The 72,089-nt window shown below is 41.2% G+C and overlaps 2 protein-coding genes and 1 pseudogene across 2 annotated transcripts; 1 reads left to right on the top strand and 2 right to left on the bottom strand.

Annotated features, from left to right (window-relative positions):
- Positions 1-10,842: 10,842 nt before the first annotated feature.
- On the top strand, positions 10,843-11,289 carry LOC137286730 (uncharacterized; annotated as a pseudogene).
- A 15,079-nt stretch (positions 11,290-26,368) lies between these two features.
- On the bottom strand, positions 26,369-40,978 carry LOC137286206 (uncharacterized). Its single transcript, XM_067817925.1, has 12 exons — positions 40,620-40,978; positions 39,976-40,135; positions 39,184-39,354; positions 35,677-35,768; positions 35,093-35,319; positions 34,191-34,444; positions 30,531-30,753; positions 29,882-29,971; positions 29,222-29,436; positions 28,317-28,520; positions 27,174-27,351; positions 26,369-26,698 (listed from the first exon to the last, which is right to left on the bottom strand). The coding sequence occupies exons 1-12, from the start codon at positions 40,916-40,918 to the stop codon at positions 26,583-26,585; spliced, it is 2,229 nt and encodes a 742-aa protein (XP_067674026.1). The 5' UTR covers positions 40,919-40,978; the 3' UTR covers positions 26,369-26,582.
- Positions 40,979-42,021: 1,043 nt separating this feature from the next.
- Positions 42,022-51,048, bottom strand: LOC137286314 (uncharacterized). Its single transcript, XM_067818092.1, has 12 exons — positions 50,662-51,048; positions 50,086-50,245; positions 49,294-49,464; positions 48,832-48,923; positions 47,223-47,449; positions 46,616-46,869; positions 45,994-46,216; positions 45,358-45,447; positions 44,436-44,650; positions 43,426-43,629; positions 42,702-42,879; positions 42,022-42,230 (listed from the first exon to the last, which is right to left on the bottom strand). The coding sequence occupies exons 1-12, from the start codon at positions 50,958-50,960 to the stop codon at positions 42,115-42,117; spliced, it is 2,229 nt and encodes a 742-aa protein (XP_067674193.1). The 5' UTR covers positions 50,961-51,048; the 3' UTR covers positions 42,022-42,114.
- Between the last annotated feature and the right edge of the window lie 21,041 nt (positions 51,049-72,089).

The following is a 72,089-nucleotide window of genomic DNA, read 5'->3' as shown; positions in this document are numbered from 1 at the left end:
GTAGTTCCACATGTTGATGTGTGTATGACATATATGGTAGTTCCACATGTTGATGTGTGTATGATATGTATGGTAGTTCGACATGTTGATGTGTGTATGACATGTATGGCAGTTCCATATGTTGATGTGTGTATGATATATATTTTAGTTCAATTTGTCGATGTGTGTTTGATACACATGGTAGTTCAATATGTCGATGTGTGTTTGATATATGTGGTAGTTCCACATGTTGATGTGTGTATGATATATATGGTAGTTCCAGATGTTGATGTGTGTATGATTTAAAAGGTTGTTCCACATGTTGATGTGTATATGATGCACATGTTAGTTCCAGATGTTGATGTGTGTATGATATGTGTGGTAGTTCCACATGTTGATGTGTGTATGATGTATGTGGTAGTTCCACATGTTGATGTGTGTATGATTGTATATGGTAGTTCCACATGTTGATGTGTGTATGATGTATGTGGTAGTTCCACATGTTGATGTGTGTATGATATGTATGGTAGTTCCACATGTTGATGTGTGAATGATGTACATGGTAGTTCCACATGTTGATGTGTGTATGATGTATGTGGTTGTTGCACATGTTGATGTGTGTATGATGTATATGGTAGTTCCACATGTTGATGTGTGCATGATATATGTGGTAGTTCCACATGTTGATGTGTGTATGATATATGTGGTAGTTCCACATGTTGATGTGTGTATGATACGTATGGTAGTTCCACATGTTGATGTGTGTATGATATATATGGTAGTTCCACATGTTTATGTGTGTATGATACGTATGGTAGTTCCACATGTTGATGTGTGTATGATGTGTATGGTAGCTCCACATGTTGATGTGTGTATGATGTATATGGTAGTTCCACATGTTGATGTGTGTATGATACGTATGGTAGTTCCACATGTTGATGTGTGTATGATATATGTGGTAGTTCCACATGTTGATGTGTGTATGATACATATGGTAGTTCCACATGTTGATGTGTGTATGATACACATGGCAGTTCAATATGTCGATGTGTGTATGACATATATGGTAGTTCCACATGTTGATGTGTGTATGATGCGTATGGTAGTTCCACATGTTGATGTGTGTATGATATATGTGGTAATTCCACTTGTTGATGTGTGTGATATACATGGTAGCTCCACATGTTGATGTGTGTATGATACGTATGGTAGTTCCACATGTTGATGTGTGTATGATGTATATGGTAGTTCCACATGTTGATGTGTGTATGATACGTATGGTATTTCCACATGTTGATGTGTGTATGATGTGTATGGTAGCTCCACATGTTGATGTGTGTATGATATATATGGTAGTTCCACATGTTGATGTGTGTATGACACGTATGGTAGTTCCACATGTTGATGTGTGTATGATATATGTGGTAGTTCCACATGCTGATGTGTGTATGATACATATGGTAGTTCCACATGTTGATGTGTGTATGATACACATGGCAGTTCAATATGTCGATGTGTGTATGATACGTATGGTAGTTCCACATGTTGATGTGTGTATGATACGTATGGTAGTTCCACATGTTGATGTGTGTATGATATATGTGGTAGTTCCACATGTTGATGTGTGTATGATATATGTGGTAGTTCCACATGTTGATGTGTGTGATATATATGGTAGCTCCACATGTTGATGTGTGTATGATACGTATGGTAGTTCCACATGTTGATGTGTGTATGATGTATATGGTAGTTCCACATGTTGATGTGTGTATGATATATGTGGTAGTTAAACATGTTGATGTGTGTATGATATATATGGTAGTTCCACATGTTGATGTGTGTTTGATAGGTGCGGTAGTTCCACATGTTGATGTGTGTATGATATGTATGGTACCTCCACATGTTGATGTGTGTATGACATATATGGTCGTTCCACATGTTGATGTGTGTATGATACATATGGTAGTTCCACATGTTGATGTGTGTATGATCCATATGGCAGTTCCACATGTTGATGTGTGTATGATATATATGGTAGTTCCACATGTTGATGTGTGTATGACATGTATGGTAGTTCCACCTGTTGATGTGTGTATGATATGTATGGTAGTTCGACATGTTGATGTGTGTGTGACATATATGGCAGTTCCATATGTTGATGTGTGTATGATATATATTTTAGTTCAATTTGTCGATGTGTGTTTGATACACATGGTAGTTCAATATGTCGATGTGTGTTTGATATATGTGGTAGTTCCACATGTTGATGTGTGTATGATATATATGGTAGTTCCAGATGTTGATGTGTGTATGATTTAGATGGTAGTTCCACATGTTGATGTGTATATGATGCACATGTTAGTTCCAGATGTTGATGTGTGTATGATATGTGTGGTAGTTCCACATGTTGATGTGTGTATGATGTATGTGGTAGTTCCACATGTTGATGTGTGTATGATTGTATATGGTAGTTCCACATGTTGATGTGTGTATGATGTATGTGGTAGTTCCACATGTTGATGTGTGTATGATATGTATGGTAGTTCCACATGTTGATGTGTGAATGATGTACATGGTAGTTCCACATGTTGATGTGTGTATGATATATGTGGTAGTTCCACATGTTGATGTGTGTATGATGTATATGGTAGTTCCACATGTTGATGTGTGTATGATATATGTGGTAGTTCCACATGTTGATGTGTGTATGATATATGTGGTAGTTCCACATGTTGATGTGTGTATGATACGTATGGTAGTTCCACATGTTGATGTGTGTATGATGTATATGGTAGTTCCACATGTTGATGTGTGTATGATATGTATGGTATTTCCACATGTTGATGTGTGTATGATGTGTATGGTAGCTCCACATGTTGATGTGTGTATGATATATATGGTAGTTCCACATGTTGATGTGTGTATGACACGTATGGTAGTTCCACATGTTGATGTGTGTATGATATATGTGGTAGTTCCACATGTTGATGTGTGTATGATACATATGGTAGTTCCACATGTTGATGTGTGTATGATACACATGGCAGTTCAATATGTCGATGTGTGTATGATACGTATGGTAGTTCCACATGTTGATGTGTGTATGATACGCATGGTAGTTCCACATGTTGATGTGTGTATGATATATGTGGTAGTTCCACATGTTGATGTGTGTGATATATATGGTAGCTCCACATGTTGATGTGTGTATGATACGTATGGTAGTTCCACATGTTGATGTGTGTATGATGTATATGGTAGTTCCACATGTTGATGTGTGTATGATATATGTGGTAGTTAAACATGTTGATGTGTGTATGATATATATGGTAGTTCCACATGTTGATGTGTGTTTGATAGGTGCGGTAGTTCCACATGTTGATGTGTGTATGATATGTATGGTACCTCCACATGTTGATGTGTGTATGACATATATGGTCGTTCCACATGTTGATGTGTGTATGATACATATGGTAGTTCCACATGTTGATGTGTGTATGATACGTATGGTAGTTCCACATGTTGATGTGTGTATGATATATGTGGTAGTTCCACATGTTGATGTGTGTGATATATATGGTAGCTCCACATGTCGATGTGTGTATGATACGTATGGTAGTTCCACATGTTGATGTGTGTATGATATATATGGTAGTTCCACATGTTGATGTGTGTATGATACGTATGGTAGTTCCACATGTTGATGTGTGTATGATATGTATGGTAGTTCCACATGTTGATGTGTGTATGATGTATATGGTAGTTTCACATGTTGATATGCGTATGATATATATCGTAGTTCTACATGTTGATGTGTGTATGATACATATGGTAGTTCCACATGTTGATGTGTGTATGATATGTATGGTAGCTCCACATGTTGATGTGTGTATGATATATATGGTAGTTCCACATGTTGATGTGTGTATGATATGTATGGTCGTTCCACATGTCGATGTGTGTTTGATGTATATGGTAGTTCCACATGTTGATGTGTGTATGATACATATGGTAGTTCCACATGTTGATGTGTGTATGATACATATGGCAATTCCACATGTTGATGTGTGTATGATATATGTGGTAGTTCCACATGTTGATGTGTGTATGATATATATGGTAGTTCCATATGTTGATGTGTGTATGATATATATTTTAGTTCAATTTGTCGATGTGTGTTTGATACACATGGTAGTTCAATGTGTCGATGTTTGTTTGATATATATGGTAGTTCAATATGTCGATGTGTGTTTGATACACATGGTCGTTCAATATGTCGATGTGTGTTTGATATATATTTTAGTTCAACATGTTGATATGTGTATGATATATATGGTAGTTCCACATGTTGATGTGTGTATGATACATATGGTAGTTCCACATGTTGATGTGTGTATGATATATATGGTAGTTCCACATGTTGATATGTGTATGATACATATGGTAGTTCTACATGTTGATGTGTGTATGATACATATGGTAGTTCCACATGTTGATGTGTGTATGATATGTATGGTAGCTCCACATGTTGATGTGTGTATGATACATATCGTAGTTCCACATGTTGATGTGTGTATGATACGTATGGTAGTTCCACATGTTGATGTGTGTATGATATATGTGGTAGTTCCACATGTTGATGTGTGTGATATATATGGTAGCTCCACATGTTGATGTGTGTATGATACGTATGGTAGTTCCACATGTTGATGTGTGTTTGATAGATATGGTAGTTCCACATGTTGATGTGTGTATGATACGTATGGTAGTTCCACATGTTGATGTGTGTATGATATGTATGGTAGCTCCACATGTTGATGTGTGTATGATACATGTGGTAGTTTCACATGTTGATATGCGTATGATATATATGGTAGTTCCACATGTTGATGTGTGTATGATACATATGGTAGTTCCACATGTTGATGTGTGTATGATATGTATGGTAGCTCCACATGTTGATGTGTGTATGATATATATGGTAGTTCCACATGTTGATGTGTGTATGATATGTGTGGTGGTTCCACATGTCGATGTGTGTTTGATGTATATGGTAGTTCCACATGTTGATGTGTGTATGATACATATGGTAGTTCCACATGTTGATGTGTGTATGATACATATGGCAGTTCAATATGTCGATGTGTGTATGATACATATGGTAGTTCCACATGTTGATGTGTGTATGATACGTATGGTAGTTCCACATGTTGATGTGTGTATGATATATATGGTAGTTCCACATGTTGATGTGTGTATGATACGTATGGTAGTTCCACATGTTGATGTGTGTATGATATATATGGTAGTTCCTCATGTTGATGTGTGTATGATTCGTATGGTAGTTCCACATGTTGATGTGTGTATGATACATATGGTAGTTCCACATGTTGATGTGTGTATGATACATATGGCAGTTCAATATGTCGATGTGTGTATGATGTATATGGTAGTTTCACATGTTGATATGCGTATGATATATATGGTAGTTCCACATGTTGATGTGTGTATGATACATATGGTAGTTCCACATGTTGATGTGTGTATGATATATATGGTAGCTCCACATGTTGATGTGTGTATGATATATATGGTAGTTCCACATGTTGATGTGTGTATGATATGTATGGTCGTTCCACATGTCGATGTGTGTTTGATGTATATGGTAGTTCCACATGTTGATGTGTGTATGATTCATATGGTAGTTCCACATGTTGATGTGTGTATGATACATATGGCAGTTCCACATGTTGATGTGTGTATGATATATATGGTAGTTCCACATGTTGATGTGTGTATGATATATATGGTAGTTCCACATGTTGATGTGTGTATGATATGTATGGTAGTTCGACATGTTGATGTGTGTTTGATATATATGGCAGTTCCACATGTTGATGTGTGTATGATATATATTTTAGTTCAATTTGTCGATGTGTGTTTGATACACATGGTAGTTCAATGTGTCGATGTTTGTTTGATATATATGGTAGTTCAATATGTCGATGTGTGTTTGATGCACATGGTAGTTCAATATGTCGGTGTGTGTTTTATATAAATGGTAGTTCAATATGTCGATGTGTGTTTGATATATATTTTAGTTCAACATGTTGATATGTGTATGATATATATGGTAGTTCCACATGTTGATGTGTGTATGATACATATGGTAGTTCCACATGTTGATGTGTGTATGACATATATGGTAGTTCCATATGTTGATATGTGTATGATATATATGGTAGTTCTACATGTTGATGTGTGTATGATACATATGGTAGTTCCACATGTTGATGTGTGTATGATGCATATGGTAGTTCCACATGTTGATGTGTGTATGATACATATGGTAGTTCCACATGTTGATGTGTGTATGATGTGTATGGTATCTCCACATGTTGATGTGTGTATGATGCACATGGCAGTTCAATATGTCGATGTGTGTATGATACATATGGTAGTTCCACATGTTGATGTGTGTATGATACGTATGGTAGTTCCACATGTTGATGTGTGTATGATATATGTGGTAGTTCCACATGTTGATGTGTGTGATATATATGGTAGCTCCACATGTCGATGTGTGTATGATACGTATGGTAGTTCCACATGTTGATGTGTGTATGATATATATGGTAGTTCCACATGTTGATGTGTGTATGATACGTATGGTAGTTCCACATGTTGATGTGTGTATGATATGTATGGTAGTTCCACATGTTGATGTGTGTATGATGTATATGGTAGTTTCACATGTTGATATGCGTATGATATATATCGTAGTTCTACATGTTGATGTGTGTATGATACATATGGTAGTTCCACATGTTGATGTGTGTATGATATGTATGGTAGCTCCACATGTTGATGTGTGTATGATATATATGGTAGTTCCACATGTTGATGTGTGTATGATATGTATGGTCGTTCCACATGTCGATGTGTGTTTGATATATATGGTAGTTCCACATGTTGATGTGTGTATGATACATATGGTAGTTCCACATGTTGATGTGTGTATGATACATATGGCAATTCCACATGTTGATGTGTGTATGATATATGTGGTAGTTCCACATGTTGATGTGTGTATGATATATATGGTAGTTCCACATGTTGATGTGTGTATGATTTGTATGGTAGTTCGACATGTTGATGTGTGTTTGACATATGTGGCACTTCCATATGTTGATGTGTGTATGATATATATTTTAGTTCAATTTGTCGATGTGTGTTTGATACACATGGTAGTTCAATGTGTCGATGTTTGTTTGATATATATGGTAGTTCAATATGTCGATGTGTGTTTGATACACATGGTCGTTCAATATGTCGATGTGTGTTTGATATATATTTTAGTTCAACATGTTGATATGTGTATGATATATATGGTAGTTCCACATGTTGATGTGTGTATGATACATATGGTAGTTCCACATGTTGATGTGTGTATGATATATATGGTAGTTCCACATGTTGATATGTGTATGATACATATGGTAGTTCTACATGTTGATGTGTGTATGATACATATGGTAGTTCCACATGTTGATGTGTGTATGATATGTATGGTAGCTCCACATGTTGATGTGTGTATGATACATATCGTAGTTCCACATGTTGATGTGTGTATGATACGTATGGTAGTTCCACATGTTGATGTGTGTATGATATATGTGGTAGTTCCACATGTTGATGTGTGTGATATATATGGTAGCTCCACATGTTGATGTGTGTATGATACGTATGGTAGTTCCACATGTTGATGTGTGTTTGATAGATATGGTAGTTCCACATGTTGATGTGTGTATGATACGTATGGTAGTTCCACATGTTGATGTGTGTATGATATGTATGGTAGCTCCACATGTTGATGTGTGTATGATACATGTGGTAGTTTCACATGTTGATATGCGTATGATATATATGGTAGTTCCACATGTTGATGTGTGTATGATACATATGGTAGTTCCACATGTTGATGTGTGTATGATATGTATGGTAGCTCCACATGTTGATGTGTGTATGATATATATGGTAGTTCCACATGTTGATGTGTGTATGATATGTGTGGTGGTTCCACATGTCGATGTGTGTTTGATGTATATGGTAGTTCCACATGTTGATGTGTGTATGATACATATGGTAGTTCCACATGTTGATGTGTGTATGATACATATGGCAGTTCAATATGTCGATGTGTGTATGATACATATGGTAGTTCCACATGTTGATGTGTGTATGATACGTATGGTAGTTCCACATGTTGATGTGTGTATGATATATATGGTAGTTCCACATGTTGATGTGTGTATGATACGTATGGTAGTTCCACATGTTGATGTGTGTATGATATATATGGTAGTTCCTCATGTTGATGTGTGTATGATTCGTATGGTAGTTCCACATGTTGATGTGTGTATGATACATATGGTAGTTCCACATGTTGATGTGTGTATGATACATATGGCAGTTCAATATGTCGATGTGTGTATGATGTATATGGTAGTTTCACATGTTGATATGCGTATGATATATATGGTAGTTCCACATGTTGATGTGTGTATGATACATATGGTAGTTCCACATGTTGATGTGTGTATGATATATATGGTAGCTCCACATGTTGATGTGTGTATGATATATATGGTAGTTCCACATGTTGATGTGTGTATGATATGTATGGTCGTTCCACATGTCGATGTGTGTTTGATGTATATGGTAGTTCCACATGTTGATGTGTGTATGATTCATATGGTAGTTCCACATGTTGATGTGTGTATGATACATATGGCAGTTCCACATGTTGATGTGTGTATGATATATATGGTAGTTCCACATGTTGATGTGTGTATGATATATATGGTAGTTCCACATGTTGATGTGTGTATGATATGTATGGTAGTTCGACATGTTGATGTGTGTTTGATATATATGGCAGTTCCACATGTTGATGTGTGTATGATATATATTTTAGTTCAATTTGTCGATGTGTGTTTGATACACATGGTAGTTCAATGTGTCGATGTTTGTTTGATATATATGGTAGTTCAATATGTCGATGTGTGTTTGATACACATGGTAGTTCAATATGTCGGTGTGTGTTTTATATAAATGGTAGTTCAATATGTCGATGTGTGTTTGATATATATTTTAGTTCAACATGTTGATATGTGTATGATATATATGGTAGTTCCACATGTTGATGTGTGTATGATACATATGGTAGTTCCACATGTTGATGTGTGTATGACATATATGGTAGTTCCATATGTTGATATGTGTATGATATATATGGTAGTTCTACATGTTGATGTGTGTATGATACATATGGTAGTTCCACATGTTGATGTGTGTATGATGCATATGGTAGTTCCACATGTTGATGTGTGTATGATACATATGGTAGTTCCACATGTTGATGTGTGTATGATGTGTATGGTATCTCCACATGTTGATGTGTGTATGATATATATGGTAGTTCCACATGTTGATGTGTGTATGATATATATGGTAGTTCCACATGTTGATGTGTGTATGATATATATGGTAGTTCCACATGTTGATGTGTGTATGATACATATGGTAGTTCCACATGTTGATATGTGTATGATGCATATGACAGTTCCACATGTTGATATGTGTATGATATATATGGTAGTTCCACATGTTGATGTGTGTATGATATATATGGTAGTTCCACATGTTGATGTGTGTATGATATATATGGTAGTTCCACATGTTGATGTGTGTATGATACACATGGTAGTTCAACATGTCGATGTGTGTATGATACACATGGTAGTTCAATATGTTGATGTGTGTATGATATGTACGGTAGTTCCAGATATTGATGTGTGTATGATATATACGGTAGTTCCAGATATTGATGTGTGTAAGGATTCGTGTGATATGAGCACTTGCAGTGCGTGGCCAACGTAGATCGTGTCTGTTACTTTCATATCTCAAACAGAGACCTATAATCAAAGACTACAGTATCATGAGGCCTGGTCGATAGAGTTTGTAGAAAAAGAACCTTGAGCATGTATTAGCATTTAAACAACACACGTCGCTGTACGTGTGATCCTGCCAGCTGATTTGTTACACACAAAGCTGTGGCGGTAATCACCAACACGCCCCGAGCCCGCCGTTCATTATCAACTAGCCAACATCCAGGAAACCTTCATGTAGGTTAAAGTGGGAATATTTTCGTATTTTGTATCATTTTATACTTTGTTATGTTATAACCATGAGTATGTATTGTTTTCCCTGCAGTGGGTGCGTTGTAAACCAAATATCAATGCATGTCAGTTATTGAGTCATAGAGGTTAAAGCTTTCGACCCGGGTTCGATTCCCTACATGGGTACACTGTGTGAAGCCAGTTTCTGTTCTCAGTAGTGATATTGGATGAATATTGCTAAAAGCACAGTAAAGTCAAACTCACTCACTAACTCACTCTTCGGCGTGGCGAGCGAACGCTTTAACCATTAGGCCATTCAACCCCATCATAAAACATGGGTATGTCTTCACACACCTGTGCCTCTTACATGTGGTGCCTAAGATCCATTCTGAGCTGAAATACCAAGACAAAAACAGAGAATTCGAAAATATATCACCATCGATGTCCAAGTACAACATGTGTGGATCCCTGGTAGTCGCCATAGTCGTACGTATGGCTGGTCCGTCATTGTAGAACAAACGATGCTTCCTAGAAGTTGGTGGATCAAATATATAGCATTCAACTTGGATGAACTCTTCTGGTATATTACATAGAGCGATGTTTTGGTGGAGATTCTCACAGCGGCATAGCTTGAAGACAGTTTAGTTACTGTCTTGTTATTGACCAAAGATGGTGGTTAGTGATGTATCCGCTGTATGTCAGTATTGACTAAACATGGTGGTTAGTGATGTATCCGCTGTATGTCAGTATTGACTAAACATGGTGGTCATTGGTGTATTCAGTGTATGTCAGAATTGACTAAACGTGGAGGGTAGTGCTGTATGCATTATTACTGTATGTCAGTATTGACTAAACATGGAGGTTAGTGGTGTAAACCATAGTACTGTATGTCAGTATTGACTAAACATGGTGGTCATTGTTGTATTCAGTGTATGTCAGTATTGACTAAACATGGTGGTTAGTACTGTAACCACTGTATGTCAGTATTGACTAAACATGGTGGTTAGTGGTGTATCCACTGTATGTCAGTATTGACTAAACATGGTGGTTAGTGATGTATCCACTGTATGTCAGTATTGACTAAACATGGTGGTCATTGGTGTATTCAGTGTATGTCAGTATTGACTAAACTTGGTGGTTAGTACTGTAACCACTGTATGTCAGTATTGACTAAACATGGTTGTTAGTGGTGCATACACTGTATGTCAGTATTGACTTAACTTGGTGGTTAGTGATGTATCCACTTTAAGTCAGTATTGACTAAACATGGTGGTTAGTGGTGTATATACTGTATGTCAGAACTGACTAAATATGATGGCCATTGGTGTATTCAGTGTATGTCAGTATGACTAAATATGATGGCCATTGGTGTATTCAGTGTATGTCAGTATGACTAAACATGGTGGTTAGTGGTGTATATACTGTATGTCAGAACTGACTAAACATGGTGGTTAGTGGTGTATATACTGTATGTCAGAACTGACTAAATATGATGGCCATTGGTGTATTCAGTGTATGTCAGTATTGACTAAACATGGTGGTTAGTGGTGTATATACTGTATGTCAGTATGACTAAATATGATGGCCATTGGTGTATTCAGTGTATGTCAGTATGACTAAATATGATGGCCATTGGTGTATTCAGTGTATGTCAGTATGACTAAATGTGATGGCCATTGGTGTATTCAGTGTATGTCAGTATGACTAAATATGATGGCCATTGGTGTATTCAGTGTATGTCAGTATGACTAAATATGATGGCCATTGGTGTATTCAGTGTATGTCAGTATGACTAATCATGCTGGTCAGCGAAATAAACATGGTAGTAAACGTAGCCTTGACACATTTCCGTAGGTGAGGAGAAACCTGGTGACTTCCACGTCTTTTGTTACAGGAGCTGTCGTACTTTGAATAATGTACCATTTCTTTCTGTTATGTTAACATTAATTGGACAGGGGCGCGCGACATTACGAGACGTTGATAAACTCGCAAACTTGTTTTTGTCTGCAGTGCGTACAGTGAGGGCACTAATGAGACCCAATGTAGTTTCCTCTCTGACATTGTCTGCAGTCGTTTGCTATGTGGAACATTAATCAGTTATGTAACTATGTATTACATTTGAATAACCCCTTCACATTTGTAAACAACCTGCACTTGGATACTGATGAACCCGAGAAGCTGCTGACACCAGCCTCTGATATCACACGTCAGCTGTTATGTTTCATTATCATTGGCCACAGCAGAGTATTTGAGCAACAGACTGGGAAATCCAGATATAGAATATACGATTTTCATACCACCCTACTGTGCGTTGCATGACGTCAATGCAGATTGTCAGCGAAATGTTGACGTAAGAAAGAGCGGATAATAACTGAATTATCCCTTGTGCACGTCAGTACCAGCACAATGCAACAACAATATCGGCGCTTGAGAATGATGTCATCGGTTACTTATATAAATATTAGACAGAAGATGCGGAAAGGTCACCTCAAAATAAATGTCTTGATATCTCAAAGGCAGCAGCACCGTTATATTTGGTGAGATAGATGAAAGAACGGAAGAATGTGATTGTGAGTGGAGAAAAGAGAAGACGAGAATGTGTATGGCTAGGGCATCAATGCTTCCTACTTCGCTGTTCACCACAAAGATTAGTGGTGCTTTAGATCCCACGAAAGGACAGTGATGCAAGCAGTAGTTAGGCGGTATAGATATCCCCTCATCCTATTCAATCTGGTACAGAGGGACTTTCAACAATTTATTTTTGGGAATTTCACGCCTCTTTTGGCAATATTGATTATTCCAGTAATAGGAGGACCCCTGGACAAGGCGTTACACGCTGTACCCGTATAGAGATCCGTATAGGGAACAAACTTAAATACCTCACGAATTTATATCGGTCACTCTGACTATTCTGCAGGCTTCAATGTCCCAAACATGATCTATGGAATTGGACCTAGTATTGTCATTCATGAAGACTGACTTGTGTTCGGAGGATGGCCATCGAAATGTGGTACACCAACCCAGTCTAGGGTGTCATGTCCTGTTGTCCGTGTAGGAAATGTCTGAACGTCATTATATCAAATTCATAGTCACGAGAGAGGCAACCCACTCCATCCAAGTACTCCAGTCATAAGGTAATTGCTCCTCAGTAGTCTGTTGTACGTATGCCGTGTTCTGTGGCGTCAAACACGACCTTGTCCATCAGTTACGAACAAAAGAAATCGTGATATGCAGGTAATGCTCACCTTCTTAACCTGCACGAGCATATGCAGTTTTTTCATCACGCCTAAATACAAAATAATCAATTGACTCGCAGGAACAGAACACATAATGTTGCAGTCGAGGACCTTAACCATTGTGCACAACAGACCAGATCGGAGGGCAATCTTCTCTTTCTATCTATAGGATAATACCCTAGGACAGCTGTAGCCGTAGAAAGAAGATGGCAGAAATGATCTAAAAATGTTATTGAAAAGAAAAACAGTAAGGATAATTTGTCAAAAAACCCTGTTCAGTCATTATGAATAATAAGTGAAATTAGAAAATTCGCAACTGCTACAATTAAATTTCTTTTCCTTTCTAATCTGGCTTCACAGTGTTTATCTACTGCTGTAAATTTTACAAATGCAATCTATTTGTCTTCAGCGTCCCTGGGGAATCTCCTAAACAGACTGTGAGAGATGGGCCACAATGCATCAGGGTTATGCTGCCCTGCTGAAGTTTAATAACTACAATTCAGAACATGCTGAAATCCCATAAGCGGCTTGGAGGGGCTTGGATCAATTGAAACATAGGACGCATCAGGAGTGAACTTCCCCAAGTACCTCCACGTCCCTGAAGACCGTTTCGAACGCAATATACTTAATAGTGACCATGTCCCTGTGGATACGGGGGAAACACATGAAAGTTTAGTTTGGCGTAGGTGTATGGAGATATTCAAGAATAGTTTTTACTTTGCAAAACGAAATATTAATCAGTCTGAGTAACTCCACAAATGACAGACATAATTCATTGTACTCGTGCAATGAGATCCAACTGCTACAACAGACAAACAAGTGGACACAAGCGTCGTGAAGAACATTAAGGTGTTTTATATTGTAGACTCCGTCCTCTTTCCTGGTCGAGTCTACTGTAACACAAATGACATTTCTATAGTGGTGGTAGGGAATCGTCTCACCATGGGTGGACTCAGATGACTGAACGAGGAACAACAAACACGGTATTAGTGGGCCATCAGCGATCATTCCAGTAGTGAGACAGATTCCCATCTGATGTGGATGACGGATGACGACCCGGGACCACACGATGATGCTAACCCTATCAACAGGCTCATACAGACAAGGAAACCGACCCTCCAGGTTCTGGACATCTGCGGGCATTGTCTCAGTGGCTATGACAGTTAGTTGAATTGTAAAGGTGACCTTGAAATGGACGCACCATTTGGGGAATCGTGTCTGTATAGCTCCTGTCAAGCCCAGCACAGTTTCACTCATTTCTGCCCGCTGTTCGTACAGAGACAGTAAAGCCTCGGGCTAGGTAGAGGATACCGTCTTAATTTACTGTTTTTCTATGGAACATTCACTAATGAGATCCACTCATACAATTAGTTTTGTTTTACGCTCATCATCTTGAGAACATAGGCAAGCGTTCGTTTTTGCTCAGGACAACCTTATCTCCTGTGTAACAGCTTCAACAAAGGTTATGCGTCTATAAAGTGCAAACAGTTAGAAAACACCTTTGACATTCAACTCCTTTGTCTCAAACTAACAACTGCCACTGTGTTTGATCTTTTGGACCTGTGGTAATTTATATTAGCTTCATATTTTGGACAGACTACCTCTGACATACAACACATGTCTTGTTACGTGTCGGCTATAGCTGAGGTGACGCCAAGACCCGATGAACAACCTTTCTGCACCTTTGTAAATAAGCAAATCAACACGGACTAAAGACCGTTTGGACTTCACGTTACCAGATTTATCACGATGCATTAGATTAGAAGCATTCCGTTATATCTTGTCCTATATAGACCCAAAATGGGTTGTATGCGTTCTGTTGTGCTGTGAGAATTTACGATAGAAACTAACAGACTGGAGACAACATACATACTGAACAGATAGAAACACTAATGAGCTGAAAGTAAAGTTCGTGAAGTTCAGTCAACCAAACACCCTCAATATTTCCCTAATACCCACTCGGCGCTCTCTTCGGTGAGCGTTGTCAGGTTGTGCCGATACGTTAACAGCAGACTAGCTAGTCAGTCTTTCAGTTAAAACAGGTCCTGACGTAAAACGCAAATAGCAATAAAAAATATACTCGAAGGCAAAGGTGATTGTGACTGACTTTAAGTGAGATATGTGTAGTAACAATTGATATTTTTATAATGAGATCTTTTTAACATTGCAAGAACATCACTCCACAATAGGATTGCTATTGTTTCATTTTAAACTTTTCTGGCATGCTAATTAGGTCACAGGGAGAGGACGGTCAAAACGAAACTCACCCAGCAAATAAATTGTCTTGTCTTCTGGAATGGCATTCCTTATCTGTCGAAGCTCCGTCTGGAGTTCCTGAAGCGTGGCTAGAGGATTTGGCCAACGTCTCAATCTCCTGTCCATACCGTCCGAAAAGTACTGTTCTGTAAGGGACAGATCTGGGGATATAGCAAGCCCTGCCGTAGAAACTGCATGGCGACTGGATAAACAATTTCGTCTTTGTACCAGAGACCCGTTACATTTTGATTGATGTTTAGCAAAGGTGTAATCTAGCACTCGTTATCCCACCCCAAACCATCACTCGGCCTGGACATAACGGTCGGCCTCAAGGACACAGTTCCTGACACAACCCTATTTGCTGTCTGGGGTGAAGGTGCCTCACCATGTCGCCGGTAAACTCGGGTTGAGCCATCAGCTCAGTGCAAGATAAATCTAGACTCGTCAGTGAAGAGAAGAATACTCCACTCTCGTGCTCTCTAACATAGATGTCGTCTGCGCCACTGCAATCGGATACGTTGGTGACGCAATGTCAAAATTGGTAGGAATGTCTAGCACGTATCCTGTGTGCAGCTAGAAGCGGGCGAATGGTCCTTGGCGATATCCTGTTGACACCAGGAACTGTTCTGGGAGCGAGTGTGGCTGGTTAGTATCTTTGGAGCAGATGGGTGGTTCGAATCCAACGATCGCTGCGTAGTCTGTTTATAGATTGACGGCTACTTCGATGACGTTCTGCAAAGACGGCGTTTTGTTGATAACGTCTCCACGTGTGGCGAATGGCGTTCCTGTACACGTTTTTTAAAGGGCACATTTCATGCCTTTTTAACACAGACTTCATGAAACCTCGAAAAACATATGCAAAACAAAAACTACTGACTGGGTCCTGTCTGGTTTATGGATTAGGGGCATCATAGCAATGCTAAAATACGTTCTGAAGAGTTTCTCATCTGTCTACAAAATGTGTTGACCATACTAATGTCTGCCTTTGAGTAGCTGTCAGTGGAAAAGAACAAGGCAATGTGGAGACAACTTCGATGGCAGCACTAAGATTACGTTCTAACTGAGCCACAGACGCTGTCTGGTCAGGTAAACAATATCCATATGCACTGTTTCATTTTACGAGATGTGATAAACACTTGCCACCTGCTTCTGTTTATTTAAGGTCCAACGCATTTGCCAACTGAAAGAAAGCCTTGGGCTTCACAACAACTTCACAACGATAGATAGTCGACATTCAACACCTTTACAAATCTTAACATAGACAGTAACAGGCAGTCGATATTCCACAAGAACACATTAATTAGGACTGTTATGAAGAAGGGCAGAGATATATGTAATATGTAATATATATTTGTTCTGCAACAGAGTTTGGGGTCGGCACTGATGACTTAGATCAAACATTTGTTTTGTAGTTGACTCGACACAGACAAATAGCTTTTAAGGAATCTCTGCAGTTTCATTCAGTAGGCAGCAAATAAAACTAGTTGAATTAAATACATAACGTCAGTGCAGAAGCTAATCCGGTCTTGACTATCCTCAGAAACAATTACCTGTTGCTGTACAGGAATGAATAATTATGATTTGAAATGACCTGTGAAGAGAGAAGTCGGAAGCCTACCACAGAATCTAGAGTTTTTATAGAATATGTTTGTCGCCTTTGTCTGTTTGTCACTTTACTTGTTAATAGATACCTATCATGTGAAACAGATATGGGTGATCTCTAGGTCCAGTGGTTACATCAAAGGCGGCGAAATGCGGCGAACTGGTTATTTGACCGGTGTTGATCAGATAAATATACCAGATGTTTCTTGTTTCATTTTTTGTCCAATCCGAGCAAAAGGTCTCGTACCTGTGCATAACGAAGGTTCAGCATTTTGCTTCAAACATTTGACGGCATTTGTTTTCAGTTCTGAGAAATGTCCTCAACCTTAAAATGTGGAGATGCCACTTTATCTGAGAATGCCTCATCCTTTGGTGTCTATATTGCACAAAATAGAGGTACAAAAAGCCTCCCTCTTTCTACGAAAGTTTTAGAAAGTGAGCTTCCCTGAGCTTTAGAATAACATCTGACATGCCTTGTGTATCTGCTAAACAAAACCGTTTTACGAACACCTGATATTATATTAATATCATCATGCATAAACACATGTACAACCGAAATCACACAATCGATTCTGCTTGTGGTAGATATTTCTTGACGATCTGGAAAAGGATATTTGTTATTTATGGAGTTCCTTTGTACAATTCAACGATATGCAGTCTTTATCTGATTTCGTTGACACCCTTTAAATATTTTATTCACATTGACAAAAACAGCAAGTACAAAGACTCAAGAAACCCGGAAACATACATATACAGTGATAGATCGCAAACAAAATGTGCTTCTTTTGCATTTTACCAAACCTATTAAGGCAAAGGGATAATTGCCAGTCACCAGAAATAGGTTCGTTCCCTACATAACCATCAAAACAACTACAGTGACAGATAGTCGACATTCATAATATAATCAACAGCTGCAAACCCCCTCCTGTATTCACAGTCAAGCTCTACAAACTGTTCTATTTTGTGTATACAATAATATACAGTATTATACAATATCCTATGTATAATATATGAAAATAATTAATAGTCTATATCAAGTACTACATACGCAACCCAGCATCGCGCATGCTGAGAGAGTCGACCATCATCCTGTCTAAACTTGCTTTCCCATCTTCCCAAGCACACCAGCACAATGATGGATGGGTGGTAACCATAACGCCTCCACTGCAAGTCGTGCCTGCCATACAAAACCTGACTTACAAGGTTTAAACCTAGATTAAACCAATCAATAGCAGGCTTATGTGTTCTCAAAAACTGCAAATGGATGTGATCCGCTTCCTGTGGAGTAAAGCGATATCTAGTTAATTTTGATTCTAAGTTTGTTTTTCTAGTTTCTTCAACGGTTCTATAGGATAATGTCTGTTTCTTTTCCCAGTTGAGCCGTCTTTACCACTTCCGACCAAACTCTGGAGTGCAGATGTCAAAAGATTCATTCTTCTTCCACTGTGCAGCACAAAATGTCAATTATTAAGTCACGTAAATTACCGTGCGTGCTCGATCAGGGCCGGGATGGCGAAAAAACAGTCGCTTAGCTCTCCTGCTGACGTGAGACAAAAATTCTAAAAATACATAAAGACAGGATACTAATTAGGGCCTGACCCAGACTGGTAACCACTGGCCAAAACTAGCCGAAGGTTCACTTGCTCAGAAAAAATAAGAAAAAAAGGCGTAAACAATATAATCAATGCCCCTACATTCATGTACACAATGTATTTAACATCTCAAGAGATTAGTGATCTTTAAACGTCAGTCAGGAACGGTTTTCAGCCTTCCAGCTCAGAAGGTCTTTGTTCATCGACTCAAGGACAAATACAAATCGCTTCCTATTACAAGGACAGAGCTGACAAAAACGTCCTGTTCGGGAGTAGACATGGCCGATCAGTGATTGACATTACGGCAAAAGATCTAAGGGTTTGGAAAAAAGGATAAACATCAACTCAGCCAGCGGAAGTGGCCACCATGGACAACCCTCTAACGCTCAAAGACACTTAATTATTTGCTTCTATAAACACTGCATAGTTCCGACAAACAATTTTACCCCGAACCCGAAATGTTTTGGGTAATATTCAGTGTTGAAAGTGTGATAATTTAGAATGGTATTTCACAAGTGTGCATGGAATGCAGCGAAACGTTGACAAGTAGAACTGGATGCTAAAAAAATGCCAGATGACACTTACTTAAAAATGGACCAGCAGAAATGACAGACGGGCGAAATAATAGAAGAAACACATGGATGTGGACGTAGAACCTAGGGTGAAATACGACATGCAGATGGATGTGCCAGTAGGACCATAGTTGAAACACATGTAGATGGATGTGCCAGTAGAACCATTGGTGAAACACGACATATAGATGGATGTGCCAGTAGAACCAATGGTGAAACACATGTAGATGGATGTGCCAGTAGAACCATGGGTGAAACTCATGTAGATGGATGTGCCAGTAGAACCTAGGGTGAAATACGACATGTAGATGGATGTGCCAGTAGAACCATGGGTAAAACACATGCAGATGGATGTGCCAGTAGGACCATGGGTGAAATACGACATGTAGATGGATGTGCCAGTAGAAACCATGGGTGAAACACATGCAAATGGATGTGCCAGTAGAACCATGGGTGAAATACGACATGTAGATGGATGTGCCAGTAGGACCATGGGTGACATACGACATATAGATGGATGTGCCAGTAGAACCTAGGGTGAAATACGACATGTAGATGGATGTGCCAGTAGAACCATGGGTAAAACACATGCAGATGGATGTACCAGTAGGACCATGGGTGAAATACGACATGTAGATGGATGTGCCAGTAGAAACATGGGTGAAACACGACATGTAGATGGATGTGCCAGTAGAACCATGGGTGAAATACGACATGTAGATGGATGTGCCGGTAGAACCATGAGTGAAATACGACATGTAGATGGATGTGTCAGTAGAACCTAGGGTGAAACACATGTAGATGGATGTGCCAGTAGAACCATGAGTGAAATACGACATGTAGATGGATGTGCCAGTAGAACCATTGGTGAAACACATGTAGATGGATGTGCCAGTAGAACCATGGGTGAAACACATGTAGATGGATGTGCCAGTAGAACCATGAGTGAAACACGACATGTAGATGGATGTGTCAGTAGAACCATGGGTGAGTCACTTCGCAGATAGAAGTGATGCATTTGATCATGGCGTAACAGTTGATGATAAGACACACAAGGATGGAGATAAGGATGAGTGAGGTGATGGGATAGGATTCATGGATTACTAGCTTATTATTGATAAACGCTTTCTGCAGGATGCTAAACCGGGATCAGTGAAAATATTGATCATGTTAGCATTGGTAGGATTGGATTGTGTGTATAGTGTTTAAACAGCAGTAATTGTCCAGTTAAATAATCGAGTCTGGATCAGACAATCCAGTGATCAACATCACGAACATCGATCTACACACAATTGCCATACGATGACATATGTCAAGTTTGTTAGCGATCCCGACCAACCGATCCCGTTAGTCGCCTCTTACAAGCATGGGTTGCTGAAACCCAGTTGTACCCCGATATTCCCCCGGGGATACTGATTCACGGTGATTCACGGCACGAAGATGGATGGACAGAGGAACAAATGAATGGCTGTCACGCAGATAGCGAATCCCATGTCGGTCTGAGATAGGAACCAGAGAGCGGGTTGTTTCTACAGCAGGCGAAACATGTTTCCATTCACGCATGATTGCTAGATTTGATTAATGTCAGTTTACGGAGGAAGGCACCAACCGATACCAGACCAGGGAACGAACAGAGATAAAACATGACAGTTGAATTAAAGTTGGGTTGTCTTTCCAATGAAGTTAACTGATATTTGAGTGTTTGTGTGCGGATATTACTGAGGTTTTAAATGCCCTTCTGCAACTGGACCTTGGGAGATCTTATACAGAGACCTTGGGACTTCTGATACAGGGAATCGTTTAGTCATTTGCGGCACGTCAATATTGATAGATTCTACTGGGGCTTCAAGCCACGACATCAGCGACGGGTGAGACGAACACAGCTGCCATGCGTGTTAAAGGGCTGGACGAAATACAAATGTGGCACCGTTCCTTCTGTAGTTGGTCTGTACTGCTGATACACTGTCACAGTTAAACAAATGTCTTGAAGGTGTTAGAGCACGTAATAAACTATAAACAACATGATACTAATTTATCTGACCAACCACACAAACAACGCTACAGCACACCACAGGTTATGCTTTGTTCTGTCATTGTCATATGTGTTTTACTTAAGGGTGATATGTCTATTACACTTTTTAGCGGATGGTGATTGATGTGCATAAATATTGATTACACTCTGTTCTGTTTAACAATGCTCGATGGTGAAATAGCCTTGCGAGGAATTTGGAAATGTCGTCTACATTTCTGTCCTAATACTTATGGAAAACAAAAATGTCCTCAGGCCTCGATTAGTCGAACCTTGATCTCGATTCTCGAGTTTGTCTCATTCGTTGAAGTCATTCCTGTTGTCATACACTCATGCAAAGTGAGCCTGTAAATCTCGCGAGGATCGAGCTACATCCGGTACTGAGCTGGTTCCAGACTTACGGTATTAGAGTTTCGGTGACAAGCGTATATTCAACAGCTAGTTCTGGTTCCTTACATTGTCAGACTGGACCAAGTGCACAGCCATACTTGGCTGTCACAGCGCTTGGCAGTCGTAATAGATCGCTAATTCGTATATGTTTAGATCGGAAATTTGTTACTCCGGCAAGGATTAAGGAGTCCTTACTGTCAACAATGAGACGAACAGTCGAAACGGTATGAAACACTACCTGTGACCTGAAGTATAAAGATCTCACGAAGGGCCGTGACTTACTTAGGGCTCCTATAGTATCCGGTCAGTCATCTCTTTCGTATAGATCTTCATGTCACTGATGTGTTTTATTGCTAGTTCAGGTTGGTACATCGCTCGTTGAACTACACGGGTTTTATTTGATTATATCAGCTCATGGATTATTAATGACTGATTGACATGTTTCCATCTTGCCAGTGCCAGACAAAAATCTGCATAAATAAAAAAAAGATGGTAGCACAGACAGTACCCGAAGGAATGCACTCCTCGTGTCTGAAAACCATACTGCCATTTCCAATATGGTTTTCTGTCTGAAAACTTCAGATAATAATTTTACTTTCAGAAGTTACACATTGTTCTGATGCTAGAGATAAAAGCTTTATCTATAGTTGCCACGTAATCGGAAAACGTTTTTCTTCATATTGGCTATGTTTGATCATGGTATATGCTGACTCAAAAAAGAGCCTTCACAAAATGTAATTTGCACAAAAATGAATATTTTTTTCTGACGATACATCTAGGTATCCGAAATGGGATCCCTATCTTTCTGCTCTAGAAAAAAACATTAGCATGGGCCACTCAAACCCATCCATTCGTCGTGAAAATGACGTTAGTGGCAAAACAGGTCTTGCACGTGTAGTCAATCACGTTATCTTCGCATCAGAGATTTCTTCATTTGCACGTGTTTGTATTATCCTCAAGAACTGAAAAAAACCGACTTTTAAACCACACTTCTAACGGTACTTTAAATGCTACGATTGTCAAATGTGCAACGTGAACGTGCCGGTGGCATGTTGCAAGCGGGAAGATCAGTTATTGAAGTCGCAAGAGCAATGGGATGCAGCCGTCGTACTGTGTATGACTTGCGAGGTCGTCTACAACAAACTGGCACCACTTCTCATCGCCCAAGGTCGGGTCGTCCACGTGTGACGTTACGAGCAGAAGACCGTCAAATCGTCCTACGTCACCTACGTGAGAGATTTCTGCTGGCTACACGAACCAGGGTCCTTATTCTAGAATAGTTCGTAGCCCTAAGATTTCTTAACTTTGATAGTAACCATTGTGTTCAGAATGATCTTAAGAAGTTCGCAGGGCTGCGAACGTTTCGAGAATAGCTAACCTGGGCTCAGATGTTTAGAGATACTGTCCTCACAGACCATTCGAAATCGGTTGCTGGCTGCCGATCTCCATTCTCGACGTCCATATAGTGACTTGACATTCTGTATACTCATGTTTTGGAATGCGGGGTAGCCTAATGGAACTGATTGTGGCACTGTCCGCGTATCGAGTACATCACACAAATCTCAGCAATGAAATAATAACAATTTAATCATCTTACCATCTCTTGTTCTTTTATGGTGCCCTGAAGAAAGAATGTTTCTTTTTTACTCAGTATATATTCTCTGACAGCGGTAAAGTTTGCTTCCAATACACAAGAGGAATAGACACTAGAGGTTAAAGAGTTATGCCGAAAGGTGATATGTCAGTCATCTTGTAACTAGAACTAATGCAATTTAATAATTTAATAAAGTCATTCATACAGCGCTTAACTTCACACCATAGGGACATCCTTTCAGTGCTTTAAGTGCACACAGTATGATGGACATTATTACCCCGGGTAGTCTTGTCTGTCTACCCCGGATAACCCAATCTGCCTGTGAGTTGTTAGAAGATTAATAGTCATTTGACTTTTCCCACCATGTACCATGATGGGTGAACAGATACAGTGTTGAACAAACTCATTTGACTAAAGTCAGACCACATGTGTGCATCGTTGTGAGGCAAGTCCTAGACACTCGAGGGGTCAAGCTATCACACGGTCACCCACCAAAGGGCACACAATGACCAATGTAGCTTAACTTCAGCTGATTCGTGACCTGAGCTCTGTGGACAAATACCAGATGCCCCACATGTAATTGGCTTACAATTAGTGGCTATGGTCTTTTATTTGTTGCCTTTTTCAGTATATTAGTTAGTGCGGCCTGACTGTGCGTGGACAGAACATGTAAGTACTTGTCCTTCTTGTAAAACATCTATGATGGTAATAGACTATAGGAAAGGGATGGTTTTATCTACATAAATGAACATGGCTAACAGTACAAAACAGCGATAAACAAACCATTCAGTACAATACACAACACAACACTACTGTACTGCGCAAACCATTCAATACGATACTCAACACAGCACTACTGTACTAAACAAACCAGTCAATACAATACTCAACACAGCACTACTGTACTAAACAAACCAGTCAATACAATACTCAACACAGCACTACTGTACTAAACAAACCATTCAATACAATACTCAACACAGCACTACTGTACTAAACAAACTATTCAACACAATACTTAACACAGCACTACTGTACTGAGCAAACCATTCAATACAATACTCAACACAGCACTACTGTACTGAACAAACTATTCAATACAATACTTAACAGAGCACTACTGTACTGAGCAAACCATTCAGTACAATACATAACACAGCACTACTATACTGAGCAAACCATTCAATACAATACTCAACACAGCCCTACTGTACTAAACAAACCTTTCAATACCATACTCAACACAGCACTACTGTACTAAACAAACCAGTCAATACAATACTCAACACAGCACTACTGTACTAAACAAACCAGTCAATACAATACTCAACACAGCACTACTGTACTAAACAAACCATTCAATACAATACTCAACACAGCACTACTGTACTAAACAAACTATTCAACACAATACTTAACACAGCACTACTGTACTGAGCAAACCATTCAATAAAATACTCAACACAGCACTACTGTACTAAACAAACTATTCAGTACAATACATAACACAGCACTACTATACTGAGCAAACCATTCAATACAATACTCAACACAGCCCTACTGTACTAAACAAACCTTTCAATACCATAATCAACACAGCACTACTGTACTAAACAAACCTTTCAATACAATACTCAACACAGCACTACTGAACTAAACAAACCATTGAATACCATACTCAGCACAGCCCTACTGTACTAAACAAACCATTCAATACAATACTCAACACAACACTACTGTACTAAACAAACCATTCAATACAATACTCAAAACAGCACTACTGTACTAAACAAACCATTGAATACCATACTCAGCACAGCACTGTACTAAACAAACCATTCAATACTATACTCAACACAACACTACTGTACTAAACAAACCATTCAATACTATACTCAACACATCACTACTGAACTAAACAAACCATTCAATACAATACTCAACACAGCACTACTGAACTAAACAAACCATTCAGTACAATGCTCAATAAAGTAGAAAACAAAGCATTCAGTACAATATTCAATACAATAATAATCAAACTGAACACAAAACTCAAGAAGGTACTAAAACATATAGAATACAATACACACGGTAGTACTAAAAACTATTGAATACAACACCCAAGACAGTGCTAAAAACTATTGAATACAACACCCAAGACAGTGCTAAAAACTATTGAATACAACACCCAAGACAGTGCTAAAAACCATTTAGTACAACAATCAGCACTGAGCCAATCGCACGCGCAGTGTAAAATTCAACACTTATGTTTTACACAGCAACACACTCTGTGTCCAGGATACTACTGAAAACTACAACTATCCATTGCCACACTCCACACTATAATAATGACTGTGTGACCGACAGCCTTGTCCAGCACTGTCAGGTCACTGCTTCTTGTGGTTTCTATTTTTCTAATTGGAAACAAACACTTCCACAAATCAGATTATGAATCAACATATTTTTGCATCACGAATAATTACCCTAGATCTGTACTGGATCCAATATATCTGTTTTGGTTTTCAGTTTCCATCTGACCTGGTTGTTGTTGCATGTCAACATTCTCGCCGTGCATGACGCCCTCTCATCGCCTGAGTGAGAACAAACCCTCCTGTTCCAACACCAATACCTTCAACATTACATAGAACACTCACTCACCCACATACACGTGCACTCACACGCACACACTCGGACAGTCAACTGCTCACACTGCTCAATGTACAGCATCATCAGCGGCGACACTTGAGATCCAGTCCTCAGTGTGATCATCTTCATCTGGGCGATATTGTACGCCCGCTTCTCGCAGTATTAACACCATATTGTCGCTCACTGAGGCCTGTGTCGAAAGCTCAATTCCACCTTCTTTCACTTGGAACAGTAACAATGGGAATATTAAAAACATTGATATGTTCATATACAAAATATCAAACAATTATATTCCTGTAAGTGTTTATCATTTCGCTTGGTTAGCCGTTACAACTCATCATGGAAGCCGATATATACTGTACAAAAATAGTTAGAGATATTTGTTAATTTTGATATTATGAGTAATGATGTATTTATTCAATGGCACACTGATAAAATATCAATCATAAAAATACCAGTATCTGTAACTTATTTTGTCCAGTATGTTTAACACGGTCTATAGTGTTCAGTACACTCCTAGTGTCTTTGTTCCAGTGATAGTCAGCTCTCCGCTGAGGGTGTTGGACCCGACGGACTTCTTCTGGTTGGGCTGCTGACCACCCAGGTACACCCGCACTTTCCCTGGAAGATTCACACTATCTCAACAACAAGGGCGACCTAACAGAGCAGGCAGGGGCAGCAATATCTCTTGTGGCAACAAACAACTCATTGATAGGATGTAATGCTGTTTTAGGCCTTAGTTCGCTCTATCTCAACATAATGAGAGGCAGATGGGGGTTCAAGATCACGTTCAAGACAGAGAGGTTGATAATGAGATACTATACCGCATATTAACACAAAGACACTCTTCAGACACAGTATTCTGACCCTGACCAACTTTTTGGTTTCATGTTAACAACGTGTGTCTGGCAACGAGGGCCATCGTGTAATCTCTGATGGAATATACCACTACATTACCGTTACCTCGTGGTAGTATAAGGAACTTATAACTCCCTCATAAATTTATATTGATTGAATCTTTGGTCGAAAGGTTACAGTGGAGGTCACTGCATTTGGAAATCCTAGGTGCCAAATGCATTCTATGTACTCCACTTACCCGGTTGTACAGCCCAGCCGGTTGTGTCGTCTGCCCAAACTGCCAAGTTCTCGTGAGATATCGTCATGTTCACGTTCACCTGACCTTGAGCTGGGACAGACGTTCTGGTGAATCCGACCAGTTGTAGCCTTGGGACGGTGACTGTGGGATTCTCCCAGCTGATGTACAGCTGCACGACCTGCAATGAAATCAACAGCTGCGTCATGAAGGTTTCACCAACGTTTGATACCTTCAATGGGTCAACAGGTAAGTGCTGTTGTACATTACACTGGAGAAAACAAATCAGGATCTCACATGTGCAGGCTCCATAAATAGAACCATGGAATAAAATTTGAGGGATATTAAAATGACTATCTCAGCAGACTGTACATATGGGCCAATGATAAGATAACAGCATGGAGAAAACCAGTAGTATGTGAATACTACCTACAATCAAATGTAAAATTTATAAATGAGTTCCTAGAAGATGACAGAATACATTTCTTTCTTTTAAAGAATTCGTAGATCTGTATGGGGTTAAAACGAATTTCCTGCTATATGCAGGGCTATTACCTAGAGTGAAATCATATTCAAAACAGAGCTTATCCAAAGTTAATATTCCAAACGAGTTAACTTGTATTCCTCGTAATTTGGAAATACTACTCAAAACTAAGAAAAGATGTAGCATTATTTACAACAAGCTTCCCCAAAAGGAAGCTGCATATAAGCCAAAACTGCTTTATCAACGTCAGTGGGAAACAGAACTGAACATATATAGATATCACACTTAATCCATGGAAAATATCTCATAGAGCTAGACACAGATGTCGTATATCGTATTATCCATAGGATCCTCACTCACAACCAATACAGATTTATATAAATACAGACTAACAGAATCACCATATTGTACATTTTGTGATGTTGAAATCGAAACCATTATCATCTGATTAAAAGAGAGAAAAAATGATCTACTGAAGTTCAGTCTCATATTAACTAACCTCCATCACCTCCAAAAATTAAACCTTCACCAAAGTCACACTCCCTCATGCAGCTGTAATACCGATCACAGCGACGCCAAATCCATCTCAGTCACTCACTCAGGTGATATAGAGTAACACAATACCGGTCAACATCCGGGTATGATCCTTGAAGTTGGCTCACCTCGTCCGCATCAAGTCCGCCTGTGTTGGTCACTCGGGCTTGTACCGACACGTCGTCACCGGCTCGGATGGTGTTACTACCGAGCTGGAAGTTGCTGTATTGGAAGTTGGTGTAGGAGAGGCCGTAGCCGAAGGGGTAGAGAGGGTCGACGTCAGAGTAGCGGTAAGTGCGGTTTGTCATGGAGTAGTCGGTCATCGACGGGAACTGGGACAGACAGATACAACACACTGTATTTCAGCATGGTTGATCACAAACTTTAATTCACAGCGGTAGAGGGCCAGAAATAATGTTTAATGTGGGCTTCATGTGCTTGTCATACGGTTTTGACAGTTTAATTATAATTACTGGTTCGAACTTCAAACAAACACGTTAGTTAGTTTTTTCATTAAGTATTCAGAAGTTCAAATGTACATCCGTTGATGTTCTTTGCAAAAAAGCGTATTTCCAGTGACAGTTAGAGCGGCGGTGGGGTGGCCTAGTGGTTAAAACTTTCGCTCGTTACGCCGAAGATCCGGGCTCAATTTCCCTCATGGGTACAATTTGTAAAGCCCATTTCTTGTGTTCCCACCGTGACATAGCTGGAATATTGATAAAGCGGCGTAAAACCATACAGACTAACTCATTTAGTGACATTTACGGTTCAGGGGTTAACAGATATATCATGGATGGAATTGTGTAAGTAAAAAGTATGTGTGCGCTTTTTCATTAAATATAGTGCAAGATAAATAGAGGCACCGATCATTTAAAACCTCATTTCTATTAATTTCTAAAAGTAGTCCTAGACAACAGTGACCTCTGTCTGTCCAGCAGGAAGTACTGCATTCCAGTGGGTGCCGGTGAATGTTTACAGTAATAACCAAAACCTCAAATATAACGCAGAGTGTGGTGACGGTGTCGTGACTCACTCCGTTGGTGTTCCGGTACCAGGTGTAAGGCAGTCTGCCGCCTGGGACAGAGAACGGCCCGTCGTTGGTGAGGGTCTTGAGGAGGGCCGTGCCCGTGGCTTGTGCCGGATAGAACAACGCCATTATAGCTGAGATCCGAGGGTCAGCTTCTTGCTGGACGATGTTGACCGGGCCGGCATTAAACAGCAGCAGCACCACGGGGATGTCGTTCTTGGCTGAACACATGATGAAATAACCACATGCTTGCTAAACATATCCATGCACATTGATAACAGAACAGATCATCCATGTCCTGTTGAGGAAGGCCATCTTGAGTTTGTCCTGCCTGAACAAATGATTTTGAAGAAATACCCATGTACAGACAGAGTTGGTGTTCCGCATTTGGAGTTAGACTGATATTATGTTAAATCGTACATGGCAGGTATTTGTTGATCTTTGGAAAGATCATTAACTCGTCTGGTCAGTGGTGATATACTTGCATGATTACACATTTGGTGGCCCTGTACTTCAGCATTAAATACAGAACATTTTAGCAAATGACAGACCTCGTTCACAGAATCCCAAGAGGTAGTAGGTAACACGCGACGTGTGCGTGAAGTTTGTCATTTGCACTAGGTCACGTGTCACATGCTGTCTGCCTGAAGTTCCGCCTGCACTTACTGTTACTTAAGACGTCTTGAAGAAGGGTCATCTGTCCACTCGGCAGGTCCAGATTAGAACGATCAATGAATTCATCCTCCATCTTTTGACCTGTAGACAAGCATGAAATAGACGAGAACTCATATACACTGACATTCGCAAAGTCTGTGGCCGTCCTTCCGAACGTCAGATCCATCAACAACACCACCAGCACATCAATGGTTTTAGATATGTGTAAAATTATATCAAATTATAAAGCGATGAATGTGCAGATGAACATTGAACTTTAATTCTTCTTTATGTGTTTTGTGGTAATTTTAGCGGGGAAGTTTTCAATCCGACTCTGTTGAAACATTTTGATATGTTGTACTCAGCGTGGTGTATTTAGAATAACGTAACGTGATCATCACGTGATCAATTAACCTCGACATTATTGTCTGTGTAATCGAGTCATACCACTGGGTATAAAGTGGTGCACTTCGGCCCGCCATTACCCCCCATTACCCGCCATTACCCGCCGTTACCCGCCATTACCCGCCGTTACCCGTCATTACCCGCCATTACCCGTCATTCCACTAGTAACGTTATATTTTTTCCGTGGTAAAAAACCCACACTCACAAGTGAGGGGTGTGTACGTATTTCTCCACAACGTATACACGCATGTCTCACCTAGACCAAGACACACAAAGACAATCTCTGCGCCCTGCACAGCTGACTTGACCATGTTGGTTTGGTATGTCCGACACACAGAGTCCGTGCAGCCCTCAGCCGACTTCACCGTGGGGGCCACGCCCTTCAATCCATCCAGGACCGTGGAGATGTACCTGTCCTCGGTACTGGGGGAGTAACTCCCGAACACGCCACGTCCCTGGTAGGTGAACGGCCCAACAACCTGGGTGTCAAAACAGCACATGAAGTCGTTTGTGTTTAAAAGCACCCGAGTTAGAGTTTTGTTTCTGAAATGTATTAGACACTCCTGTCAGCACGAATATGACAAAATAAATGAAAGGTGATGCGATATCTCCTTTACTGATATATACAGGGATATTGACCATTTCAAATGCACGTTTTCAGAATCTAACTTCCATATTGTTTGACTAAAATCTCAACTGAATACCTTTCGAAAAATCAATGCCATACTTTGAATGAGTTATATACCAACCTGTGGGCCAAGAGCAATTTTGTGGATGATCGTTTAGTGATTATGTTGTAGATAATGGCAGATATTTAGCCAGTAACTATTCTTTATATGTACTTACAACTGGGTGGCTGAGTCTCTTGCAGGTGAGTGGGTCAGTCACTGATAGCTTAGTGGGTGAGTCACTTACAGCTGAGTGGGTCAGTCACTCACAGCTGAGAAAAACAGTCACAGCTGAGTGGGCCAATCACAGCTGAGAGGGTCAGTCACTTACAGCTGAGTTGGCCAGTCACAGCTGAGTGGGCCAATCACAGCTGAGTGGGTCAGTCACTTACAGCTGAGTTGGCCAGTCGCAGCTGAGTGGGTCAGTCACTTACAGCTGAGTTGGCCAGTCAAAGCTGAGTGGCTCAGTCACGCACAACTGAGAGTGTCTGCTACTTACAGCTGAGTGGGTAAATCACAGCTGAGTGGGTCAAAGTCAAAAGTCAAGTCAAAAGATGTTTATTGTATGAGAGGCCGCCGGCCCAAATAGATGAGAGTTACAATAATGAAGAGATATTTACATATATATATTTAAGGGTATACAATTCGTTTAATAAGAATATCTCTTTTTGCTAATGCATACTTTATATACAAAGACAGTTGAACAATAATAGTTTCGTTATTGCTTTGTAACAAAGACACATATGCGTATAGGGGTTGTTTTGCAAGGATATGGTCTGGTGTGAATTTCTGTCTTAATTCACCGTGGCAGTGACAGTTCAGTGTAAAATGGATTCCATTTTCTAATCCCATGTTACATAAAGGAAAATATCGACTTTCTTTATCGATAGCGGTTTTTCTACCCTCATTAATCATTAACGATAACAAACCTAAACGATATTTCACAAACATTGTTCGTAAGCTATATGTCGTAATTATTGATAAATATTTTTTCCGTTTGAAGTAACGTTTTAAACATCCTGTAATATTCATATCGTGAGCTTGAATCTAAGGTGGATTTCCATTCTTGATTAAACACGTCTATTGATCTAACGCGAAATCCATTTATAAACCCCATCCACATCGCCAACTGACTAGCATAACCACATGGGACCGAAACCGCGAGAAAATAATAAATTTCTGATATCAGCTACCCTAGGATGTTTTTCCCAACTATACAGGTTTAAGAGCATCTTGTAAGCTAATTTTGGCAGACGTTGTTCGTGCATATTCAGAATCTTGAACCAATATTTTAAACATCTTATTTGAGAATTAATGTATAAGGGGAATCTGCCGCATTCACCATATACCATGCAGTTAGGTGATTTTGACTTATATTGAAGTACTTTTTACAGGCTAAAATCTGAACTGTCTCTATGCACTCGAACCTCTGAAAACCCCATATTTCAGCTCCATATAATAGAATAGGTTGAATCTGAGTATTAAATATCTTAAAAAAACACACTGGGTTATATATTTCCAATTTTGTGTAAAACCGTTAAAACTTGTATTAAAGCCTTTTTTTCTACGTAAAGCTAAGTTCTATGTACACTTAGTCAAATTCATTCTATTTGAAAACAAAAATCATAAGTAGGAATACTGATCGGATACAACTGACTGTAATAAAACCAGCGTTCGTTTGTGGCTACAGGACCGCCCTCCTAAATATTACAATTTCTGTTTTGCTTAAATTAACTGTTAACTTCCATTCTTTAGTGTAGCTATCTAAGATTCGTATTTGATTTTGTAAACCTCTCACAGTATCCGAAACTAAAGTAACGTCATCAGCAAAGAGGAGCATTAGGACTTCTAAAAGATCTGGGTACATTTTAATTCCATGATTTCGACCTAAATTGTTATCATGATATAATTCACTAATGAAGAAGGAAAATAAGAGTGGACTTAAGCAACAACCTTGTCTTAAACCAAGTGGACAATCGAACAAATCTGTAACCCCGTCTTTGCAACGCACACAAGAACGAACGTTAGAATACATTGATTTCATAATGCTTTATATGTCATTTTCCCTTGTAAACCTGCGAAAACACTGCCATAATTCAGAACGACTGACCGAATCGAATACTTTTCTTAAAATCTACAAATGCTATGTACAACTTATGCTTTCTTGTTTATAATGTTTTCTGGATCAGTGCATACAGAGAACATATGTGGTCTGTTGTAGAATATCCCTTTCTAAATCCTAGAACTTTTTCACGCATATTCGCCCAGCTGCAGGTTGATAGACTATTATTCATTATCAAAGTAAACATTTTCCCTAATATACTCATTGATGATATACTCCGATAATTATCTGAATCGTTTTTGTCCCCTTTTTATGAATTATTACAGAGCTTGACAAACTGCTGGGAAACATTCCATTTTCAAACAGCTTATTGAAACATTTTGTAGGGAAAGGCATAATTTCAAATTTAGAACACTTTATCATTTCTGTTATGACATCGTCAGGTCCAGTAGATTTCCTATTTTTAAGATGATTGATCGCTTCTAACATTTCCTGTTCAGCAATAGGACTGTCTAGTACAAGTTGGTCTACTTCTGTATAACAATCATTATAGGAATCTGAAATATTAATTACCTTGTCTAATGTCGAGTCAAATATCTCACCACTTGATTATACATCTTTGTAATGATTTAACCATTGAATTTTAGTTATGCTGTTTCTTGACTAATTTGTTTCTTGTAAATGGCAGTTTTCCAAAATGCAGCTGGGCTGTAGATAGATTTTTCTAACCTTTCTTGTCTACGCATTATCCTATCAGACTTATGCTTACGACAACAAGCTTTGTACTTATTTCTACGTTCGAAGTATTTCCTTCTATCAGAATTGCTAAGAGTCACTCTGAATCTACGATGCCTACGAGCATTGCTTCGCGCGTTTCTACAATTTGCATTTAGAGTATTTGTTCGTTGTTCGTGATTGATATTTTTAAGCATAGAATTAGCTGAAGTCGGGGAAAAGCTCTAGAAGGTCTATTTATGGACCCATTTACATCTGTATCAATTTTTTACGTTCGATAAGAAAGTGCTTGCAAAATTATCATTCCAGTTACTTACAGCTGAGAGGGTCAGCCACTTACGGCTGCGTGGGTCTGTCACTAACAGCTGATTGGGTAAATCAAAGATGAGTGGGTCAGACACTTACATCTGAGTGGATCAGTCACTTTTAGCTGAGTGGGTCTGTCACTTACAGCTGCCTGTTTGTACTGGTTGGCCTTGATGGGGAGGAAGTTGTTGTGGTTCTTGAGAAGGACGAATGTCTTCATGGCTGCCTCCACGGCAAGATCCTGGTGGGCCTGAGTTTCCACCACGGAGGAGTCCAGCTTGCTGTACTGGTTCATACTTGGGGGGTCGAACTCTCCCAGCCTCATCCGAGCATAAAACAGCTCCTTGGCCCGTGCTCTGACAACTTCCTCCTTTAGTTTGCCCTGCTTAACGGCGTCCGCTAGGGAGGAAAACAGAATAGTCCAGGAATTCTCATCAGCACTATCCCCTACTACCCACCCTGCTTACACCCCACTACACAGCTTACACCACACATCCAATAGATACAACCCTTCCTACACTACACATCCTATACTCTACGTTCACTACCCATCTATCCTACAGTACTACCAATGCTATCTATCCTTCAGTACTCTTCCTCTGTGTCACTACTCCTTGATTAAAGCTGAGCTCTGGCAGTTTGCTCATAGCGTACTGGCTTACGCCACTTTCACCACAACCAAGGCGGACACCGGAAGTTGGTTTCACACATGCTTTCAATGTGGCGTGTTAACAGAGTGTATTTTCTGTAGTTGGTATTGTTATCGAATAAGTGGTAGTTATCATTGGGTCACAATGTTTAGAGTTTTGGGTGATAGTTATCATTGGGTCACATTTCTCATCGCGGTAATAAGCGGCACGCCTTTTAAGGTAGTCCTTTAGAGTTGCCTCACCTTAGGTGCTCTTCTGCATATGAGTATGTGTTTTTGAATGTTGATTAACACCTGGTTGATCGCGAAGGTCCGGTACTTCGCTGGTGTGCCCAAGAATAAGTGGCTGTGTAGATATAAGGCGTAGGTTACAATACACAAGTAAAGAATGCACGGACCTATGGAGAAGTACGCTGGTTTGGCGAGATTGTCGGATATCTCAAGGTTGCACCCGGCATCAACGGACCCCGCTGCAATGTCGACGTAGTTGTGGAAGTAGTTGTGCTTTGTCATCATATATTCTATAGCTCCCCGGTCGCTGATGACGTACCCGTCAAAGCCCCATTGTTTCCTAAGGACATCGGTAAGCAGGTGCTTGTTGGCGCAGGCAGGGACTCCGTTCAGTCTGAATACACATGTAAACGTTAGACATACTTTGGCCTCTGCATAGTTGAAAAACATCTGAGTTGTCGCAATATAGTAATTCCTTCTTGCTTTTGTACATGATGTTTCCTTGCTAAAGTCGTCTAGAACGTTGTTATTGCTTTTTGTTGACCTTATCTCATATGATAAGAGACGGAATACATATTATTCATTCCGTTGGGAAGTTAGAAACATTCTTTATGTTGAAGTCATGGAATTTGTCCTGAGCAAGACACGAAACAGTCAGGTAAAGAAGAAGTGAATTGTGAAAATTAAGCCTGAATAATAATTGATTGCTAGAGCCGGTGTTACAATGCAGGCTTTTGTATGTTTTCCTCACCTGTTGTAGCTGCACATTAGGTTCATGGTCCCAGCCTTGACACACGTTCTGAAAGCAGGCAGGAAGGTTGTTCGCCAGTCTCGCTCTGATACCTATGGGAAGGCCAGTTCCATTCGTGAGGGGATAGTTGCAAACAGAAGAAATTACGTACACTGGATGTGACTACTCTCGACCAGACATCACTGTTGGTATACGTGTCCAAGAGGTATTACCTGCAGTCCTTCACTAATTTATGGACACGTAAATGTAGCGATTTCTTGTTACACTGCCTTGACTTCTGAATTATGGGGATAAAATAAAGACTGGTCACCTTGGGGCGAGTGAATGAGAGAGGGAGCCCAATACTGCACTGTGGCACTTAAGAGGGACAACACGCCCGTCGTGTTCTGTGGCATTGTAGACACAAAACTGACGATACAGATGGGAAGCCTCTCTGAGGAAACCGCTGCTCAAATTGATATGAACACGTATTTACAGCCTAAACGTACTGGAACTTCAGCCACATTTAAATATGTGTTGTGTTGTGGCTGCACATGCATATAGAAGCTGTGTCGTCCTCAACTTTCATAGCATTAATGGCTCGTCAAGTGAAGCTGGCACAACCATTGCCATGATGCACGTGCCGGTGGGTGCAGGACGAGAGCAGCCATCGTCTGTTGATGATTCTGTGAACTGTGTATCAGATGAAGTGATCGATTGACTGTTGATATGGAAGGTACGTTAGATCAAGGTATCAGTATAACTCAGTTGTTGTCTGCAATAGGTAGTTGAAGCCAAGTAAAGCACAAAGCCACTCCGGGATTTCAGCTGTTTTCTTTCAGAATGCACCGTCGGTTTGTCTTAAAATGTTGTTTGATTTATCTAATCTGGTATTATCTACTGGTATCTCCCCTGACCAGTGGTGTCTTGGTATCATTCTTCCAGTCTTTATGAGAGGTAGCTCACGTGACCCTAAAAACTATAGATCTATTACACTTTTTGATGCAGCTGGTAAAATCTTCGCGAAACTATCTGCAACAGGTTAAATAAGGGGGCGACTCAAGAAAGGAGTATACGAGGGCTGGTCAGACAGTTCTAAGCCTAAATAACGTCTAGACTGGTGACACCAACTAATCATAGAAGTGTTGTTGGACAGTGTTCTTCGTCAGCATTTCCAGTCATTTTACTCAAATAGATCAACTAGTTGGAAAGCAACAGACCCTTGAAGCCTACTGGGATATACATATCTGCTTCAATTTCAGAGATGGAACAATAATGTTGGTTTAAAGTTTTTGACACTGGAAGGCATTCAGTCATCAGAAAGGCATGCACACATGTTGAAGGTGTATGGGATGACTTTCCTTCATACTCCACAGTTAAGAGATGGGCTGCTTTATTCAAGTCTGCCAGGACAAGTCTGGATGATGACTCGCGGTGTGGACGGCCCTCTACAGCCATGAATGAAGAAACAAGTAGAAGCTGGGGGGAAATGTATGTGTGCTGACAGACGTCTGACTATTGCTGAAGTTGATCGAGAAGCGGGTCTAAGCCATGGAGCCATTCAAACTATTGTCCATGATCATTTGTGCATGAATAAAGTATCTGTGCGATGGGTCCCACAGTTTCTCAATGCTGATTTGAAGTATAAGAGAAGTGATATTTCAAAGGACAATTTTGAATTGATGGAGTATGATTTTGAAAATTTTAAGAGTAGATTAGTAACAGTGGATGAAACATGGATTTATCATTCCGATCCGGAGTTAAGACGTCAATCCATGGAGTGGCACCACGACACTTCTCCTCCATTCAATAAGTTCAAGTCTCCAAGGTCGGTTAAGAAAGTTATGGCCACAGTAGTCTGGGATGCGAAGGGCATCATCCATGTTGACTACCTGCAGAGTCAAAAGCCTGTTGCTGGTGCCTACTACGCCAATCTACTCCAGAGATTCAGAGCATCTATCAAAGAAAAACGCCGTGGTTTGTTGAGGGTTGGAGTTCTGGTTTTATATAACAATACTTCGTCTCACATCTCTCGATTGGCAAAATCTGCAGTACATCAACGTAGCTTTGAAGAACTTCCTCGTCCTCCATATTCACTTGATCTGGCACCAAAATTGAAGGAACATCTCCATGGAAAACGCTATGTCGCTAATGACGAGCTCAAATCTGCTGTGAACGTGTATTTGACAGGACTTCCAGAAGAGTTCTATGCACATGAAAGTGAGCAAATGAAAAACCGATATGAGAAGTACAGTGCAATCAAGGGTGGTTATGTGGAAAAATAACATAATAATCTGACGAAATCGTTTGTTGTCTGTGTTTGAACGTTTTGACCAGCCCTCGTAGCCGGTGAACAATCTGGTTGTAGGAAGAGCTTTTAGACTATTGATAATATTTTTGTTGTGGACACAATGATCATTAAGTACCTTTCTTACAAGAGAGGTCGGCTATATCGTGTTTTTATCGATTTAAAGGGAGCCTGTGTATAGAATAGAAAATGGTATATATTTTATAAACTATGGAAAGGTGGTGTTAAGGGACGAATATTTCGACTTCTTAAGAACATGTATAGTTCTTTGAAATCTTGTGTCTCGTTTGGTTTCTTCGAATGTCTCTCACTCGACATGGATGTCAGTTGTTACTATTTCTATTTGAAGTCTTCATAAATGACAAGCAGAATATGAAGCACATTGTGTTGCACTGCATGCTTTAAAATTGTTTATCTTGCTGTTTGTCGATGATTTCATCTTTATTGTTGTTGTTGGTCTACAAGACGGACTTGACACATTGTCTGTATATTGTGATAAATGGAAACTTACTATAAATATGGAGAAACGTATAATGTAGTGTTTAGAAACGGCGGGGAAGCTTAGGCATCGGGAATAGTGATGACGATGTTGCAACACAATCCAATTGGTTGTTTAACCCAAAAGACAGTCCCACAAGCTTGGAGGGCATTTAAGTACTCCAGTCTAGGTTGGGTAGATTAAATCTCTGCCTCAAGATGCTTGATTTAAATCTTTTTATGTTAAAGTATTACCAATTTTGACTTCCTGATCAGGAGATTGTTGATTCCATTCATCGCCCGATGTCGAAAGTATACACTCTAAATTGGATTCAAGAGTGTTGGATGCGCTGATTTATTCTTACACCAGTTTAGGCAAAGATGTGTAGATCTGTCATGACGATATTCAATCTTGCTCTAAACCTGAACTGTTCTTTACCGTCATTCTCATTCTCAATATCATAACCGGCGTCGATTTATCGATTTAAAATTATTTTTAATATTTTGAAGTTTCATGGATCTATTCACCGTCTTCTAATAGAAACAGGCAGATGTTATCAAATCCACAAAGTAAATTTGATTGCACTTTTTGCATGATACTAGTTGTCCAGGATGAATTTCACAATTGCCCCGTGTGCCTATTTTATCTTGAGCTAATGTCAAATCCATTCTACGATCCAGTATTTTCCCATGTTCCCTACTCGTGAGAAAATGGTCTAGTACTGTCAAAAACATGATGTTACCTTGGCGTCGAAGGACAATCTGTTGACGGGGATGTTCTCGGGGCCGCCATGAACGTCAAAGTGTTTACAGCCAGCGTTAGCCCTGAGGTAGCGGGAGTCGTTGCCTTGGAGTCCCTTCACGTAACTGGCCGCGTACTGACCACTGAGGTAGGGATCTTCTCCATACGTCTCCTGGAGAGATAAGATGTCATCGTAACTTCAGTACACGTCACATCCAGCAACACCGACGTCACAGTCTTCTGTATTGTGTTAATGCGTGGCGGCACAGAGATTCTCGAATAAGATAAAAACAGATGCATTACTGAGTACCGCGTCACATCCAGCAACACTGACGCCACAGTCTTCTGTATTGTGTTAATGCGTGGCGGCACAGAGATTCTCGAATAAGATAAAAACAGATACATTACTGAGTACCGCGTCACGAAGCGATCGTATGGTTACGACAAACTGGAGTCTTTGTTAAGAAGTACGATCCCAGTGAGTAACCCATCTGTTAACCGTAAGTCGTAGCTGCCTTCACAAGTCCACTACCATGCAATCAAGTCCTTAACAACACTGTTAATAACATAGATGCTCTCTCTCTATATAAGTATTGGTACAACAGTCGGATACATATGCACATAAATTCACATAACATCAGCTACTGTCCACACCATGGATGTCGACTTCTGCAAACCGTTTCCGGTTGACGCCATTTAAAGGAGAGATTTCAAATGTGTGGCCCATTATTTGCAGACCAATACGCTAATTGAACAGACGGTTTGTCGGCACGTTCCCTGGAGACCAACCCACCTGGTTCCTGCCCCACCTGGGGTCCCGCATGATGTTGATGACGGGGCTGAAGCAGCTGAGGCCCTTGTGGTCGCCGTACACGTTATTCTTGACGTAGTCGTTGTATTTACCACGGACCTCCACTCCCGTAGCCTCGGCCATTCGGAACAGAAGGTCAGTGCTGGGTCAAGGTCATGAGTCAGTTAAGACAGCTATGACACATTTACCTATATCCCGGCTGCCAACAATGGGTAGCATAGCGGGTAAGGTTTTCAATCGCCACGTTGAATCAATGTTCGAACCCTCGTAGGAAATCAATGTGCGGTGCTAAAGTACGTAAATAGCAACTCTATCTACAAGTAAGAAGTATGTGCCAGTGCGGCCATAGTCACAGACGTGCCAAGAATTCTTTGGCAGTGAGAGACCTGACTGAACAGTATTCCAGTTAGATCACGGTGTCTTTGACTAATATGGCAAGATAGTATGGATTGACGCAAGTCCATCTCTAAGAAAAAAACTACAATGCTCGAGTTAGATTCGCAAAACCTGAAATTAAAACTGAAGCGAGGACACGATAAAGTCATAGTCTAGAATGGCTACAGATGTCCGGTATCGCAAAGTGAACTCACACTCATCCACACGCACGCACATGTAGAGCACCTTACCTCCAAGAAGCCGCGAGACCTATAGACTGGGGGAAGGATGTTGCCGATCCACTTCTCGCATCCCCCCTTAGACACTCTGTGTTCCAGGAATAAGGATTTATCCCCAAATTGGGAATACCTGGGGCAGGGCTGCCTCGAGGTCCCCCACCTCCTCGTCCCATCTGGGTCTGTATTTCATCGATAGTGAGACGCCCGACGAGGTCCTCCACCCGCTCCTGCCAGGTGAGCGATGTGTTCCTGAAGGGGAAGTCAGCCCAGACCAACGTCAACAGGGGCAGCAGCAGAACAAGAGACACCATGATGGGAACACGTCCCTGCAGGCCAAACGACAGTGTCGGGAGTGACTCTCTGACTTCGCTGATAAGCAAGTCGCATCTTATCTCTCGACTTGTGAATGTTTCTAAATGAGAGCTAAGTTCGGAAAATATCGAGTCTGAAGCATGTCAAACATTGCTTGATATCATCACCAACAACCCTCGTGTTCGGGGCCCGATGCAACAGTGAACAATATCACCATTGCATAATGAAACCATCCAGTATACAGTCATACAGACTGTAACATCGCCTTGCGTCAACAGTAGGAACGGCTAGCCTTCATTAACGTGTGCTTGTATAGTTTGACAGTCACGATTTCTCATAAAGCGTTAAAAATGCAAATTCATTCTGTGAGTAAAATTCCAAGATTACACATCGAGATGGGTATGTAGAAAGATGTAACCTGTGACACACCTTGGCTATCAACCGAACCAAGTGAACTGAACTTTTCCAACACTCTCGCACATGTCACTGTCATAGATTGTTACAAGGAATTTGGTGTCGCGACTTTAAGGTGATCGGGCAGTCGTCAGATTCACCTGTCATCCTGGCGATCTAACAGTTACCTACATCCTAGCTTTCATTCATTTTTATTGGCTAAGTCGAACCCCATGGACCCTTGGTCTATACTTTTCACTGTATAGTATATGATGATGAATATTGACTACATTCTGTTCCACACGGGATGATGGTAAACATGTGACACCCAAGATGGACAACACTGTGCGGAGAGCTGCGAGATGTAATCTACATGTTTTTTCTGGTACTTACACACGTTTTTACTGTTGTAACCCTGATTAAAGATATTTACGAGATCTTTCATTCTTCGTGGTTATTGTTGGTCTCAGTATTCAGACAACAATATTTTCAGGATGCAGGATGTTAGAGATTTATCTAACAAGTCGATTTGGGCAGATTCTTATTTCCCAAGTCAGCGTCCTCACAACAGACTGCTTGGTGTTCAGCAACACTGATCCACACCATCTACGCAGTCTTGCCTCCGATCTCTCGCCGTTGCCACAGTAACAATGTGACCATTCAGCTAACCGATTGACTATGTTCATGTACAAAATATCAAAGACGTATATTCCAGTAAATGTTTATTATTTCGCTTGGTTTGACATTACAACATGCATCAACTCAGTATCATAGCCGGTATATTTATCACGGTCTGTAGTGTTCAGTACACCCCTAGTGTCTTTGTTCCAGTGATAGTCAGCTCTCCATTGAGGGTGTTGGACCCGACGGACTTCTTCTGGTTGGGCTGCTGACCACCCAGGTACACCCGCACTTTCCCTGGAAGATTCACACAATCTTAACGATAATAGTTCAAACAGGGACAGCAAATATATCTTGTGGCGATCAACAACCCAATGTCAGAGGGTCATCTTGTTTTAGGCCAAATAATTGGTTGTGCATGATTTCAAGTCAGAAGCCCGGGTAGGGGAGGATGGGTTTAACCTGACATTCAAGACTGTTTCATTCACACAGAGGCAGGTATGCACTGAGATACTATATGGAACCGAAGACACTCTTCAGACACAGCATTCTGGTATTGAGTCGGCCATCTTGGTTTCAGGCGCAGTGTCCTCCACATCCTACGTTGTGGTATCTACGAAACAAACCACGACTACGCCGTGCGATCACAGCTGTCAGCCATGTTAGATGGGGGTGCACATTGCTAGTGATTCCTTCGAAAAGTGACAGAAGATATCACTACACGTAGAAATACCGAGAATCAAGCGGTGTTTAAGGCGTTTCACTCACCCGGTTGTACAGCCCAGCCGGTTGTGTCGTCTGCCCAAACTGCCAAGTTCTCGTGAGATATCGTCATGTTCACGTTCACCTGACCTTTAGCTGGCACAGACGTTCTGGTGAATCCGACCAGTTGTAGCCTTGGGACGGTGACTGTGGGATTCTCCCAGCTGATGTACAGCTGCACGACCTGCAATAAAGAAAACAGTTGCTGTGTTGGCTGGTTGATTGTTGTTTAACGCCGCATACAGCAATATTCCAGCTATATGGCGGCAGTCTGAAAATAATCCAGTCTGGACCAGACAATCCATTGATCAACCACATGAACAACGATCTAGGTAGATTGGGAAAGAATGACATGTTAACCTATGTCACTATAATACCCAGAAAGGGTGATCATGGAACACCTGTTTTAGTGAGTCAGTTCCGTTTTACGCCGCTTTTAGCAATATTACAGCAATATCACGCGGGGTACACAAGAAATGGCCTTCACACATTTGTAACCATGTGGGCAATCGCATCCGGGGCCTTTGTGTGACCAGCGATGGCTTTAAGCACAAGGCTGTCCACCGCCACGCACCTGTTTTAGGTTATTCTGGAGTGAAGGAATCTGTATTTCCTTGCGAATTTTAATGCCACATATGCAGAATCCATAGATAAAAAACAACGGATAAAAGTTGAGGGGTATGACAAGGATATTCTGAATGAAATTGATACAGTGCCGAAATTAGCTCACCTCGTCCGCATCAAGTCCGCCTGTGTTGGTCACACGGGCTTGTACCGACACGTCGTCACCGGCTCGGATGGTGTTGCTACCGAGCTGGAAGTTGCTGTACTGGAAGGTGGTGTAGGAGAGGCCGTAGCCGAAGGGGTAGAGAGGGTCGACGTCAGAGTAGCGGTAAGTGCGGTTTGTCATGGAGTAGTCGGTCATCGACGGGAACTGGGACAGACAGATACAACACACTGTATTTCAGCTAGGTTGATCACAACTGTAAACTTTATTTCACAAAGGATGAGCGCCCGAAAGAATATTTTACATGAACCACATCACTGCCCTTCATGACGTAAACAAATCTTAATCCGAGAGTGTGGTTGGCACACTGCTCCCTCACAGTTTCACAGTTTCACTACAGTTAATGATTTCTTCTATAAACAGATAATTTATTTTTCTACATTAACTATTCACAGGTCAAAGATCTTCTTTCCTTGATTTCTTTGCAGGTATTTTTCGGGTTTAAGTAGTGAAACTGTGAAGGTAAAACTATGTGTCTGCATTTTTACGATACATTATCCATCCAGTATAAAACACTCTCTGAACAACATCATTCTGGTGTGAAGGAAATATCATGTGCACTTCATTTCATGTAATTGTCAGTTCATGACGCTCCAGCCATGCTGTAACGGCAAACAGTCGTGGATCTACATTGTCTAGATCTCTGTCATCACGTGACAGTAATTCATCGAAGATCTAACTTTAAGCGTTTGCATTTAAAGTGAGTGAAAAAGAATACACATGTATAAAGAAAAAAACTATTAACCGACAACGAAAAAGTAACACTGAAAAAAAAATCGAAAGTAGACCGAGACAATGGTGACCTGTGCCTGCCAACAGGATGTACTCATTCCTGATGCATCTGGTGAATGTTTCCAACCGGATGTACTCATTACTGTTGTTTCTGGTGAATGTTTTCATGAGTGGTGGAAAGGTGGACATTGCGCAGAGTGTGGTGACGGTGTCGTACTCACTCCGTTGGTGTTCCTGTACCAGGTGTAAGGCAGTCTGCCGCCTGGGACAGAGAACGGCCCGTCGTTGGTGAGGGTCTTGAAGAGGGCCGTGCCCGTGGCTTGTGCCGGATAGAACAACGCCATTATGGCTGAGATTCGAGGGTCAGCTTCTTGCTGGACGATGTTGACCGGGCCGGCATTAAACAGCAGCAGCACCACGGGGACGTCGTTCTTGGCTGAACACATGATGAAATAGCCACATGCTTGATAAATATATACATACACATTGATAACAGAACAGATAACAATGAATGACTACCTGTATGTATTTAAGTATTCCTTTCGTGAGTCACCTGAAAAATGTGTCTACTCAAGTATCAGCTCTACCCAGGCGGTGCACAAAATTTAATACCCGCTACCTGGTGTAGCTCATCCCAAGGTACATGTGAGCATTATCTCATATTTCCTATTTCAACAATACCTCCATGTGATGATGTAACATTTAGAAAACGATCACAATATAAACATGAGCATTTGCAGATATGCTAGTTACACTAGTAATACTATTGATTACACAGCATGACACATTGTGTGTGTACTCAGGGCAACACGGGACATCAGGTTACACACACTAGCTGCCTAGATGACTGAGACACAGCTGAGATATGGACTCCATCCAGCGTGGTCGGCTCTGCTTCCTGACAGATCCTACACAACTCCACCCTTGTTGTGAAGGGGTCGTGGTGTACTTTAGTATTAAATATAGAACTTATATGAGAAATCTCTTCTACAGAATCCCAAGAAGTGGTCAGTAATTGACTTATTCTGTGACACGTAACGTGTGCGTGACGTTTGTCATCTGCACAAGGTCACGTGTCACACACTGTCTCTATCTGAAGTCTATCTATCGCTCTACATCTATACCCTGTCGATCTGCACTTACTGTTACTTAAGACGTCTTGAAGAAGGGTCTTCTGTCCACTCGGCAGGTCCAGATTAGAACGATCACGGAATTCATCCTCCATCTTTTGACCTGCAGACAAGCATGAAATAGATGTCAACCCACACAGCCTGTGGCCACTATGTCGCTGGCCAACCCTCCGAACGATGTTGTCAACTTGATCGAGCAGCGTCTTAGCTAGAGTGGTATGACGCGCTTTGAAATATTGTGAAAGCTAGATAAAACATCGATTGTGCCTCCAAAGTTGTCAAATGCTAACACTTAAGGCTGGAGTTGTTTGCTCTGCATGAAAGAAAAGTCCTCTAATGGAAAGCTGAAATTATCCCTTTTGTCATGCAGTCATGTGGGCATTTTTAGGGATCATCTATATACGTCTAGATCTAAATATGAAACAGCTGAGGCTTCCTGTCTACTCAGTTTGAATTTCAGGTGGATAACTCGCTGGAAGGGAATTTGCTAGTTTGTGGCTATTGAACGTTATCTTTACTTAATGTGGTATAGTTTTGGTGGCAAAATGTGGTATTGTCAATGACAATGACTATGAAACATGGTTCTGTGCGAAACCTCCAAACACCAACTCCCTCACTCACCCATCAACCCATCCCCCACACGTCTCACCTAGACCAAGGCACACAAAGACTATCTCTGCGCCCTGCACTGCTGACTTGACCATGTTGGCTTGGTATGTCCGACACACAGAGTCCGTGCAGCCCTCAGCCGACTTCACCGTGGGGGCCACGCCCTTCAATCCATCCAGGACCGTGGAGATGTACCTGTCCTCGGTACCGGGGGAGTAGCTCCCGAACACGCCACGTCCCTGGTAGGTGAACGGTCCTACAACCTGCGTGTTAACAACGGCATGTGTGGTCTTTTCTGCAGTTATGTAATTTATACAAGTTATATTTTTCTGTGTTTTTTTTGCGAAATGAATTGCATACTCGCCCCGACTCCACTCTCTTATAAACTGAGAGAGGGCAATATTTCTCATTGACGAGAACTGTTCGAAGCCACTGGGTAGACTTTGGTCCAAATGTCATAGCACTATTCTATGTATGTCAGACAAGGAATGGGTTAGTCACTTACAGATGAGTGGGTCAGTTACTTACAGCTGAGAGGGTCAGTCACTTACAGCTGCGTGGGTCTGCCACTAACAGCTGAGTGGGTAAATCACAGGTGAGTGGGTCAGTCACTTTTAGCTGAGTGGATCAGTCACTTATAGCTGAGTGGGTCTGTCACTTACAGCTGCCTGTTTGTACTGGTTGGCCTTGATGGGGAGGAAGTTGTTGTGGTTCTTGAGAAGGACGAATGTCTTCATGGCTGCCTCCACGGCAAGATCCTGGTGGGCCTGAGTTTCCACCACGGAGGAGTCCAGCTTGCTGTACTGGTTCATACTTGGGGGATCGAACTCTCCCAGCCTCATCCGGGCATAAAACAGCTCCTTGGCCCGTGCTCTGACAACTTCCTCCTTCAGCTTGCCCTGCTTCACGGCGTCCACTGCGGAGGAAAACAGAACAGCATTACAATAATACGCGACTTTTGCCTACAGAACTCCGGAAATGGGCTGCATACATATGTCCAATATGGGGAACGAGAGAGGCGTGTCAGTATGGATCTAGCACTCTGCGGAGTTTGCACAGTTTGGAGGTTTCACAGCTGAACATTATTTCAGACAAATGCAATATGACCCATACCGACTTCTTTCATTGTCAGGATAGCTTCTGTTTTAAAGATTTAATCGTAAGTTGATTTTGCAAACAGACAAATACAAAATCTATCTCTGTAAACCTGGATCGTAAATCAGAACACGGAAAAAGAAATGTCATTAAACAGGTAAACAAAACACGAACCTATGGAGAAGAACGCTGGTTTGGCGAGATTCTGAGAGAGTTCAAGGTTGCATCCGGCATCAACGGACCCGGCTGCAAGGTCTACATAGTTATTGAAGTATCTGTGCCGTGTCATCATAAGTTCTATAGCTCCCTGATCACTGATTACGTAGCCTTCAAAGCCCCATTGTTTCCTGAGGACATCGGTAAGCAGGTGCTTGTTGGCGCAGGCCGGGACCCCGTTCAGTCTGAATACACAAACGTTAGACATACATTTGCCTCCGTTCAGTTGGGATATACCTGTAAAATATCAGAAATACAATGGACGCTGTTCGGTCCGACTACACGTAGTGAACATCAGGAATACATTAGATGCCGTTCGGTCCGACTACACGTAGGGAACATCAGAAACACATTCGTCTCGGTTCAGTCTGATGCCACGTGTAACCTATCAGTGTAAACAATTGGATTTTAATGTGGAAATGACATGATGTCAGCAGCTTCTCTGATCCGTGTATATCAGTGAAGAAGGCCGGATGGAAGAAATAGAGAGCGGATCTGTGTTCATACCCAGGGCAGTTTCACATATGTGAGTTCTATGTCGCCACGTTGCAAGTCCCACACATCATGATTGACCATGCTCGTCATTACATACCAATATTTATTGCCCTTAAAAACAATTTTTAGAAATCTGATTGGTCAACAGCCAAAGCATACGAAACCTTATTATTTTGGGATAAAATTGTCCAATCTTTATAGATCAACAGCAAAAGCATAGTTTACGGAACCATGTCGGTAGATTTGCCAGGGTGTACGAACCGTTAGTCCTGACATATGTGTGACGTGCCACTCTGCACTTGTTGTACAAATGACCTTGATCTTAGACGGAATGTGGCTGCCAAACGGCTGATCGAAATATTTGGGTTGTTGTATACAATTATGAGTGTAAACTGGATAATAAATTGTTACCATAATTTCTCATTTGTTTTTTTTTCAATAAATGCATAAACAAGGTCTGCTTTCACTTGTGTTTAACAAAATCTCAAATTCGGGCGTGTTTATCATAAACAAAGCCATTCCGAGTTATCTCCCTTTATGATCGTCCGGAAACATCATGGCGAAACGTTTTGCGTGTCACTCTGCCGAAGGTTGAATGTTGTTGTTTACAGATAAGCTAAATAAAGACATCGTAAAGGAAATGAATTCTTCACATGGTGCTTTGAAAGGGTGCACGGGACTGTAAGACCCTTATAAATTTCGTCCACCCTTTCAAAACAAAGTGTAACTAATGATATTGATGTTTTGAGAGATTAGAACGTGAACGAGTTCCCGTCAACCAGGGGTACTGAATCTATAGTATTTAGATCTGATGAAAGAACAGACTTAGACTGTTTTGAGCTTTTTCTCTTTACCAGCGTTCATGTGTTCCGTGCACAAACAATATAATGAATGTCTTGTAACGGTACCGTATGATTAAACATTTATGAACACGTATTTCTGAAACACAAAGGACAGGTCCTTTGGCGCAAGTAACCGGCTTAGATTTCGATGCGTTTGAAAACATTTTACGTGCGTTGTTCATTGCCGAGATAATGTAATTGTAATGGAGGTTGCTGTGTACGATCCTCACCTGTTGTAGCTGCACATGAGGTTCATGGTGCCAGCCTTGACACACGTTCTAAAAGCAGGCAGGAAGGTTGATCGCCAGTCTCGCTCAGATACCTATGGCAAAATCATTCATTAAACTTTGGTTACGGACACACATACTTCCGACATCAGCGTTGGGATAAATTTCAAACTGGTATGTCGTATTTGAACATTACGCATAGATCACCTCTGTGGTCTCGTATAGAGAAGAAAATGAACGGTTGTTTCATTCCCGGTTGCGTCATGTCAAAAAGGTACTTGTTATTCTGCTTGCCCAGTGCACTGAGGGAACCAATAACAAGGACGGAGACAGTTTACTTCATGTCGAGTATCCATGATGGCACCTCAGTGGGTGACACACATTCACCTCACCTCAGTATATATTTTGCTGGACAACAAATGACACTGACGCAGTGGTATGGTACTGTCAACAATATGAAGCTACCTTGGCATCAAAGGAAAATCTGCTGACGGGGATGTTCTCGGGGCCGCCGTGGGCGTCAAAGTGTTTGCAGCCAGCGTTAGCTCTGAGGTAGCGGGAGTCGTTGCCTTGGAGTCCCTTCACGTAACTGGCCGCGAACTGACCACTGAGGTAGGGATCTTCTCCATACGTCTCCTGGAGAGATAAGGTGTCATTGCAACATCAGTAGACGTCACATCCAGCAACACCGACGTCACATACAAGACATACTTCGGAGGATTCATGTACTCGCATTAAGTTAATGCGTGACGGCACAGAGTCTAGGAAAAAAACGAATACTGGGTCCAGTTTCCCCAAGCGACCGTAGGTTAGGGCTACCGGAGGTCTTTCTACGATTCCACTGTGAGTGACACAAGTATACCTACCGGAAGTAGTAGCTCAAATTTAATATGGCCCAGCAAATGTCTGCAGTTTGTCTGAGATAGATCTCATAACTGCTGTATATATTGTCGCTGTAAGCCTTGGTATTACAACCATATGAACGTGCGAATACAGTCACTTATTTTGCATAAATCGTGCGTAAAGTATCTTTCGGTGGCAATTTGCCTTCCGCGCAGTTCTTTTTCCCTTGGAACGTCTTGAGACTAACATGATGTTCTGAAGAAACTCTCTGATGAGTCATCATTCTTGGGAATAGACGGTTTGCAAAAACAGCTGGGTGAGTTTCAGAGGGGAATGACCCCTCTAAACACCATATAACGTGTAGTGTGACGAGATAGATAGACCCAATAGACCCAATAGACCCAATAGACCCACCTGGTTCCTGCCCCACCTGGGGTCCCGCATGATGTTGATGACGGGGCTGAAGCAGCTGAGGCCTTTGTGGTCGCCGTACACGTTATTCTTGACGTAGTCGTTGTATTTACCGCGGACCTCCACTCCCGTAGCCTCGGCCATTCGGAACAGAAGGTCAGTGCTGGGTCAAGGTCATGAGTCAGTTAACACAGCTATGACACATTTCCCTAGATCATGCAATATGATTGTCAGTTTAAGTTTATAGGTGTGCGATTGAAAGCAGTGGTACAATGGATACAGCTAATCCGCCGTGAAGCCCGATTCACTTAGCAAGAGAGTGTCCCATAAGTGACAAATATCGGGAATAATTACCATTTCTTTCACCTATACTTCACCTATATCACGGGTGGCGTGCTTGGAGTGGTAGAACATCCCGACGTGCTGCAAGTCCATATCATTGGTGCAGTCAGCGAGCATGTGTATGTGTCATTAACGAAGGAAAGAACTGTTTTGAAAATATGTCAATAAAGATATCATCATGAATTGATGGACACCATTGTCAACACGCAGGAAACACAGACACTGACAACACCTTACCTCCAAGAAGCCGCGAGACCTATAGACTGGGGGAACGATGTTGCCGATCCACTTCTCGCATCCCCTCTCAGACACTCCGTGTTCCAGGAATAAGGATTTATCCCCAACTTGGGAATACCTGGGGCAGGGCCTGCGCTAGGCCCCCAACCTCCCCGTCCCATCTGGGTCTGTATTTCATCGATAGTGAGACGCCCGACGAGGTCCTCCACCCGCTCCTGCCAGGTGAGCGATGTGTTCCTGAAGGGGAAGTCAGCCCCGACCAGCGTCAACAGGGGCAGCAGCAAAACAAGTGACATCATGATGCGAACACGTCCCTGCAGGCCAAACAACAGTGTCGGGAGTGGCCTCCAAAGGGGTGGTTTTATACTTCGCTGATAAGCAACGTCGCATCTTATCTATCTTTCTCTTTGTGTCAGTACTCCAATAGTTTGGAGAACGAAGACGTTTTGTGGTCTGGGTTGAATTAGGACACAAGGCGCTTGATGTAGGTCGGGCCGCACCTGACGAGCAAATGTTCGGGTACTCTACAATATCCTGGTTATGTGATGGCGGCTTGTAAGCATCGAGTCTGAAGCAGACAAAATATTCATTGATATCATGAACAACAACCCTCAAGCTCGGGGCATGACGCAACAGTGAAGCATATCACGATGACCTCCCTACCTGCTAACAACCTGCGTACTCTGTGTTGGTCTGGCGTGTAAGTGCACGATTCCTATAAGATATGCTATAATTCTGACACTGATAAAGATCGATTTATTTATATGACATTAGACACGGACACGATCTAGTACAATCCTGGAGGGAACAAAATCTACTCAAACATGGTAAGTGGGGTATCTGATGTTCAGAACTGTGAATAGTCTTTCAGGATCAGTGAATATGATCGTGATGTTGGGAAATGTATCATGATGAATCTACCCCACTGTGTTATAGATATACTCACAACCATGCCATTCTCCCTGCCGACGTTTATATATTTCCATAACTAACTGATAAACTGAGATCCTCAACAACCCACAGCAGTTACAGCTCTAACCTACAGTTTCTTTGCAGTGAAAACGTACCGATGACTTTCATTTAAACAAAAACGTAAATCAACAAAAATTCATACTCATTATTTGAGTTGCCAAATGAAAATTTAAATTTCAGAAGTGTATTCAACGTAGGAAAAAAGTTGTTTAGCAAACGACCATAGTTTCAACTCGCTATTATTGGTTTGTATATAGGGTACTTGTATATAGGGTACTTGTATATAGGGTACTTGCATTGTATATAGGGTACTTGTATATAGGGTACTTGTATATAGGGTACTTGTATATAGGGTACTTGTATATAGGGTGTATGCACATACAATGAAACACCGAGAACGAGTAGGGTTCTCCTTCTACCACCAGCACAAACCCGATAAAAGAACATCTTTGTAAGTCCCCTGAGACACTTGCCGAGGTGTTTATTACTGTTCCACACTGTACAACACATGACATCAGTGATGATATAAGCATCGTCTTGTTCCACGGTTACAAGCCGTCGAACAAATTAAACTTTACAGCTTTTCTGCAAGGCAGTTTCTACGTTTGCATCCTAAAAGTAAAAGTAAGCATATTATCAGTGTAAAATATCAGATGCTACTGCAACATCCAATCTACCTACAAGGTAGGCATGACAACACTGCAGCAGTGTTCACATCTCGATTTTGAAAATATCTATTTAAAGCCCTTCTTGCACCACCTCAATAAACAAAACGCTTATTTCAAATGTAAAAAATCAGTCTGTTCAGTACTGGTCGTCGCAGCCGAGAATGAACTTGCCGCCTTATGACGTCACATTTATAGACATCTCTGACAGCGCCCTCTAGACCATGCATTGCCTCCCCTTTATCTGTTTTTTCCCATAAGAGGAAATAATTTAATCAAAATCACCCAGCTCAAACGATAGAAATTTCATTTGTTCCAAGTTAACGCTCATCACGTACCGCACGTCCATTTGTTTCACTGTTCTAACTACTGCGCTTACCCCTCTGTTACTACAGACCAGTAATAGCGAATTGATACTATGATCTTTTGCTTTAACAACTTTTACCCTAAGACTATAACCGATGTTAGTCACAGCAACATCATGTCATCATTCACTCTGTATTACGTGAGTGTTCATGCAAGTGTGTTCCGATTGTACATGCAATGCAAGTCCCTCTTCTGTCCTGTCAAACGATGGTCCTTGTTCGCCTTGCCATCAGCTTAGACGATGCAGGCACTGCGCGTCAGTATGGCTTACCTAAGGGCACAATGCCACGGGCATCCAGCCAGCATTAACGAGAGAGAGAGAGAGAGAGAGAGAGAGAGAGAGAGAGAGAGAGAGAGAGAGAGAGAGAGAGAGAGAGAGAGAGAGAGAGAGAGAGAGAGAGAGAGAGAGAGAGAGAGAGAGATGAGAGAGAGAGAGAGAGAGAGAGAGAGGAGAGAGAGAGAGAGAGAGAGAGAGAGAGAGAGAGAGAGAGAGAGAGAGAGAGAGAGAGAGAGAGATTAGTAGTCTGGGTGAAGCTGGTGGGTTGCATTCATGGACGCGGGTTGGGACAACAGATATGATTCTCCTTCAACCTTTATCACGATTTCATGTCATGAATTGCATTCCAAGATTACTCGGCAAGGTGGTAAAGTAGAAAATAGTAATCAGCAAAACCTGGTTTTCAAACCTGATGGTTATCTGCAATGTCTCTTGACCTTGGCCATCTCTCCATATGTGACTCTCCCAAATAACTCCCAAGACCCAAAGGCACACAAACTTAGAGTAATGCTTATAGACAGTGACGCACCACTTGACACTCTCAACACCACTCAACTTGGGCGACACGATTCTGGACAAAACGTTCACTTCGACATCGATTGACGCGTACTCTTTTACCACGGCACTAAAACAGAAAGGGTGATTCGTCACTGAACCATTCGCATCGCCAGTTTCGTAGATTTCAGAATCGAATGTTTTTGCAGCAGTCCAACTTCTCGAAAAACCGCTACAAGTGGTTTCTGCTGACTTTCTTCTCAAACCAGGCTGCTGTGACAGATTTATTTCGCAAGCGCCAGGATGCATCTATCCTACGATGTAATTGTATCCACTTCGATGCCGATCTTTGCGTAGAACTGGTTTCTGGATATCGGACCCTTTCACGACTGATGGTACTCTGGTGAAAATTTAGCTGGCATGCAACCTCAGACTGAGTCTCCCCAGCCTCCAGGGGTCAAATGGCATGTTTCGATTAATAGCAGTGAGTGGCGGAATTTCGATATTTTTTCATGTTGCTAAAAATGTCAGTGGCCGCGTAAAAACAAAATGACCTTATATAAGCAATGTCACTGCCCACGATTCTTCAGCACAACACGCACATATTGTGAACCACATTTTCCCCATGACCTTTTCGTGCGAGTTGACAATTTCGAACGTAAACGAAGATGCGTTTTTGCGCAGTGCGTTTGTTCCATGAACGCAAACCAAAATTATAATGAATACATTAATTGTTTAAATTTCGTATATCAATATCGCATGTGCGTTTCTTGTTTTGGAGAGTATACTAAGAGCACGTGACTGTAATCCCATAGGAACTGTTTTAGAGGGCTCGATCCAGGTTCATCTGTCTACCTGTCGATCTAACGTTTACTGTTATACATGGCCTACAGGTGTTTATCTGACATCAAGGTCAGGGTCAAACGTTAACCTTGAGATCAACACATGGTCGATGTTTTTGTCTGGCCACTTTGCTTCATACAAGGTTAAACATGAACGACGAAGTTTGAAAAAAAACGCAAAGAAGAAAACAAATTACAGTGTAATGGAGATTTAATCAAATCAATAATGTCACCTCTGAGTTAACTTTCTCACGTCACAATTTGGCTGTTTGCCCATTCCGGCATTGTAACTTTGTCAACTGAAAAACTTTAACAGATAAACGGCATACCCATTGAGGCGTCTGTAAAATATCCTGCATACTGCGGGACACCATTCCACCAGTTTCACTGATCATAAAGTACACCAAGCCCATTGCGGATCCCGGGATATGGGAGTGTGGGCTACGGCAACTGACATGTTGCACGTTGAAACACAACAGAGCTATGTGGCAAGAGCTGATTGCAATCATCATATCGACAGACAAATAACGTTGATGACAGACTTCTATCTGTTCTACCATGCACAAGAAACACAAGCAACCGTGGTCAAAGTGCCGGTCAAATTAGAGATGAACTTCACAGAGCTACAGTGAGTGGACAGACATCTCACCATCTCCTACACAGATGGAGTCTGCACGCCCAAATGCCCAAAGTTAAATAATATGTAACGGTGAAGGGTTTAGTAACATTATATTCAATTCCTGGCCTTAATGTGTTCGTAGTAGGTAGATTAAATTGGGTGAACCATGGCAAGACAACGGCTATGTCATAATCGAAGAAGACATATCTACTTGCTGGAATAATTTCAAACGAAAAGTGTGGTGTTTTGAGTGAAATTATGTAGGAACTAAGTTCTATGAACCCTGACAACTGCCTGTATAGACAGTTCTCTGTGTGTTTTGATGCATCCCAACACTTACTGTCACTGTACGTTACTGCGGAAACAGGAATGGCCGCCGTTGTTTTATAGACGGTCAGTGCAGAAAGGGCGATGTAACCGATCATGTGATTAGTGTTTACATGATGAAATGCACCATTCATCTGGTCACACCATCTGTGCTGGATGTGGGCACGGCATCAGCAACAACACGCATCTTACACTATATCAACCTAGTCGCTGAGGGGTACCATTGTGAACACTGTGGGATCCCGGTCTGTTGTTGTCTTATGTAAGCATGCTGATATAGTTGTATGTCCCAATGGAGATGTGGATATCGTGTGCAAACACCCTGTGTCTGCGCAGTACCGGTGGAGGAGGTGTACACCGACACCGACGAAGCTGAAGTCGCTCCTGCTGAAACTGTACCACATGGCCTCTCTACCGTGTGTGCCCACCACATGCTACCCGAATATCCCATAAACACTGCGTAAAAAGTACAGGAGTTTCTCAAAGACAGCGTATACTTTGGAGCTGTTATTGTACATGTCTGTGTATTGTTTTCGAAAAATAAAAGCAAGTGTTTTCTGTTGCATAACTTTTGTGATGCAGCTGAACTAAACTGAAGGACAAAAGAAAGTACTCACCTGCTGCGCTGGGACTCTGTACAAACTACTACTGGATCAGAATCTGCAGGACATGTGCAGGGTTTCGGTCCACACCTGGGCCCACTTGCACAAAACGATCTTAGAGCTACAATTATTGTAAATCCTTAAGATCGCGATCTTAGGCTTCGGCTACAATCGCCATCCACTTGCACAAAGCAACTGTAGACTAAGATCATTGTAAGTTACAATCAAAACTTACAATTGGTCGGAACCAGTTGTAAGGAGCTAAGATCATTGTAGTCAGTAGCAAAATGGCGTTCACGTTGGTGTCAGTTTCACGCAAATAATTAGCTTTACGTTTGGGGATTGCTTTCATATTGCATAAAACTGTATGATTCGCCTCGACACTTCAACAATACGGAGAATGCAACATCGATTTAACGTCTGAAATACCGTTATTCGAGGTAGTGAACAACATCATTATCGAGTCGATATCATAGAGTACAATTTTCACCCGATTCAGTGCTGGAAAAAGTATGAATACCATACCTTTTTGATAAACAAAGAAAGGATACTAACGAAAGGTGTCTGCATGCGATTAGCAGTGGCCATGACCTTTTCAATAACTCAAGGGCAGCTAATCTTGGTTTTTACGCAAGATGGGAGTGGTTTCCCTTTGCGTATTATACCGTTGCTGTAAAATCTGCCATGCCCCAATATAATGTATGTTATATTGTGACAGCGCAGATCTCCACATATATTTCTTTTCGATCATAGACCTGTCAATAATCTACAGTTTGTTAACGTACAAATTTATGTTTCTTTCTGACGTGAGAATTGAGTTTTAATCTATGCATTTTAAATATAATACAAGTATTCTTCAAACAGGAAAATACACTTGCTGAGGCATGTGAAATTTGCGTAAAAGGTTTTTAAACAAAAAGAAAAAAATAATTATCAACAAAATAGAGTAAAACAATTAACATACTGTAGATAAGTATTTAACAACACATACAAAACACACGGAATAATAACGTTTTCATATTTCCCTGTCATGCAGTTTCCACAACACTCCCACTTTCATGTCATACTTTCATATCTTTACACATCTAATGCTTGTGGGATATATTTGGGATTTTACTCCAAATAACAGCGACCAGATGCCAAACTCAGATTCATTGACAGCCATTGACAAATCATGGTACGTGTAGGTGTTCTATCATAAGGACATTTTGTTCATAATTTATGTTATCTTTTAATTTTCATGAGTACTAGGTCAGTAAATTTGTTAATGTACTTGTTTGTATTTCAATATTTTATTATAAACGTGATATTTCTGTGGTTGCAGTATGACATTCTTAGTTCATAAATAATATTATAGAAAAATCAGAGAATAGCCCACGAGGTACGAGTTACCATACATGTTATTTTCCACGTTATCATTACAAAGATATGTTGGGTTTTCTTGCTTGTTTTCTTTTCTTTCTTTTTTTTTGCTTTGCTTTGTTTTGTTTTGTTTTCATGAAAAATCTGCAAGGTGCGATTAAGGAAGAAATGTCAGTTGCGTGCAGTAACCAGTTCCACGTTTTATTTGCGCTGCATGCTATGCGCACTTGAAGACAAATGTAGACAGGAGTCGAGTTTAAGAAATTTCTTCCTCCAACGTTGAAGAGTTCGATCTTAGTTTAGATTGCGATCTTAAATCCATGCTGTCTTAAGATCGTGTTTGTGCAAGTGGATTAGAGCAATTGTATGGTGATTGTAAAGTTGATTGTAGGGGCCTAAGATTGATTGTAACTAAGATTGCTCTGTGCAAGCGGGCCCTGGTCTACGACAGGTGGCAATTATACCTAGAGGATTTGTATTTGTCTCTGGTTACAAGATGACCACGCTAGACCATACACAAACAGTGTCACTGTTGACGGCCTCCATGTTTTTAAAGGCAGTCTCTCGCCATGGCCTCCCAGATCTCCGGATCCTCACAGAGCATCTGTAGGATGAACTACATGGTTCGTCAGCATTGACGTCAACAAACGCCAGCGACGCTCACACAACTGGTCAGCATATTGCAGAACAAGTGAAAGTGGCCATCACCGTGGCCAATTTTATCCTTTTACCAGACGAAGTAAGGGAAATAAAAACTAGTATTTATCGTTGAACACAGTAACTTTTTATGAAGTTAGACTATGCTTTTCTGTCACGGATGAGTCTTTTACACTTGTATCCCCGTGCAACTAAATCAGCATCGACTCGTTTCTTAGTTTTCCTCTTAATGCCCCCGTCGTGTCCACACCCTTGTGTTAACCATGCTGGTTGCAATAGTGTACATCAGTACGCCGCCAGTACTGACCGACATATACACTGGAAGGGCGAGAAAACGCAAACCGCCTTCACCGAAATGATGAATGTTTGGAGCCTGACGGGGGAAACAGTCCTCATCAAATGGTCACTGTCCAGGAGGCTAATGAAACTCGACTGTAGCTGAATCCCCGCTGAAGGGAACTATAACTCTTCTTTAGGTTGTAGTGTTGGATTGATTCATCTCCAGCCAACTGTTGGCCAGATCATCTTCAAAAGAAACATTTACTGCAGACAGAAAATCGACGATTGCTGTGCAAAATGTTGAGGGTATCATTCCTTTGTACAGCTGACATCACATCCTGCTATGAGTACTTACGGAATCAAAAGGTGTTATGAGGGTTTCCTACAAAACTTGACCCCACGCTACATGAAACGGAACGAGGAAATACGCGAAGGATCTAGCCCCCACAGGGCAGTAGAAAGCCTTCATCCTTCATATATTTGAAACTTCAGGGCAATCCAAGTTTTAAAGAGACGACTCATGCCGGTTGCAAGTACATCTACTGTGGGTACACTTTACATGTACTTTGATAGAGGATAGTGGCGTTAAGAAACGGGCTGTCAAACCTCATGTCACTTAAAACATGCGCCATGGGCCATCGGACATCATTCGTGCGTACATACCACTCTCGACAATGTGTTGGGGCAGTAGTGAGTGAGTGAGTTTAGTTTTCAGCCGCTTTTAGCAATATTCCAGGTTTCACACATTGAACCCATCGAACCCGGGTCTGCAACGTTACGAGCGAACGCTTTAACCACTAGGCTACCCCATCGCCACCTAGCGACGCAGTAATTGTACTGAGGTAACCGAGACAGACTGTCACACTGTCTAGCGTCAACCATCTAAACATAGTAACTTGAAGAGGTGACGTAGAAACGTAATGTGACGTTTAACTTATAGCCCATCGAATACAGCTTACTGACTCACAAACCAACCAGTACTTGTTTCATTTACCCAGGCAGGGCAACATCAAGTACAGTCTTTCACCGTCTTTAGTTAAGCACGGGCAGGACTGAACCACCGACTGTTTATCCAACGAGACACTCTTACCACTAGACTATCAAGTCTGGTACAACTGGAGAAGGGCGTCGCTGGTTCGTATAGAATCTACGTATGTCTAGTCTCTGCCTCGCTGCAGACAGATCACGAAAGTCTAAGTTCTGCCTGTAAGTCTCTAAGTGTAGTAGAGATTCCGATAATGCTTTATATATGTACTACACCTTATACGACAGGTCTTATCTGTTAGAAGTAGCGTTGTTTATCGCAACACATTGCCACACTTATGTAATTCTCAACGTAAAACAATCAGCAAGCACGCCAGCCTGTGTCGGGAGAATTCCTGTTATTCTTCTGTACTTTCGATATCAAGCAGAATCCGATCGTTCACGATGTGTGAGCCTCCTTGTCAGCAGGGTACAGGTGTCCCTCAGCGGTGGCACGTCACCCTCTGCATAGGGTACTGACCTTGCCGTATTTAACCTCTACTCTCAATTGGTAGGAAAGGGCGGGTTCTGGATCGGGGAAGGCTTATCCCACTGGGAATAAGGGATCGGAACACACAAGTAAGAATCCCATTCCATTACAAAAAAGTGCAACACGCGCATGCAAACACACTCACACACATCATCCCAAGCTCCTTCGCATGGGCACATACACTCCAACACATTTCATTAACTCGGTTTACGACCAAGGATGCACCACAGCTTTATTGCCCCCCTCCCCAAATAGGGGTCCCGCGCTCACAGAATATTCTTCTACTCTTCTACTCTGGAGGTTACTTTTCAACCCCACCTGACGCTGTCACCTACAGTCTCCTACACGTGTACCACCTGCAAGGATCGCCCCTCCAACACAGCTATACCCTTGACAACAGACAGTCCAAGAATGCCAATCTCAACGGGGCCATGTGGCGCGTTTCCCCCTCTTTCATGTAGCACTGGAGGCTGTCACGTATCCGTGTTGTCTACAGAGATGTGCACTGCACTATCAGGTGTGTATGTGAAGAATGAAGACCGTGAACGTGATGCGAGGAATCTCCCTCTCCCTGCTCCACTTCCACAGACACACGCCCTCCATGGTGGTGCCGTCTACATCACACACGCTCAATCACCGCCATCTGCAGACTACTCTTACAGACGTCTCACACCACAATGGCGGGGTTCAGTGATAATGTGTGGGTGATCTCATTTATCTTAAATACACTCGGCCCTAGATGGAAGTTGGCTGCAGATGGTCAGTTGGCATTGTAACAAGTTCCGGTTCTTTAAAGGCTGGCATCAGTAAAGGGGGCATGGCCATGCCATACTCCTGGCATTACAACAAAAGTCTCATTAAAATTCTGAATGTCTGTTGGTAGTCTGCTGGCATTATCGATGTGTTCCGAATGTCTGTAGCTGGTGAGCTGGTCTTTTCAGTTTCGTTTGACATCAAGTAGTTTCGTTCCATGAGGCTCTGCCCTTAACTGTTGTAATCAGTAGGTGGCTCAATGATATCAAAGACGAGCGTTGGCCTCAGGATCTCCGACTTTTCGAGTTTTTCTTTTCGAGACAAGCTTTATCGTTAATCTTGAAACAATCGTTCTGATATCATTAGCATATATCTTGATAACAACACTCCACTATAAGGGTTGATGCTTGCTCTTTACAGATATGGTGCAGTTTAGAGTGAGCGAGTGAGTTGAGTTTTACGCCACACTCAGCAATATTCCAGCCGTGCGAGGTCTTACAGTATGGGCCACCAGGAAGGCTATGTCAGGGGATTCTGTCTCAAATAAACGTGGCATCAGGTTAGGGTTGACGCAAATCCGTCCGTATGTGATGCGGATCACAACTGACTTTGAAACAAGCCAGATCGCGTATAGTGCCGTGAAACAGCAGTGTTTTCAATGCAAATGGTTCAAGTCAAAATCAAACAAGTCTCGTTTTCTGCTGACCGGGTCACGTCCTATTGCGCAACTTAGTAAACCTTAGTACCAGTCCAGAATTCTGACACCAACACATTAAAGTGGATTTATAAATATTAATCAGTTTTATTGGATACATCTAAACACTTGTATATCGAAACACTGCTCTCCTAATTCAAACCGATCGCACAACGTGCTCTGACAAGCGGAAATCTGCACATCTCAAAATGAGGCTCGACCTCCAGGAAAGTTTGGCGGTTTTGTACTTCCTTGATATAACATTAAACGCATTAATTGTAGGTAACAAAATACACTTATTTAATAAGCACAAAGACCACATAATAGGTGCAATCAGTGATCCAGATGAGTTGTGAATCATTGTACGACCTCAGAGGAGCTTGTGACGTCTTAGTTAGCGACATGCTGCCTAAACCTTGTCATAAAATATAGAAATACGATTTGTTAGAAGTTTAAAATTAGAACTAATTTCTAAATACCATTTTCTTATGAAACAAGCAACTGGAATTTCGTGTAATCATAGTTGTATATTGTCTCTTTTCACATTTACAGGAGAAAATTCGGATCGGATGAAAAGTAGGTCATTATCTAAATTGGTTAAAAAACTCATGTTTCCGTTAGGTGTGCATGGTGCTGCCGATGGGGGAACATGGTCACGTTTCTCGAACACCCGGTGTTTAACTCATCCCGGTGCCTTCACCATCACTGACCTAGTGATATACTTTCCACCGCTATTGTGTCTCCACTTCGTCCGAAAGAAAGTCGAGACTGATTCATGTCTGGCCATAATTGATGGGGTATGTCGACTTGTTAATATATAGTTATTACCCGGTTGGTAAATTCCATAACAGAATATTTCTCTTAACTTCGTTACAGAAAGTGACCATGTTATTTGCGAAATGCCTGAACGAAATGCGAGAATCTGCAGTCCAAGACGAATGCCTGAAACACCTCTAGCCGTTTGTGTGGAGAGTGTTGGTACACTATAGATTCAGGGCCAGAACTGTAAAGAGCGCAAATAGAACCTTCGCAAATCGCAGGTATTTCTCTTCCAGTCGTGTTGGGTTGCGAAGAGGGGCATGTAATGAATGGCTTCCGATCTGTAAACAATCATCTAAACACCATCGTTCACTTTAGTTGGAAAAAGTGGACAGAATCCATCTAAAAAGAGTATGCGTGGATAGGTAAACAGACTATAATTAGTCGATAACTGTGTTTTAATAAACTCGTCTGACACACGTGCTTTAAAGAAGATGAACACCCTCGTTATTTCCCAGGATTACAAAACGCGGGTCTTAAAGATGTCTGTACATAGAGCAGCGCATGTTGTCAGTAATCCGAATGGGGCAGTTAAGTACGTGTATGTGCTTATTCCCGCCGAAACAGTTTATATCGAGATCGCTCCTATAGAGGCCTTGGGCTAATAATACTGATTTACACACAGTAAAATAGCCATAAAGAGTAAAACATATGAGTACGGTATGGGTGACAGAATACGACATTTAGCGCATGGCTTCTCATAGATTTATCTTTCCGTCTTAGATGGAGAAAAGGATAAGTTATACTAGTGCACGTGCGGTATTTTCGCAATAAACGTGACGTAAAAATTACACCTAAATCTTAAATGTGGTTTATGTCCTATGTATAATAAGGGTCTATGTTGCCAGAGGTTGTGTTTCTTCTGATGTAAGTTGAAAGTAGCTGAAGTAGCCTATGTAGCAGCTGAACGAAAAGTCGAGGTTGTGGTGTTTGTTGATCAGTCCGGAGGTCAGAGATGCCGGAACCCGTCCATGTTTATATAGCGAGAGAAACCTGCATGTTCATGTGTCTTTGTTCATGTTTTATCAGTGTAGCGACAGCTTAACAGAACAGAAAAAAAGTTCATTAATCAGAATATAATGATCAATTCCTCTCGTTAATGTCTCCATATGACCCAGCGGCCTCTCTAGCATTAGTAGGTTGGTCATGTGCGCATACGCAGCAGACACCGCGTTCCAGTTCAGCATCCACACATTCCACTTAAAGGTCACGAGGTGCATCTACTGCAACAACTCCATGTACAAACACCATATCACCTACAGGAGTTAACAGTGGGTAAGTATGTCAGGCGAGAACCCATACATACTGAACAAATATTACCTTGGCAATTTACGGGTTCGAAATCTTATTGAAGCTGTCACACTTGTGGCCCACCTCGCTGCAAGGTACGCTAAACATATTACACCCCGTCTAATCATATTTAAAACCGAAAGCGTTCATTTGGGTGTTAAACATAACATTCAGAAGCGTATAGAGGACGACGAACAAATTTCAAACGCACAAAACAATAGTGTTTTAGTCATGCTACCATCACTGGACGGACTGTTTATCTTGCATGTTCACTGCACTGCGACTGCATGGGAATATCAATCATTCATTAACCACTTCCAAATACATCATCGTTCATGGTGGACTGTTTTTAACGATTGTGCAAACGAAAGCAATACGTTTACTATTCTATATTCACGGGATGTTTGAGGGCACCTACCACAGCTCAACAGTATTAGAGACAAGATAGCGCCTGGTGAATGGCGGTGCTCTTCAGAACGTTACGTGGATTGGTTTGAAGTTGTATGATTCGTTATGTACATGATGCCAGACGAGGAGCGCCTTATCAACTTGAACTGGAAAGCGTTCATCGAACCCTGTAATAGAGTGCAAATGTTTAGATGAAATAAGATATATATTGTTGATAAACCATAACTCACTGTTCTTGTGATCGAAATAAGAAGGAAAGAAAGTAGAGAAGGTAGTCTAGTCAAGGTAAGCGTTAAGTAGCGACTTCGCGTAGCCTAAAAGTAGTATATGCACATATTGTGCCTTTAAAAGACTTTCACAGGCATCAGTGTAGGTGGTATCAAAAGTGGAACTAATACCCCAGTCAAATAACTAATGGTAGGTACTAATGGTAGTATATATCCCTTGCAGCCTTACAGTTTGTAACGAAAGAATGTTAAAGCATGTAAATATAGAATTGTGCTAAATAAGCCAGAATAGGGGAATGTTCGATCAATCCATTTATAGATTGAAAATTTTCTTGTGTGTGAAAACAGAAAATTACAAGAGCGACAAAGTACAATTATCTTCCGTACAGAAAATGATATTTTATTTCAGTTTTTCAGATGCTAGTCAATGACACCAGGTACGAAATGTTGGCAGATTCCGGTTGTCTTGTTAGCTCTGATAGGTAAATTTTGAAACAGGTTGAACCGTGTCATGTTATAGAACCTTACACATATTAAATCGTGAGTTTGGGGAATCGGCTCGCTTGGTAAGAGGTATGACTATACCAACCCCCACACAACACAAGACCTGAGTAAAACAACCGAGGAGTTTAGTGCACAGCAATCACAAGATCATTTGTTACACAATCATTCGATAATAGTACGGGTACAATCATAGTTATCAATTAGCTTTCAAAGAATATAAACATCATACACAGATTCGTTTTACACACTATATTAATAACGACACACATTCAAACCTATGCAACGTCATGTCATCGTCAAATACTCCATACATGAAGTTAGAGGGCGTTTTTACAATCTACATAGTAGATAGTTACAAAACAGCATAGTATGCACAACGTAATGCAATAGATGACATTCACTAGACAGCCACCCCCTGATTTGTGACTGTCGTCCGTATTCCAGCTATCGCAGATAATCGCGTTTACAGATAAAACTTACGATAATGCTGTTATTGTGAACCTTTGATTATGTCATGTAGAAGGACCATGGCATCGATGGCCAGTCGTGAGCATGCCACGAGGGTACACGTGGCACGCACGTGATTGTACTTGCGTGAGCTTCAAACAGCCGTAGAGACAGATACATGCATTGCACTTGGTTCTGTTAGCTTAAGAGATGCTGGTGACGGATTAAGTCTGATACTCGTTATCACTGTGACCCTTGATAGGTTTAACATTGCAGAATTTGCTCAGTTAGTCTGTAAATTTCCAGTTTTCAATAACACATACCGTTATAAAATATTGGTAAAATTTTGTCCAATTTTCCGGTGTTAATACACATAGAACCGTGATATGAAAGCCTTGCTGAAGATAGAATGATTGGCTAATGCCAGTAATTAGTGCTGACAGGTTCGTGAAAAATGAAGATGTTTAAGGGATTGTTTTCGTTAAGGTTGAAAATGTTTCTTGGAAATGTAGTACAGACATTTTTAGTCATAGGTATTTTCCTGAAAGTATAACATCAGTGCAAAAGAATGCCCAGTTCTGAGTTTTCTCAGAAATAGAACATATGATTTTATTTAATGTACAGGGAAAATGGTTGTGAAAACCATGTGAATGAACAGGAAGAACTAGATACTGACACCAGGGTTTCACCAGAGGGGCCAGAGTTGACCCTTACTTGTGAACCATATAGTATTATTTGTACAACACGTGGCATGATTCAAGGTGGCAAGTAACGGACAAATCATAAACTCTGCCGTATGGTGCATAGCTTTCAGTTTCGCAATGTGTCCATATGGTGTTCACAAAATTGCATGTTTTGCTGCAGGTAATTCTCAGGAACTTGAACATTTCAACCTCCTCAGTGGATACAGGATTTATTGAAAACATCGTCCTGTAATTATTTCACGTGTTGCTAAAGATAAAAAAAACTATTTCTGATAATATATCGTAAGTTTTCAATCGTTGCAGTAATATTTTAAAGTATTAGTTTGTGTTTGTACTATGCTCAAGCTGAGACCGTATCGGCTGCGGATAGAAGTAGCAGTAAGTTCAGAGACGTTTCGTTGAACAAATCTGTAGGTTCCTCGTTGAAGACAGTGTCTTTCACTCTGTGTTCAACATGATCTAAAGCTAATCAGAACTGTGAAGGTGACACCGATTCCTTATTGAACCCCTGAATTTGTTTTAATGAACGAAAGAACTCAACAGAAATGTCTGTAAGAGTCGTTTCTTGATGTTTTGGGATATGTATAGTTTTGTAGTATGAGTATAGGTTAGACGAGAAGTATATGCAGTTTAATCCACGAACTGGTTGGTTATACTACGAGCCGCTTGGTATAACCAAGTTCGTGGATTAAACTGCATATAGTAGTCGTCTAACCTACCTACACCACGACAATGAAGAAAGAACTCCTTTTTGTCACAATGATTGCGCGGGTGTTAAATGAACCGTAGTTTCAATGTTAAACACATGACAATATATTCTTGCAAGATGTCCCTGGCTTTCTTTAGTTTGACTTAAAGTAGGAGTTTCGTCCTCACCATATTACAACGGAATATAATGCTGTGTCTTTCTTGTTATTCAGCACCAGTGTGGGATTTAGTTTCTGCTGTTCCGTGTTTTGCTTGGTCGCACACCAGAGGTACTACGGCACACACATGTAGTCACGTGCCGAAACCATCGCCCGTGCACAATTATCACGTGCGTCAGCATCAACATTAGTCGTGTGGCTCGTGTGTAGTCGACCACGTTGGCATTTTGAACTAGTATCCATTGAAAACAGTTGTATTAGGTGAAATGTAAGAGGAAACGACATACCTTCCTCTGTTGCATATTCTTGATGATGATGAACTGATATCTTCGTCTCAAATTATTGCCGGTGATCACGTGAAAGTCGACTGTGACTTTTCATCAGATGGCGACGATGATATCGCTTCTACCAACTGTGAAGATGGCAATATGATTATGAAGATTGCACGCAGGCCCGAAAGATGTCCAAGTAAATGATATATGAAGTCAAATGGAAAGAGATCCTTCCGTCCCCCATGTTCTTTCTTCTGTAGATTAACAGATGTAACACTAAGTAGTCCAACCCTATATATTACACTTCATTTCGGGGTTCTTACTTAGTTTTATGAGTCCTTTAGCAATTGTTCTGTTAGATTTTGTTAATGATTCTAGGATGTATCAATGAATAAATGTTATTTGAGATGGGGGAACGGGAGGAACTCTTACCCCACCCTGCAGGATATGTTCAAAAGCAATGACACCCCACCCATACTATATAAGCGCAAGTCTTTAAACTTTAATATACAAATTTGCTCCGTTCAACACCACAGTCAGTCCGAGTCAGTTTATTTCGTACATTTACACCCAATATTGCCATAAAGTACTTGTGCTAGGAAAGAAGTGACTAGCGAGAAAGTTAAACGCTAAGCGTTTACGTTAACAGAATTGCCGGAAATGGTATACTGATTTGTTTAAAATACTTTTCTTTTACCACTTACCTACCTATGCTAGGGTCTGGGGTATTTATTCTTAAGGAATGCTATCGACGACTTTTCAGGGTACAAATGTAAAATCAGCGACTTAAAATCATTCTGATATAAGCTCTGTATAAATCCAGGTATTTAAGCTTAGAGAAAAATCCGCTCTAGTATTTTCGACAGTATTTATTGGTTTTGTAACGAAAAGATAGAAAATAAATCTGAAAGTGTTTCTTTCAGTATTTCTGCTAATCTGTAGTTGATAACATACATTTTCTAACCGCATGTTCTTCCTTTTCTAGACCGGTTTGTTGATCCTAAATCTGATGAAGAGATGATTGCCCTTGGACAGAAAAGCTTTCCACAAAATACAGATAAGAGTATGAGATGGGCATGCAGACTCTTTGAAGAGTGGAAAGAGGCATGAAACAAGAAGATACTTAGTGGAGCTTCCAAGGAACAGAGACTGAGCGTGATTGATATTAAACTTGAGGACTTGCATAACGAAGAACTTAACTTTTGTCTTCGAAGATTTATTTGGGAAGCTAGGAGAGCTGATGGGAAGGAGTATCCGCCTAAAACTTTACGCCAGTTACTTTTGCTGATATAATGCACCTAAACAACACTGGACGAAGTGTCAACTTTCTCGACGATGACTTGTTCAAAGAAGTTCGAAACACACTTGACAATGCGATGAAGTCGGGGGCTAGTGCAGGTTTAGGTTTGATGCAAAGGAAGGTGGACATAATCAGTTTGGAACAAGAAGATAAGCTGTGGCTAATGGGTTTACATGCAGCAAATACCCCTCGGACTCTACTGGATACGGTGTTGTACTTACTTGGCCTTCATTTTGCCTTACGGAGTGGTGACAAGCATAGAAATCTCACCATGGAACAGTTGACAGTTAAAAGCAATTCGACAGACGAGTATTTGCAGTACATGGAAAAGCCAAGGAAATGCAACAAAGGAGGTTTGAACACATTCAGAGTGGCTCCTAAAAGTGTATGTGTCTCTCCTAGCAGAAACGTACCACACACAATGTGTTGTTTCCATTTTCAAAGTGTATGCAAGTCAGCGCCCAATTCATGCTCCATCATTCTACCTACGGCCGTTGAAGACACCACGACCAGATGTTTGGTACTCTGTGGCGCCTGTGGATCAGCACACCTTGGCTAGAGTTGTCAGAAGGCTGTCAAGAAGCCTGCTTTGAAGGTGAGGGACGTCTAAGAAATATTGTGTACACATATGCAACACTAAAATGTTAAAGTCCGTTTTTCAATTTTGATGTGTTAATGAATTTCAAATTATTTATTTAAATCGTGCTGAATGAGAATAAATGTATTTATGTATTAAACCTTACGGGTTTCTACACAAATCATTCATTCATGTGCAACACGACTATTCAACAACGGGGTGAATGAGCAATTGATCGCACGAACCACTGGACACAGGAGCAATGCAATCAGGGAGTACAATCGTGTCGACGAGCAACAGGAGGAGATGGTGAGCAACATTCTGAGCAGTGGAAGAAAACAGGATCGTGAAGGCTCTGTGACGTCCACGAAGACCAGATGTGACGCTGGGTCTTTGGAATTTACGGTCAATGTCAAAGTTGCAAAATTGTAGTTCCCGAAATAAAGGTGAATTTGATTTTTTTCGTGTCCGTGTCTCTGTAAGAAGCAGACGAACAGAAGAAAGTAATCCCCGTAGTATAACCAATTTCTTGCTTGGTTATACTACTGGTTGGTTATACTGATACAACCAATATTTTGGTTGGTTATACTACTGGTTGGTTATACTGATATAACCAATATTTTGGTTGGTTATACTACACACGAGAACAAAGTAGTCGTAGTGTTAGTTATTCTAGAATAGTTTAAGTTTCAACAAATATATAAAATTAAGTAAACGCTATTCGTTTACATGGTAGCTGTTTTACGCCCAGTGTCAATCCTTGGTGTATGTATGCATGTTTGACAGTACAGCTATCATAAGGTACATGGAATGCGTCAGCTAATGACCACCTTCTACTAACGTCCTGGAAAAGAGACAAGTCCAGTCTGTTACCTCTCCGCCTTCACGAGTGTTTCTACTATTCTGCCTCGACGCCTACAGTCACTATTTTACATGGAAGATATAGTTTCACGGCTAGCGTTTCTCCTCGCACAGCACCTGACATCACTAACCTTCCCCAAGCGTTGCTGATGTTAATCTACGAGGCTCTCGCTTATTGACGTGTTAAAAGTATGTTATACATTAGAAACAGCGTTAGCGTGTGTAATTATATAAATACATCTTATTTTGGGTTGTTAAACTTCATAATAGTTTTAAACCATTCGTTTAAACCCGTGTTTCAAGGAATCACACATTGAAGACATTTGACATTTTCACAATAATTATTCCGCAGTTACAGTTCCAATGAGAGACAATCCTTGATCATTTTTTCTTGGTTGGCTGAAGGATGATGTCACTCAATAAGTGTTCTATGAGATTCTTGTCCGGGGAGCGTGCGGGCCAAGGCAACACGTTCACGTTGCTGGCTGCAAGGAATTCGGGATGTATTGTGTCCAGCCATGATGATAAAGGACATCAAGTGGGATATATTGTAGAAATGGTAGGGCAGTTGGACAGAGATGTATGGTCGTTAACGCAGGCCGATGGAGTTCCGACACACCTGACCATACGATACAATCTCCTGCACGAAACATACGGACGTTCGTTGTCCGGTAAACACGCTATCCATTGTCTCTGAACGGTAAGAAGCAGGCATGATATAGACGACCGTCTGCCAGTCGCGTCGCCGTCAACTACGGGTCGGGCCCATCAAAAACTCTGACGACCACTAAACACTCCTGCATAAAACTCATCGGTTTTATGATTGTGTACAGATCTGTGTATGAAATGTGATATAATCCTCCTCTACGCGGTATAACCCTCTTCCATGAGGTATAACATCTCGTCCAAGTGGTATCACCCTCTGCCAAGTGCTGCAGCTTTCTTCCACCTGGCATAACCCTCTTCTGGGCTGTATAACCCTCTCCCAAGTGGCATAGCCCTCTCCTACGTGGTATAACCCTCCTCCAAGAGGTATGGCACTCTTCTACCTGGTATAACCCCCATCTAAGCGGTATAACCCTCGTCTTCGTGGTATAACCTTCTTCCATGTGGTATAACCCTTTTTAGGCGGTACAACCCTCTTCTACGCGGTATAACCCTCTTACAGGTGGTATCACCCTCTTCTATGCTGTATAACCCTCTTCCATGTGGTATAACCCTCATCCAAGTGGTATAACCCTCTTCTACGCTGTATAACCCTCTTCCTTGTGGTATAACCCTCTTCCAAGTGGTATCACCCTCTTCCAAGTGGTATCACCCTCTTCTACGCTGTATAACCCTCTTCCGTGTGGTATAACCCTCTTCCAAGTGGTATCACCCTCTTCTACGCGGTATCGCCCTCTTCTTCGTGGTATAACCCTATTCTAAGCGGTATAACCCTGTTCCAAGTGGTATAACACTACAACACTCTGTAACGCTATGGGATACTTATTGGCTGCATTGCGCGCTTAACGAGCGTGTGTTCTCCCTTAAACCTGTCAGTGCTGCCAACGTGTACTTACACTGGTTGTAGTGATGGGGAGGTCCTGACTGATGGTGTACATTCAGGGCGTGTTCGATTAGAAGTTACTGACTGACGAAATGGCGAAGATTCCAGGACCGCCGGCTGCGAGGGGATCATCTTCAGCGTTACGTGGAGATCACTCCACCGACTGACCTCTGTAAGTGTGAGCTCATGCAGAGACCATGCATATGCATCCAGCGTAATACAACGATTAAATCGCTGAGTCCATGACATTATTGTGCATGTTTTAAAAAAATCTCAATAAACCCTTTTAATGGGGGCCTGTTTTATATCCGCACCACGTACCTTTTCGGGGTGACACATTAGTGTGTCTGTGGCAACTCTCATCACAATCCACTGGTAATTTTAAATATGTTTAATACCATAATGCAAACGATATTGGCGCCACTTGCTGAAGCAGTAATATCATTTCCATTTAACCTAATACTGAGGACACCGCTGGTGATAATAATGGCAGATAGCTTGCCGGGGAGAAGAAACAGCCACAGAAAGAAAATTCTGGATCACTGGAATACCGCAGTCAAACACTCAATTACCAAAGACCTGAGATTCGAACCCACTGTCGAAGGTTTCTGTGCACCTAAAAATGCTAGGATGACCTTTCAGCTACTCGTATCATATTACACAACTGAGAGTCAGTTAAAACATGCGTTCATCACACCAAAGACCCGGTTCGACTTTCGTTATGGGTACAGTGTGTGAGAACATTTCTGGTATTCACCGTTAGGTTAGGTGGTGTGGGAATTCAATAATAATCATCTTAATCATACATGAATGTGGGAACACTGATGGTGGAAACTCTACGTGGCACCGTTATATACCTTACTCCATTCTTCCATTCTGACGTATATTTGCTGAACCCCATCGCCAGGAAGCAAGTATCAGTAACGAAGGGAAACGCTTGCAAATTTGGGAAATATACGTCGATTACAATTACTTATGTTTAGAAAACATATACAGCTATCTCTAACACGTGCGTTCAAGCACCAAGCCCCTTGAGGCACGTCTGGAAGTTTCTTGCTATGATGTTAATAAGTTCGAATCATCAATATTTGCATGATACAAATTACACCTGTGAAGAGCAGTCGAGTACATTTTAGCCGGGGAATCGTTACCACCATGCTGGATATCTGTTTCTTTATGGA

This window comes from Haliotis asinina, chromosome 6 (assembly GCF_037392515.1).
Source record: "Haliotis asinina isolate JCU_RB_2024 chromosome 6, JCU_Hal_asi_v2, whole genome shotgun sequence".
NCBI lineage: Eukaryota > Metazoa > Mollusca > Gastropoda > Lepetellida > Haliotidae > Haliotis > Haliotis asinina.
The sequence above is the reverse complement of the archived record's forward strand: the minus strand, read 5'-3'. Positions and strand labels throughout refer to the sequence as shown.

Excerpts from the sequence above, each read along its gene's own strand:
- LOC137286206 (XM_067817925.1), bottom strand. The coding sequence starts at position 40,918 with ATGGTGTCTCTTGTTCTGCTGCTGCCCCTGTTGACGTTGGTCTGGGCT. Across the intron at positions 35,320-35,676 it reads CTAATGTGCAGCTACAACAG|ACTGAACGGAGTCCCTGCCT; the intron begins GTGAGGAAAACA and ends ATGTGTATTCAG. Across the intron at positions 29,972-30,530 it reads CTTTGTGTGTCTTGGTCTAG|GTCAAAAGATGGAGGATGAA; the intron begins GTGAGACATGCG and ends GCTTGTCTACAG.
- LOC137286314 (XM_067818092.1), bottom strand. The coding sequence starts at position 50,960 with ATGATGTCACTTGTTTTGCTGCTGCCCCTGTTGACGCTGGTCGGGGCT. Across the intron at positions 46,217-46,615 it reads ACCAGTACAAACAGGCAGCT|GTTGTAGGACCGTTCACCTA; the intron begins GTAAGTGACAGA and ends GTTAACACGCAG. Across the intron at positions 42,880-43,425 it reads GCGGACTTGATGCGGACGAG|GTCGTGCAGCTGTACATCAG; the intron begins GTGAGCTAATTT and ends TCTTTATTGCAG.